The sequence below is a fragment of the Nuphar pumila genome, chromosome 11 (genome assembly GCF_984573655.1).
Source record: "Nuphar pumila chromosome 11, dmNupPumi1.hap1.1, whole genome shotgun sequence".
NCBI classification, from domain to species: domain Eukaryota; kingdom Viridiplantae; phylum Streptophyta; class Magnoliopsida; order Nymphaeales; family Nymphaeaceae; genus Nuphar; species Nuphar pumila.
In genome coordinates, this window is record NC_143259.1 from 62706682 (window position 1) to 62778770 (window position 72089).

The following is a 72089-nucleotide window of genomic DNA, read 5'->3' on the forward strand; positions in this document are numbered from 1 at the left end:
TTTAGAACCCAATTCCACCTTGGATTCAAATTTTCAAATCCAGTCCCATTTAGGATTCCAGATTTCGGATTCAACTCTATCTTGGATTCTAGACTTCGGATCCAATTCCATTTAGTATTCCAGATTTCGAATTCAACTCCGTCTTGGATTCCAGACTTCGGATCCAGTTCTGTTTAGGACCCCAGATTTCAGATTCAACTCCATCTTAGATTCCAGACTTCGAATCTAATACCATTTAGGATCCCGGATTTTGGATTCAAATCCATTCTGAAATCCAGATCTAGAATCCAATTCTATTTTCAAATTCCACCTATGTCCAAGATCCATTCTAGCTTCAGATTTTAAATCTGGAATTCAATCCCATTTCAAAATTTCCATCTTAAATTCGAATTCTAGATTCAAAATCAAATTCAAAGTCCATTCTGACTTTGAAAATTCATCTTTACTTCAAAGATTCTATCTCAAGTTTCAAAATCTCTTTTTCTCGTATTTTCTTAAAGTTCAAAGTCCAATTTCTAAACTCAGATTATTCCAAGACTTAGAACTTCAAATCTTCTTCCAGATTTATTTCAAAATCCAAGTTAGATTCAAAATCTAACTTTTTCAAATCAATTTCAAACCTTTAAATCATTTCTTCACTCCATTATCAAATTTATTTCAGAATCACTTGGAAAATCCTGAATTTCTAAAATTGTTTTCTCAAAAGCATACATTTCTGCATTCGCATTACATAAGCATGATTCTTTGTGCATTTTTAGAATAAATTCTTAGATGATATTTTAGGCAAAGCAAAAGGTATAAATTTGATCCTTGGTTCGATTACCTCTGGTAAAGGCGCCAGGAACGGTCGAACCTCGTACCGACGAGCGAATCTCGTCTCTTCATTTTTCTCACAAATTTTTAAAACGACGGCAAGTAATTTTCAAAACATTTTCAAAATTAAGGTCAAGTGAGGCCTTTGCAAAAGAGTTCTTCTATCTTCATTCTTTTCTCTTCTCTCTTCTTTTTTGTCTTTTGTTTCCCCTTTAAAAAGGGAAATAGAGGTTAGAAAGGAAAAGAAAATGAAGAGAATGAATGCGAGAGGAAAATTTTTGCAATGATCACAGAAGTTAGCGACCAAGATGGGACTCGTCTCCGTCCAGTCGAATTTGTGCCTTTTTGCTTTGCTTTGATATTATCTAAGTCTTTATTCTTCAAATGTCAACTTCATTTTCATGCAAACCTTAGGAGCCTTGACTCTGTCTTAATGCTGACATAATGCATATAGGGTTTAAGTATGGTTTGGTAGGACTATATTGAGGAGATATATCCATGCTCACTTAGACTTAGGTCTTAAATACAACTCTCCTCAATTCTAGGGATTGAATGCAAACAATGTATGCAAGTGTATGCTTCTCTTCATTTAAATTCTATCTCTTTAGGACTTGCATTAGAGCCATCTAATTTACTGCATGTTGAACATGTTTTCAAAAACATCCCTACCTATATTGTCCCGGTCTTCACATTGTTGAGCTGTCTCACTGAACCATAGTTCGGGAGAGAGCCTCACAATTGGACCACTTATTTGGGTTAGCGCCCCCCTACCACGTACCTAAGGGTCATAGTTTGAGGTATATCGGTAGGTGCTCAAGGATGTTGGGAAGTCATTACCTTAGAACCGGAGAAATATTTCATATGCCATGTACTTCGAGCTTCGGCATGAGTATATTGGCGTATCTTGGATGGAATCAGATGATCTAAATCTTAGAGTTAGGATTAAGGTCCTACAAGCCATTTCAAATATTGCATTTGGAGTCAACTTTAGGGAGTGTTGTTTGTACAACTACAATTGTGTGATATTTTATATTTTCCTTGTATTTTCCAAAACCCTAGGTATATTATTCAAAATTTCCTCCTTGTTTTCAAAAAACCCAGGTGTATTTTCCTTTTTCTTCTTCTGATTTCTTCAATTCTTTTTTTATCCTACCTGCAATTCTTCAAATTTAAAATCTTTACCATCTATTTTCAAATTCTTTTTTCTCCTATCTTTCCAATGTATCTTCTGATTCTATTTCAAAAATTCTTGTTTACCTTTTCATAAATGAAATCTCTTTTCGTCAAGAGATATCCTTTTTAAAATAGCATTTTCTTCATATTTTCAGTTGTTTATTCCTTCCCATGAAGTAACAACGCAATTGTCACGAATCCTATGACGACTCAATCCCTAGTAATGGGATATCATTTTGTCAACCTATCTAACCTGATTCCTTCTCTTGTCAAAACTTCTCCCAAAATTTCTTTAGTCTAAACCCTCCCTTTACTCCACAGAAAAATATGGTTCAGACGAGGACTAAAAAGGAAACGATTCCTCAGCACAGCGACAGTGAGATCGAAGGAATGGACTCTTCTAAGGCATCCAGAGGACAAAACCAGAACAAGGGAGATGATATTGATCTCGCTATGTATGGTCTATTTCAGAAGATGATGGCCAGGATGATGTCAGAGCAAGCCGAGGCTAGTCTGAAAAAGGTAGTCCCTAAGAGCAAACTGAAAAAAAAAGCTGCGAAAAAGCATGTTAGGATCATCAAAAAGAAAGTGCAGTCAGACAATACTTCTGAGGGCACTGAGTCAGCAAAAGAAGAAGAATTGAAAGAGGAAGAACAATTTGTGTTCAGTCGAAATCCTCCGCGACAGTTTGTGAAAATAGCAACTGAGGAGCCCGAATTTGTAAACAAGCCTTCTCCAGCTGAGGATCCGATGCACGAGCAGTTGAGGAAAATGACTCGAGCAATCAAAGATATTCAGGCCAAAAGTAAGAGCAAGCAGACCTATACTGGCGAAGATTTCTACGATGGCCTCGACGGGGATGATAATCTGGAGAACCTTCCCCGTAAATTCCTCAAGTTTGACAGAACCGGTAATCCAAAGGCTCACTTGGCCACATTTTACGCAGAGTGTAGCCGGTTCAGGAAAGATAATAGGGCCTTGCTCATTTGCTTTCCTCGCAGCCTAGAAGGTACAACAACCAGGTGGTATGCGGACCACATCAACCCTATCAAGCTACGAGAGCTCGATAAAGTAGTGAACTTATTCATCGAGCGCTTCATGTTTAATGTTGAGGCCTCGCCCACTCTCAATCATTTGTATAATCTGAAGCAGCATGAGAGCGAAAGAGCGGGAGAATTCATTCATAGGTGGAGAAGCACCTGTAACAAGATGAAGGTTCCCATTCTAGAGGAGCATGCATTGCAGATAATCCTCAACAATTTCTCTCAACCCTTGAGGAGCCTCATCGCCACTTCTTCAGCGAAATCCTTCATCAAATTGATTGAGTGAGCCGAATGGCTCGAGTCAGGAATGAAAAATGGGCTCTACGAGGGCATGCCTTTGGTCAAGAATACCCAAGATCAGAAAAAGAAGGCACCATTCACTCACTCAGCTGATACCTCCGACAATGATCATGACAACAGCAGTAGAAGAAACAAAAATAACAGTAAAAGTGGCCAGAACCACAGTGCAGTTCAAGGGAAAAGGTCTTCCAAGCAGAATGACAAGCCGTCTCAGTCTAACTTTTCGTAAAAGGAAAAATAAAGCGTGAAGGTTGGAGTAATGACCGCGAGTTCACTCCTCTGAAATAATCGCTCGAGGAAGCCCTTGAATTCATGCTTACCAAGGGATTGGTAAAACTCCCAAAGGCCACGAATCCTCCCACAGTCATGGAAAGGTTCATGAATCAGTTCTGCAAGTTCCATCAGGCAGTGGGGCATGACACTGATCACTGTTTTGTCTTTCAAAACATTGTCCAGGAATGCATTGACAAAAGTCTCCTTGTTGAAGACGAAGAGGAAGACGAGTTGGCCATCATGACCAAGCCTTTCCCAGACCACTCAGAAAATTGATCATGCCAAAGTTTCCTGTTTTCTTCCTTTTTTTGCCAGTAAGGGCCAGTCAGCCCAGTTTTTGTGACCCTTTGGTCAAGTACTTGTGAATATACAATCTTTTGTTATCAGCTTCACTTATCAATGAAATGTCAATTTTCTTCATATCTTTGATATCAAATACTTCTTTCCTTTGCCACACTAGGGCATTTTGTTTTTGAAAAATTGTATTTTCATTTCAAAAATCTTCTTCGTCATCGGCTTATAATAAGTCGCATTAAATTCTTATTCTTCTCAAAAGGAGGGACGATCCCGACATCATTCATGAAAGAAATGATATTACCTATGAGGGTTTTTCAAAATCGTGAAATTTTGAAATTTTTCTGCAAAATCTTCGTTATGATCGCCAAGGGTTCAATATTTTGGTCCAGTCTTTTTCAAAAACCAACCCTTGTGTTGATCTTATTTTCCAAAATCGGTTTCAAACCATTGTCTTCAAAAATCAACCCTTGTGTTGATCTTAGTTTCCAAAATTGGTTTTTAATCATCATCTTCAAAAATCAACCCTTGTGTTGATCTTATTTTCCAAAATCGGTTTCGAACCCTTGTCTTAAAAAATCAACCCTTGTGTTGATCTTATTTTCCAAAATTGGTTTCGAACCATCATCTTCAAAAATCAACCCTTGTGTTGATTTTCTTTTCCAAAATCAGTTTTGAACCCTTGTCTTCAAAAATCAACCCTTGTGTTGATCTTATTTTCCTAAATCGGTTTCGAACCCTTGTCTTCAAAAATCAACCCTTGTGTTGATCTTATTTTCCAAAATCGGTTTCGAACCATTGTCTTAAAAAATCAACCCTTGTGTTGAGCTTATTTTCCAAAATTGGTTTCGAACCATTGTCTTCAAAAATCAACCCTTGTGTTGATCTTATTTTCCAAAATTGGTTTTGAACCGTTGCTTTCACAAATCAACCCTACTATTGATTTTCTTTTTCAAAAATAGGTTCGAACCATTTGCCTTCAAAAATCGACTCTCATGTTGATCTCTCTTCAGAAATCGACCCTCGTGTTGATTCTTCTTCAAAGATCAGCCCCCACGTCAATCATTCTCCAAATTTAACCTTGTGGTTGATTTCCTTCCCAAAAATGATTTTTCACCTGTATTTTAAATGAACATTCTCCTCTCACTTTAAAGATCCCATATGCAGGCAGGATCAGACAAAGTCTTTTTCCAATCTTATCAATTTTCAGTTAATCTTGTCATCTTTATTAGTTTTATCTATTTTTATTCATTTATCAATTTGATCAAATTTTCATCAATTTACTATCAATTTCATCAAATTTTATCAAGTTTTATCAATTCTTCATCAATTTTATTAAATTTTATTAATCTTTATTCTTTTACCCTTTCAGGTTAAGGGATAAATTTGATGCCTCTTTCCCATGAGGTATTCCTTTAATTTTTTTACCCTTTCAGGTTAAGGGATTAACTTGATGTTTCTTTCCCATAAGGTAATCCTTTATTCTTTTTCCCTTTCAGGTTAAGGGATAAACTTGAACCTCGGCCTCCAAGGTATTTTCTTCTTTCCCTTTCAGGTTAAGGGATAAACCTGAACCTCGGTCTTCGAGGTACTTGCTTCTTTCCCATTCAGGATAAGGGATAATCCTGAGACCCCTCATAGGAGAGATATTTCTACCTATGAGAATTCTTTTAAAAAAATAATTTTCTTCAATCTTTCTTGATTTTGTAAGTTTTTATCAATTTATTTTCATTAATTTTCCTCAAATTCCATTCTTTTTACCCTTTCAGGTTAAGGGATAAACCTGATGTCTCTTTCCCATGAGGTATTCCTTATTCTTTTTCTCTTTCAGGTTAAGGGATAAACCTCATCCTTCGAGGTGTTCTTTTTCCCTTTTAGGTTAATGGATAAACCTGAACCACATCCTGCGAGGTTCTTCTTCCTTCAGGATAAGGGATAATCTTAAAGTCTTTTATCATCAATTTCCATCAAATTTCCACCAATTTTTCACCAGAATTTTGTCAGTCTCTATCAATTTTTTTCTTTGTTAATTTTTATCAATTTTATTGATTCTTTATCAATTTTCATCAATTTTATTGATGCTTCATCAATCTTTATCAATCTTTTCTTTTTAAGGGATAATCCTGAAGATCCCGACAATCATTTCCACTTTGATTTCCAAATGTCTTGAAAATACTGGTATCCTTTCCAACTCTCGGTCAGAAAAGCCAGAGCTCGTGCTGGTGCATTTTCAAAATCCAGTGCTCGTACTGGTACGTTTTCAAAATCCAGTGCTTGTACTGTGCAATTTCAAAACCCGGTGCTCGTACTGGTGCATTTTCAAAATCCAGTGCTCGTACTGATATATCTTTCAAAAATCTGGCACTCGTACTGGTGTATTTTCAAAATCCAGTGCTCGTACTGGTGCATTTTTAAAATCCAATGCTCGTACTGGTATGCTTTCAAAATCCAGTGCTCATAATAGTACATCTTTCAAAAATTAGTGCTCATACTGGGGCATTTAAAAAAAAAACTAGTATTTGTACTGATGCATCTTCAAAAATCCAGAGTTCGCAACTGGTGCATTTTCAAAAATCCAGTGCTCGTACTGGTATATTTGCAAAAATCCAGTGCCCGTACTGGTATGCCTAGCGCTCGTGCTAGTATCTGGCTGACTGATCAGTTGGCCCCCAAGGTTCAGTCTTCGCACTAACCATTCCTCAAAAATCAAAGCTCTAATTCCAATTTTGACCTTCAGGGTCATCCAATTCTCAATTCCAAGCCTTTGGGTTACAACCTTCATCAATCTTTACTCAATTTTCCTTAATTTCTGTAAATCTTTCATCAATTTCTATCCCTTCTCATCAACTCTCCTCAATATTATTCAATCCTCATTTAGGATAAGGGGATAACCCTGAAATCAGACCACATACAATTAACCATGATAGTCTTCTTCATTGCAAGTCAAATAATCCAGTCCTCGCACTGGTCATTCAAAAAAATTTCAATCCCTGTCCTCGCACTCGCGATTTTCAAAAATCAATCTTCTGATTAAAGACTCTCCTTTGAGATTCGAGCTCGACTCAAACTTCCAGTTTTCCTTTGAGATTTTAGTTTCAACTCAAACTTATCAAATTCTCCTTTGAGATTTGAGTTTCGACTCGAACTTCCAATTTTTTTCATTGAGATTCAAGTTTTGACTCAAACTTTTTAGTTTTCCTTTGAGATTCGAGCCATGACTCGAACTTTCCAGCTTTCCTTTGAAGATTTGAGTTTTAACTTGAGTTTTCTTTCCTTCAAAATCTGAACTTTCAAGTTTTCCTTTGAAATTCGAGCCCTGACTCAAACTTTCTAGTTCTTCTTTGAAGATTTGAGTTTTAACTCGAGTTTTCTTTCCTTCAAAATCTGAACTTTCAAGTTTCCCTTTGAGATTCGAGCCCCGACTCGAACCTTCCAGCTTTCCTTTGAAGATTTGAGTTTCGACTCAAATTTTCTTTCCTCAAAATCCAAGTTGGTCTAGTTTTCCTTTGAAGATTTGGGTTTCGACCCGAATTTTTTTTCCTTAAAAACCAAACTTCCTAGTTTTCTTTTAAAAGCTTGAGTTTCGACTCGAATTTTCTAGCTTTCCTTGCAAAATCCGAGTTTTGATTCAGATGTTCTTTCAAAACCAGCTGGATTTTGAAGGTAAGCCCAACACATTCTTAAAGAACATTTTTCTAGCAGTAAGGCAATGGAAATATCCTGGGCGATAAAAGAATCTACCCAATCCATATCTCCTCAGTCATTTAAGTTGCAAATCAAATATCTGCAAAAGGGATCTCTCAATTGTCGTCAAGATGAAGACGAATATGCGAGCTAGACCCCCGGGGCCAAAGAAGATTTGGATCATCTCTGAGATGAAGGAGTTTGTGACAGATCTTTCCAAGGAAAGTTCAGATCACCATCAAGATGAAGTCGACTGTGATGAACCTCCCGATAAACCCTAACGGATATTTGATTTCTGCTATCATTTAGAGATTTTTGACCAATGAGCCAATATCATCAGTATATTTCCTGAGAAAAAGAAGGATCAGAGCATCTCCAAGATGAAGGAGTTTGTGACGTACCCTTCCCAAAAAAAAAAGAAAAAGTCTGGACATCTCCAAAATCAAGGATGATGTAATAAGCTTCTCCCCGAAACCCAAGAAAGCTCAGTGATAATGCATGAAATGCACATCATGTTAGCGAGTTATTCATGCATTTTATGGTGAATTTAAGGTTTAAAACCCATGTTTAGATGTATTTGGATGTCAAGGGGTTGTGGTTCGAATCTCAGAAAAATCGGAGTTAAAATGAAAGAGTTATGGCTATTTTAGTGTTCAGGCATGGATTTCGAGGTGGATCGGATCCATATCCGACCCAATTAGAATGTTTTGGACCTTGGACCAATCATTAGAGAGCCCAAATCCAACCCACACGCATATCCATACCCAATTACAAAAGATTTGCAGAAACCCCCCCAAAAAGTGGCGCATAGAAAATATATTTTTTATAACACTGTTTTTGCAAAATACCAAAAAGTATAAATATACTTTTAGGCTGAGCCCTAGACGTCTTTGGAATTGGAATTGATGCCCCCATTGTGATTCTCACTCCAGCCCCCTTCCAACCTCTCATCTCACATCATTTGCCTTGAAGATTGGGTTTTGCTTGAAATTCAAGCATTGCTTTATCTCCCGTTTCAACTCTTTTCGTTTCTTTATCTCCCTTGTTGGTATTAACCATTGTTTTGCTGTGTTTTTGCAGGTGTAGCAGAGGTGGAGAACATCTATCTTGCGTGAAAGTGTGAAACACTCCAACAAGATGAGCCGACCCTACCTTCATCCGGTTTTCTAATCCCTCCGATCGTGAATCAGCATCTTTTCCATCTTCGGTGGATCTCCAATGTGTTGCAACTGAAAAACCCTGCTCGTGGTGATATTCCAGCATCCTCGAACAATCTGGGACGTCAATCTAGAGCCATTGTCCACTCTCTTCTTCCCCACAATCGTCGGATCGCCCTGGAGGTAGGTCTTCTTCTTCCTTTTCTTCTAGTTAAAACCCAAATCGTGTGTGCTCGTTTGTCTTGTGTTATTTTCTGTTCGTGTGCTGTGTTTTTATCTTTCTAACCTTAGTATAGCTTGCGTGCATAGACCAGCACGGTAGATCTAGGTTTTTCTTCATTTTTTATATGTTTGATTGTTTAGTTTTTAATCGTTTTAGCCCCAAAACGTGGAAATCGACTAGATCTTGTTCTAGCCGATTTTTGTTGCTTTTCATTTCTGGTTTTCTGTGTTAGTTTATCAGAGAAAATAGATTTAAAAATATATTTTATGCCCAGGATTGTCATTGGATTTGTTTTAGGGTCTTGTTCGAGTCAACACCCAAGAATCGACGAGATTCATCCTAGTCGATCTTGGTATTGTAGTGTTTATTTGTTCCAGATTTTTTTCTGTAGGTAGAAGTGGTTTTTAGATGTTGTTCAAGCTGTGTCCAGTGAGAGTTAGTTAAAGGTTTAGATTGATTTGGTTCTAGGTATGTCGTGTTGTGAACACCCCAAATTTTTCAAAGTTTTGTAAAAATGACCGTTTTGCCCCTAACCCCATTTTCTGAGAAAATCAAAGCAATTTCAAAGCTAAAGTTCAGATTTTCTTAATTAAATTCCATATTGGTATATTCAAAATTAATCCCGGATCCGAATCCAGTACTTTAAATCCATATTTCTTCAAAATCCGGATCCAAACCCATTTCTGAAGAAATTTTCTCAAAATAACTTTTAAATTCTCAGAAAAAATCCCTTTTTGTAAATATTTTTGCAAAAACACAAAAAAATTAGTTTTAATCTTTGTTTTCTCACAAACTTTAGAATTTTATCCTAAAAATACAAAAAAATGAAAAAATCACGAGGAAAACAAATAAGTTTAAGCTTTTAAAATACAAATTTTGCTAAAAAACTCATTTTGTAAAAACACTTTTCATAAAAATCTTTTTCGAGGGAGCCCCCTCTTCGTAAAATCCTAAAAGCAATAGGGGCCCCTTTCGTAAATTTGTTTCTTAGGGTTTCTTTGGAAAACCTTCGTAAGAAAAAGAGGGGGGGGGGACTCTTTCGCAAAAACCCTCCCTCCAGAAGAACCTCCAGGCTCTTTTCTCCTCTCTCCATCGTCTTCCCCCTCTTCCGCCCATCCTCCTCAAGGCTCTCCTCTGCCCTCCATCACCAACAGACTCACGAACCTTCCTCTCCTTCCTTAAAAGGAGGCACGCAGGGCTCCCTTATCCCATCCGTCATCACCTCTGCACCACCCTTCCCCTTTCTACTTCTTCACGATTACTTTTCCCCTCTCTTCTTCAGGAATCGCGTATCCCCCAGCATCCCTCTTTCATACTTCCTCTTCTTCTTCCTCCTCTGCTCCTTCTTCTTATTCTCTGGGTTTTTCTTTCATCTAACTGGAGGAAGCCGACTAGGAAGCACCCGCAATTACAGGAACTTCAATTTCCGAAGCAACAACTACAGCAGACTGAATAAAGTCGACTGATTCCCAGAAATTACAGGTAAGTAATCCTTCTCCCACTGATTCCTTCAAAATCACTCTTTGCCCTTCATAAAAACCGCCTTGTTTTCCTTAGTTTTTCGTGTTTCTCTCTGTCGTTTTCCTCATTTTTTTTTACAAGGCATAAGGGTAGGATCGACCTGCCTGTAGCAGGAAAGATCCACCCTACGCGACATCAATGGAATCTACTGATTCCCACATTTTTTTTTATTACTTCTTCATTATGTATTTCATCGGTTTTCTCTAGTCTTTTCCTATTTTTCGATTCCTGTTTTATTCCCGATTGCTTTGATTTTTGCTTGATTTTCTTTTATATTTCGCCTTGATTCCCTATTTTGATCCCCATTTCTTTCGCCATCATCCGTGCAGGAGTGTTATTATCGACATTTTTCTTGGTTTTATATTTCAAGTCATATCAGATTTGCTTGAATACCCGAAACTTGCTATCAATGCCAGTAGGTTTGCATTTGCTTGTTTTTTTTTCTCTTCTCTTTTTCCCGTTTGTTCTTGTTCTTTCCTTTCTTTCATCACTTAGATTTAGTTTCCACCACCATATTATGAGTTAGCATAGCGTCACCAATATTTGATCTGTTATTGGTTTCATAACACTCGTTTAACTTCAATAGGCTGAATTGGTACTGTCTGTACGTTGAATCTTATTTTCCTTATCTCTTTATATACTATGTGATGAACAAATCCCTTGGTCGAGCATGGATTCGTTATTGCCTTTTCCAGCTCCTGATTTATTCCAAGCTATGCTTGCGTTCTGTGTTGTTCGTTATTTCATATCCCCTACGTTCATCAATGAAGTTTCATCATTGTGTTATATTAGATCTTGATGCTTTCAGAATTATCGTGGGTATTGATTCTCTGCATTTTAAGGTATTAAGCATTTCTGATATGTTGGTTTCTGCATATTGATCAATCATCCACACCACGTCTGGGAACTGGTAAGAACCTGAGTCTTTGAACTCTGACATAAATTAATTGATCCTTATTTGTTCTTCATATGATGATCATCTAGCTAAGCACAAATCTGATGGTGTTGCAGTAGGTATTTTCTATGTTTACATTTCTCTGCAAGTTCATTGTTCATGATTGTCATAATTTTACATTTTGATCTAACATTCTGTTCATATTTAGTAGAGTTTTAATACATCCTTGGTACTAAAAAAAAATGGACTCGTGTTCAATTTACTTCTAAATGAGATGTTTCTTTCATATTTGATTTTATCATGATTTTAATCCCTGCATATTTTGCATAAATACCTCGTGTTTATCATATCCAGTTCTGTATTAAATTGAATCCCGATGATTCATTCAAGAAACATGATTTTATTATCCTCCTTATTTCGTTGGTGTACCGTTGCTTGCTCTGTAGTTTCAAGTCTGGGCTTCCAAGTGAAGGTACATTGTAACATAGGTCTGTTGGTGTCTAGGCACTGCTTCTACCAATTCTTCTTAATTTAATAAATCTAGACTCACTGCTAACCTGTAGGTATTGGAATACCAAGTTGTTCAATGATGCAGGATTCCAATGATATCAGGTGGCTCATATGGATCTTGGAAAATAAAAATAGTCACTCCTTGATGAATTACCAAGGTCTGGTGATTCGATACCATTGAATAGCCGTTATGATCCAATATCCATGTCTGGCTCCAAGCTGCCAATTAAGAAGGGCAAAGTGTTTTGGTTGGAGCTGATCAATTTAGGCTTGCTGGGTATCCCCTGTGATACCCCAGGTAAGTGTGTTATCACAGATGACGATCTCAATAAATAGTTTATGTGTATAAATTTATTGTGGCTACAGTAACTGTTAAATTGATCCACTCATTTGCCACATACTTGCACTCCCCTATGAATTGCACTATTCATTATAAGCATTGATTGTTTTTAGGGAAATGAATTGACAAGTTAATTTCAGATACATTATTGATATGATTTCCAGTTGCCTTAGTCATTAGTTGTATCATGGAATGACTCTGAGTTGATATCTCACCTGTTGCCACATTCACACACTTTTTCACAGCATCCATATCACATCCACCTTCACCACTACTTTGAGATGTTTGATAAATCAGAGGCTACTTATTTATCTGAGATCCCTCCAAAGGTGTTGACACACGAGCCTTCTCTAAGTTCACCCATGTTTTCCCCTGTTCCTAATCGTCAACCAGTCTACATTCCAAAGAAAGAGCAACACCATCCATATCGCCTCACATTAGTGCCAGGAAGGTTCTTCCTCAATGCTCTGAAGGTTCAGCTACAAAGAGATGGAGAAGCCGTGAAAAGGATGGATAAAATCTCAGAGCAAGGAGAGGATGAGTTTTGCAGAGAGATGGAACTTCTAGGCAGACTACATCATCGTCATCTTGTTGCTTTTAGAGGTTTCTGTGTTGATCAAAATGAGAGGTTCTTGGTGTATGAATATATGCAAAATGGAAGCCTGAAGGATCATCTTCAAAAAAAAAAAAAAACTCCAATAAAGCCGGAAGACAAGAGTCCAGATTGCCATAGATATGGCCAATGCTCTGGAGTACCTTCATTTCTATTTTGATCCTCCTCTCTGTCATAGAGACATAAAGTCTAGCAATATTCTGCTGGATGAGAACTTTATTGCAAAAGATGCAGACTTTGGCCTTGTACATGCTGCAAAGATTGGTGCAGCCAGCTTCGAACCAATAAACACTGATATACGAGAAACTTCAGGTTACATGGATCCTGAATATGTTATGACACAGGAACTTACAGAGAAGAGTGATATATACAGCTATGGTGTGTTGTTGCTGGAATTGGTCACAGCTAGAAAAGCAATACAAGAGAGCAGGAACCTGGTGAAGTGGTCTAGGAAATTTATGACATCAGCATCGAGCCTACCTGAGATGGTTGATCCAGTAATTTCTGATGCATATGACTTTGAACAACTTCAAACTATAGTAAGAGTTGTGAAATGGTGCACTAAAAGAGAAGGAATATCCAAGCCATCAATCAAGCAGGTCTTTAGGTTACTCTAAGAGAATCTAGATCCTGTACGTGGAAGTCTGTTTCATGTTGCAAGAAATGAAGATGGGATGGAAGAAGGCACAAGAGGTAAAGGGAAATTTCAAAGGAACAGTGATGTGATAAGTCAAAATGGTGATGCATGGTACTTACAGTCATCCTCCAGTACATCCAGGTCGTATTGTAGTAGAAGCCTTTTACTTGACACAGGTTCACCTCCATCTCCAACCGGTATATCAGTATGAAAGCATGAGAGATGGACAATTCTCTTCTCTATCTTCCTCTGGAAGTTGTGGCCTCGGCATTGGTCCTGAATTCCAAGAGTTGTTTTCATGGGTTGGGCAATCAACTCAGGCATAGGAAAGAACTAGATTGGATGTTGAAGCACATCTTCATGAGGCATCATCTAATGTTGTTTCATAACTCCAGCAACACAACACGGCTTACTCTCCAGTATCACCTGCACTATCATCCACTTCCATAACACCTTCTTCACCTCTTACATGATTGAAACATCTGTACATTCTGTGTCGGCATCTGTATATTTTATATTTATATACACTTCACTTTATTCTAGCAGCATCTGTATATTCTACATTAGTATATACTTTATTCCATTTACATCTGACAGCATTTGTATATTTTACATTAGTATGTACTTTATTCTATTTGTATCTGGCAACATCTGTATATTCTACATTAGTATATACTTTATTCCATTTACATCTGACAACATCTGTATATTTTACATTAGTATGTACTTTATTCTATTTGTATCTGGCAGCATCTGTGTATTCCACATGGGTACCTTTACTTATCAATGTTTCATTTTTAAAACTCTGTATATCGGCTCCCATATACCAATATTTAGTATCACTAAAATCTCATGGTTGCTGCGTGTTTTATATAGTGCAGGGTCTCTTAGCCAATCCTTTGCAGAAACCGATCTGCTAATTCATTTTGTGGTGCCGTATGCCACCAACTGGTGTCACCAATCTGTTGAAACGGACATTATAAAGTGGAATCTAGATGGGATATTGTTATCGTCGCGAAATTTTTCCCGTCTTCCCTTCCTTGCGGAAAAGAGAGGGAAATGCTTTCGCGATTCAAACTTGACCGGATTTTGGAAATTGTTTTGAAATACTTGCCTCCGTTTTGAAAATTGCGGGAAAATCCATGGGATGGGGCTCGACCTGTCGGTACGAGGTTCGACCGTTCCTACCGCCTTTAACAGGGGTAATCAAACCAAGGACCAAAATTGTGCTTGACTTACTGAAATTATCGAAATCGTGTTCTACCCTAAATGCACAGAGAATTCAGGCATGTGCTATGAGATTTGGTAAAATATAAGTTGGAAAACTATGATGTATGCTTAGAAAATATTTGGAGTTGAAAAGCATTTCTCAGAAAAAAAGATGGAAATCAATCTCTCAGGAAACTCAGATGAAGAAGGTTTGAAATCTCGAGAAAGTTTATAAAGATTTGGAAAATCTTGAAGAAGTGAGAATCTCGAGAAAATCTTGAGAAAATTTATAAGGACTTGGAAAACCATGAAGAAATGAGAATTTCAGGAAAATTTTGAGAAAGTTTATAAAGACTTGGAAAACCATGAAGAAATGAGAATCTCAGGAAAACTAAAGGAATTCTTGAGAAAAGATGAATATTTGAAAAGGAAAACACTTGTCAGGAAAACTCGAACTTTGAGAATTTTCTTAAGAAAATGAGGGAAAATCTATAGGAAAAACTTATTGGAGAAGGAAATTCAGAACTTAGGAAATTGAAATCCTGAAAATATTGTCCTTGAAATCTCTGAAAATCGATTTTGATTCTTGAAAAAGATGAAAATTCCTTTTGAAAATGGATCTTAAGAAAATAACTTTTTAAGGAAAATCACGGGAAAACTTTGATTTGGGAAATCCAATTCCGAATATCATCATAGTTTCTTGAGGAATCGATTTCCATGAAGTGAAAATCTCTTGAGAAAATCATGAGAAAAACAGATGATGCAGATGATTCGAATGAATGGATGCACTTTGAAAAGATTTCTGAAAAATTGGTTGAAAAAATGTGGATTAAGCCAAAGTAAATCCTTCACATATTCTGACTGTGGCCATGAATATGTTCAGAGTTTACTTGAGTTAATTCACAACATTTTGAAAAATTGGAAATATGATGTGCATTTTTAAAATAGCCTAAGAGTGTAGGCTCAATGTAACTGGTAGAAAGATGATGGATCTGGGTCTCGTCCATATTCCGACTAGGGCCATAAATATGGACTCCACCGAGTTCATCAACTCTCTAAGAGTTGGTGCACGTGCCATTCGTGTTCATCCACAGTGAATTTTGAAAATTGAGATATATGCATCATAGAATCAGGATATTGCAGGAATCAAACTACATGAGATGCATCCTAATCTAAGCAGTAAAAGTAAATATTATTCCAAATTGAATTATTACATCACTAAGTAAAATGAAAAGAACAAAATTTTTGCAGATTCCAGCTCCTTCCTTTGAATACCCCTACCAAGCTTAAATGGGATTAGTATAGACCTGTAGGTTTTTCCAGAGTATTCCAATAATATTTGGGAATTATTGGATTTATCCAGATATGAACCTAATCTCATATCTCCTTGCTATAAATATAATTAAAATAATAGGGATGCAAGAAAATACGAAAATAAGAATTTTGACCTTTCGAAATCATGGTGAATTTGACTAAAATACTCCTATAAAATGATGACCTTGAAACAAATATACATATATATATATGTATATATAGATATTTATTCAAGTAGGGGTAAGGATAAATCGGTCATGAGGTCTTATGGAATAGTGTCATGCATGATAAGGTCCGAAAATCATAAGGATTTCTAAAATCAAAACTGATAAAATGCTAATCCATCACCAGAAATCATGAGATTTAAGGGAGCTTCGTTAATGAACAAAGCGACACATTTTCCTTTGATAGATTTAAAATTCAAACAAGCATTGGAAAAGCATAAATTTGAAAATAAAATTTTTAATTCGAGTAGACATGAGTGAGCAACAGAAACATTGGTTTTCCTAAATTGATTGGAAAAGTATAAAAAAAAATCAGGAAATATTAACATCATGCAACGGACATCAAAACAGCTATATTCTCCTTTTCAAGGACCCAGTACTAGACCTACAGATCCAGAGCTAAGGGTAACCCAGATCAATCGATGGCTTCATAAGTTTGTAATAGGCTCTGCAATAGGGTTTATATAAACTGCAGCAAGGGAAAGACACTAACTCATGTGCAGCCATATGCACATGAATCATTGACACAACCATAAGTAATAACACAGCAACCAGCTACTTTAACACACATAAATGTCGTGGGACTTCAGTCGTCTATGCAAAAAAAAAATCAGTTAATGAAGACTCATAAGCACAGCCGAAAGGTTATTTCAACTGTAGACATAGCATCTACCCCTCACAATCCTCATCCATGTCATACCCCTTTCAGGTATATGCATCTAGTGGAACAAAAGCTATTAGGATCCAATCTTCATCTTTTTGTAATAAAATTTTTTTAGCAGTATTCCCACTAAACAGAAATTCACCAAAATCTGATTAATTTAGCAAAAAAAACCCATAAGATTTACCAATTAAACTACTAGCTAATATACTGCAGAGAGATACAAAGCTTTTCCTATAACTCAGATATAATTTAACTATAGAGTCGTTCAGTGAAACATTGATAGCTGCGATGGGAGGCATTCACGATATCCATGGCTGGTAACAACACATCTTTTGAGTGAGGACCAAGCAGTCATACCATCTCACAACAGTGTATGGCTGTGTGTGGGTGCTCTATTGGAAATCATGGACCTAATAAAACCAAAAGGCAGGCCTGTAGTAGTAGGAATATGCAGACAGTGGCCCTCAGCCATACAGACTCATGCCACGATGTTGCTTGGTTCAAGAATGCTAATCATGAGGTCGAATGCCCAATTGATGCAAAGAACCAGGGCGGAAAAAAAATCATCAAAGTTAACCCAAGTATCGTTTGCCATTACTGGAAACTCCACAGTAAGAATACAGTTAAGGCCATGACTTACACAGCCATGTGCATTATCTAGGTCAGTTCATGAACAGGGCTTTGTGCAGCAGGATCACGAATCACTTTATCATCCAAGAACCTTGAAGAAGTTTTGAAATTTCCCGGACCTGACTGACACAGACACACCTATGCAGGCCTTATACATGTACACAATGCCATTGCACGTGAAATCATTTGTGGAAAAACAACCTTTTACAGGTTCTCACTTAGATTTTTTTTTTCTTGTTATGGGAGAAATCAAGAACTTTCAATCTGATGACACTAAGCTAAAAGACTAAAGTACACAAATGAAAAGGGAACTTATGGAATTTAAGCAACAAACAGAGATACAACACATTTAAAATAAAACAAAATAATAATAAAAAAATTCTGATAACAAATAAATAACACAGGAGATATGTTGTTCTTATTAATATAGGGCATTGGAATGAGAGGTTCGGTCCATGAAAAGGACGAACCATCTCATCCAATTAGTCTGATTGTGAAAGCCCCCCCCCCAATTGTCTTCTCTGAACTCGTTTATGATGCTAAAATCTGGGCTTCTAGTGATCCTTCTTGACACTGTCTTTCCCTCCAGCCGATGACAACAAGATATGAATTACTAAACCTGAACAAAGAGATGACAGAATATAAAATCTCATTACCTTGTGGTCTTCTAAGCCAATTGGATCTGTAAATGAAGATCCCAGGAACTGGTTCCTTTCTGCATGGCTGAGGGAAATGAGAAGAAGGCCCTTATTGCGTGTCCACCAAAAGGGGGGTCAGAGCTTAAAGCCGTGAGCCAGAGGAACCACTACTTCCTGGTAGATTGTCACTGCAAGCTGGGCATTCTTATGCTGCTTCTTGTAACTTTGTTGGAGGAAAATGGCAGAAAGAACAGATGAGGGGTCGAAGCAGGGTTGTTTGATGGGCAGAGAGGAAAAGAGGCGATGGGGGAGCTCCAGAGATGAAATAGGATTCAGCGATCTGTGAGGGGCTCACTAAAAAAAGAGGGTCGAATCTCAAGGGGGGGGGGGGGGGGGGGGGGGCAGAGGGATTTTGCCAAAAGGATCTCCGAGAGTTTTTCTCCTGCTAGCCGAGAGGGGAAGCCGTGAAGAGGGGCGCTGAAGAGTTAGGGGAAAATCCAGGTTTTTTTTTTTCGGGTGGCCTAAGCCCCCTCTTTAAAAAAAATGTTCTGCCCTTTCAGCCAAAAGCTCGGGATCCTTCGTGAAAGGTTTTGATAAGCTTTAAAAAAAACTGACTTTTGAAAATTTTCAAAATTGTCGCCATTTGGGAGGGGGCGGCTCCTTTTCTCCAGCAGATATTTGAAACTTATGTAAAAATGGGGTCTTGGGAAGGTTTCACTGTGGCTCTATTTTGGGGCTGAAAAGTAATAAAGATTAAGTATATAAATAAAATAAAAGAAAATGAGTAAAAAAAAATGGATTTTGTTTTGGTGATGCCACCTCAACTGAATTTGAAACTTTGTGAGATAAAAAAATAAAATTTTGCTTTTCTTGGCAAGGAGCCTTAGTGGGGCGCCACCTACATGGGCCCACTAATTATTTTATCAAAATTTAAATAAAAATAAAAGAATTTTATAAATCGGTGCCACTTCTGGGTGGGCACTGTTTTGAACATAAGAGAATTTTTTTTTTTTTTAAGAATTTGAGTATGACACCACCTTGAGGCGGGTCCCACGTCCTTTATTTGAAATAGGAGCCAAAATGGAATTTTTTTTGAAATTTTCATAATAGTAGGTTGGTTTTGGAAAACACTAAGCAAAATTTGGTTTGATTTCAAAACTTAGGAGAAATGGTTCTTGAGGGCGAAATTTTGAAAGAAGTGGAGAAATTCAGAGCTCTTTTGTAAAAGTTTGAAATAAGATTTTATGAATTTTGAATTGTGTCCCCCTTTCTTCAACTGGCAAAATTTTGAAAATCAATGTAAAAAACTATCCATATCGTTTTCTTGGGAAAACTTTTGTAATTCGGAGCCCTGGGGGTAAAATGGGAAGAATTGGTAATTTTGAAAGCCCAGGGTTTTGAAAATCAATTTTGAAAAAGTTTAGAAATCAAACCTGGATTGACAATCTTGCAAATCAGGAGTTCTGGATCTCAAAATGACATGTTGTGCAGTGAAATGATATGAAATGCTCATGCAATGCTATGCAAAAGACATGTCCTACAAAGTTGCCACTCTGAACTTGAATTTGAAAATTCTGATTTTGGTTAAGCATGAGATTTTGAAAACTGGCAATTTGAAGATGTCTCTAAGTCTAAATTGCGAAGTTTTGAGGCTCGAGAATAGAATTTAGGACTTTCTACAAGGTTTAATCTTGGAAAATGACTATTTTGCCCTTTATTGCTTCCGGAGAACTGAAATGTACTGATTGAGGGAGACGTTGAGAAGGTGAATGAAAATTTGGGGTGTTTATAGATGCCCCTCTTTGCTACGAAGCCGGCTTATGGCCGAGCTTAGTGGCAAAGAAAACACACCAAATTTGGGCTATATAAAAATGCCCCAGTTAGAAGGATTGAACTGGGTATGAAGAGATTAAGCTCGAGGAATATGATAGATATGAAATGGAGAATAAAGAGAAAATAGATTTGCTCTGAGAGAGCGAAGTTCAGGTTTTTGCCCTTAACCTGGATGGGACAGAAATACCTCATATAGAACGAAGCTCAGGTTTGAACTCTTGACCTAATTGGGGAATGGAATATCTCATCGAAATGAGACTCAGGTTTATACCCTTATCCTGATCGGGCGAAAAATGGAATACCTCAACAAATGAGGCTCAGTTTATACCCTTATCCTGATCGGGTGGAAAATGGAATACCTCATTAAATGAGGCTCAGGTTTATACCCTTATCCTGATCGGGCGGAAAATGGAATAGTATGATGGAACCTTCAGATATTGCACAATAAATTCGACAAGGGTTTTGCAAAAGGAAGGAAACTGGGGTCCCTAAAGCTTGAAAATGGATTGATTTTGGGCGCCTCATTGCTGAGACTAAATAGCTTTTGAAATTGCTTTTTGCGAGAAATGATTGGTGGTTCGACCTCGAACCAAAATGGGACTGTCTATGGTTGGACAGTGGGGACATAGGAAAGTGTGCAAATCTGAGAGCTCGCTCTCAAAGATGTTAGGGGTACCCCCCCTCAGTAATGACTGTGTTGGGGCAAACTGAATAGGGTCGGGTACATACTCCCGTAGTGCTAAAAGCACGGGCTGCCTAAATGGCATGCAGATTCTGTCCAAGTAATTGTAAGACTGGCAGACCCCTTTAGGAAATTATGCTCACTGTGGAATGACAGTGATGGTACAGCCTTGAGTGACATGTATTTTACTTTGGACCTGATAGAGTCCACGATGGCCTCAGTCACTCATGGGTTTTGGGGTCGTGGTTATCCTTAAGATCTAAGGATTTAACCCAACTACTGCAAGTAGATGATGCATCCGAATATGGGCCTAGTAGGGTTCTCCCAGTTGAAACACACTGCCCTACTATGGATAGGGTCAACAGGCCTCTGGGGTATCTAAAATACATAGAATAATCAACCCACAGAACGTCGCGTTGATGCCCGGACAATAGCTCTACCTGCGTACCAAAGGCGGGAGCGGTTAATTATCAAACAATGCATTAGTTCTAGGTACAACGATGCTTTGAATGTATGAGTGGATGACGTGTTGAGTCAGTCCTGCATAACCTTTGTGAAGGTGTCATGTTCGGTATACTACTGGACCGACTGGGCAAAGACCCGTGTTGTATCCGCACGACTAAGCGAAGCTGGAGGAGTTGTCCTTAGATGCGTGGGATACGGATGTGCCAAGTATGAAGACTTGAGCTAGACATCACTTTGAGACCCAGAAGCGGTCATGGCTAAGTCATGGAGACTTAAGCGGCTATTCAAATCACAGCCTTGAAAAGGCTTGCTCTAAGTCATGAGGACTCGAGCGGATGTTCAACTCATAGCCCTGAGGAGGCTCTTGCGATATACGCTAAGTCTTGGAGGCTTGAGCGTCGTTATTGCGCATTGCGACCCTGAGTGGTCATTACCGTACTTGAGTTGAATGGATGTATGACTGCATGCTTACCAGACCATCAGTGGTTCTGACCCCGTTTTATGGGAATTTCAGGTGTTGGACCTGCGTGACGATATGCGGAGCAAGGCGGCATCGAGTTTCAGGGTTTCTCTAGACAGAGTTGTACTGCTTCCTTTTTATTGAACCTACACTGCTTTTCTAAGCAGTAGTGTTGTAATAAACATGTGGTTTTCGATAAAAGGAACACTTTGGTGGTCAATGAGTTGCTTGGCCACATACGTGCAACGTGCTCGGAGTTTTCTAAAACTGACGACTCATTATCGTCTGATTCCGCTGCTAAAAGCTTTTCTAAATTCCGCTGCAAAGAAAAAAAAAAGAAATTCATGAAAATTTTAACTTAGCTTTGTTTTGGAAATCCGGGGCGTTACATTTTCCCTTTCAGGTTAATGGATAAACCTGAACCACATCCTGCGAGGTTCTTCTTCCTTCAGGATAAGGGATAATCTTAAAGTCTTTTATCATCAATTTCCATCAAATTTCCACCAATTTTTCACCAGAATTTCGTCAGTCTCTATCAATTTTTTTCTTTGTTAATTTTTATCAATTTTATTGATTCTTTATCAATTTTCATCAATTTTATTAATGCTTCATCAATCTTTATCAATCTTTTCTTTTTAAGGGATAATCCTGAAGATCCCGACAATCATTTCCACTTTGATTTCCAAATGTCTTGAAAATACTGGTATCCTTTCCAACTCTCGGTCAGAAAAGCCAGAGCTCGTGCTGGTGCATTTTCAAAATCCAGTGCTCGTACTGGTACGTTTTCAAAATCCAGTGCTTGTACTGTGCAATTTCAAAACCCGGTGCTCGTACTGGTGCATTTTCAAAATCCAGTGCTCGTACTGATATATCTTTCAAAAATCCGACACTCGTACTGGTGTATTTTCAAAATCCAGTGCTCGTACTGGTGCATTTTTAAAATCCAATGCTCGTACTAGTATGCTTTCAAAATCCAGTGCTCATAATAGTACATCTTTCAAAAATTAGTGCTCATACTGGGGCATTTAAAAAAAAAACTAGTATTTGTATTGATGCATCTTCAAAAATCCAGAGTTCGCAACTGGTGCATTTTCAAAAATCCAGTGCTCGTACTGGTACATTTGCAAAAATCCAGCGCCCGTACTGGTATGCCTAGCGCTCGTGCTAGTATCTGGCTGACTGATCAGTTGGCCCCCAAGGTTCAGTCTTCGCACTAACCATTCCTCAAAAATCAAAGCTCTAATTCCAATTTTGACCTTCGGGTCATCCAATTCTCAATTCCAAGCCTTTGGGTTACAACCTTCATCAATCTTTACTCAATTTTCCTTAATTTCTGTAAATCTTTCATCAATTTCTATCCCTTCTCATCAACTCTCCTCAATATTATTCAATCCTCATTTAGGATAAGGGGATAACCCTGAAATCAGACCACATACAATTAACCATGATAGTCTTCTTCATTGCAAGTCAAATAATCCAGTCCTTGCACTGGTCATTCAAAAAAATTTCAATCCCTGTCCTCGCACTCGCGATTTTCAAAAATCAATCTTCTGATTAAAGACTCTCCTTTGAGATTCGAGCTCGACTCAAACTTCCAGTTTTCCTTTGAGATTCTAGTTTCAACTCAAACTTATCAAATTCTCCTTTGAGATTTGAGTTTCGACTCGAACTTCCAATTTTTTTCATTGAGATTCAAGTTTTGACTCAAACTTTTTAGTTTTCCTTTGAGATTCGAGCCATGACTCGAACTTTCCAGCTTTCCTTTGAAGATTTGAGTTTTAACTTGAGTTTTCTTTCCTTCAAAATCTGAACTTTCAAGTTTTCCTTTGAAATTTGAGCCCTGACTCGAACTTTCTAGTTCTTCTTTGAAGATTTGAGTTTTAACTCGAGTTTTCTTTCCTTCAAAATCTGAACTTTCAAGTTTCCCTTTGAGATTCGAGCCCCGACTCGAACCTTCCAGCTTTCCTTTGAAGATTTGAGTTTCGACTCAAATTTTCTTTCCTCAAAATCCAAGTTGGTCTAGTTTTCCTTTGAAGATTTGGGTTTCGACCCGAATTTTTTTTCCTTAAAAACCAAACTTCCTAGTTTTCTTTTAAAAGCTTGAGTTTCGACTCGAATTTTCTAGCTTTCCTTGCAAAATCCGAGTTTTGATTCAGATGTTCTTTCAAAACCAGCTGGATTTTGAAGGTAAGCCCAACACATTCTTAAAGAACATTTTTCTAGCAGTAAGGCAGTGGAAATATCCTGGGCGATAAAAGAAACTACCCAATCCATATCTCCTCAGTCATTTAAGTTGCAAATCAAATATCTGCAAAAGGGATCTCTTAATTGTCGTCAAGATGAAGACGAATATGCGAGCTAGACCCCCGGGGCCAAAGAAGATTTGGATCATCTCTGAGATGAAGGAGTTTGTGACAGATCTTTCCAAGGAAAGTTCAGATCACCATCAAGATGAAGTCGACTGTGATGAACCTCCCGATAAACCCTAACGGATATTTGATTTCTGCTATCATTTAGAGATTTTTGACCAATGAGCCAATATCATCAGTATATTTCCTGAGAAAAAGAAGGATCAGAGCATCTCCAAGATGAAGGAGTTTGTGACGTACCCTTCCCAAAAAAAAAAGAAAAAGTCTGGACATCTCCAAAATCAAGGATGATGTAATAAGCTTCTCCCCGAAACCCAAGAAAGCTCAGTGATAATGCATGAAATGCACATCATGTTAGCGAGTTATTCATGCATTTTATGGTGAATTTAAGGTTTAAAACCCATGTTTAGATGTATTTGGATGTCAAGGGGTTGTGGTTTGAATCTCAGAAAAATCGGAGTTAAAATGAAAGAGTTATGGCTATTTTAGTGTTCAGGCATGGATTTCGAGGTGGATCGAATCCATATCTGACCCAATTAGAATGTTTTGGACCTTGGACCAATCATTAGAGAGCCCAAATCCAACCCACACGCATATCCATACCCAATTACAAAAGATTTGCAGAAAACCCCCCAAAAAGTGGCGCATAGAAAATATATTTTTAATAACACTGTTTTTGCAAAATACCAAAAAGTATAAATATACTTTTTGGCTGAGCCCTAGACGTCTTTGGCATTGGAATTGATGCCCCCATTGTGATTCTCACTCCAGCCCCCTTCCAACCTCTCATCTCACATCATTTGCCTTGAAGATTGGGTTTTGCTTGAAATTCAAGCATTGCTTTATCTCCCGTTTCAACTCTTTTCGTTTCTTTATCTCCCTTGTTGGTATTAACCATTGTTTTGCTGTGTTTTTGCAGGTGTAGCAGAGGTGGAGAACATCTATCTTGCGTGAAAGTGTGAAACACTCCAACAAGATGAGCCGACCCTACCTCCATCCGGTTTTCTAATCCCTCCGATCGTGAATCGGCATCTTTTCCATCTTCGGTGGATCTCCAACGTGTTGCAGCTGTAAAAACCCTGCTCGTGGTGATATTCCAGCATCCTCGAACAATCTGGGACGTCAATCTAGAGCCATTGTCCGCTCTCTTCTTCCCCACAATCGTCGGATCGCCCTGGAGGTAGGTCTTCTTCTTCCTTTTCTTCTAGTTAAAACCCAAATCGTGTGTGCTCGTTTGTCTTGTGTTATTTTCTGTTCGTGTGCTGTGTTTTTATCTTTCTAACCTTAGTATAGCTTGCGTGCATAGATCAGCACGGTAGATCTAGGTTGTTCTTCATTTTTTATATGTTTGATTGTTTAGTTTTTAATCGTTTTAGCCCCAAAACGTGGAAATCGACTAGATCTTGTTCTAGCCGATTTTTGTTGCTTTTCATTTCTGGTTTTCTGTGTTAGTTTAGCAGAGAAAATAGATTTAAAAATATATTTTATGCCCAGGATTGTCATTGGATTTGTTTTAGGGTCTTGTTCGAGTCAACACCCAAGAATCGACGAGATTCATCCTAGTCGATCTTGGTATTGTAGTGTTTATTTGTTCCAGATTTTTTTCTGTAGGTAGAAGTGGTTTTTAGATGTTGTTCAAGCTGTGTCCAGTGAGAGTTAGTTGGTTTAGATTGATTTGGTTCTAGGTATGTCGTGTTGTGAACACCCCAAATTTTTCAAAGTTTTGTAAAAATGACCGTTTTGCCCCTAACCCATTTTCTGAGAAAATCAAAGCAATTTCAAAGCTAAACTTCAGATTTTCTTAATTAAATTCCATATTGGTATATTCAAAATTAATCCCGGATCCGAATCCAATACTTTAAATCCATATTTCTTCAAAATCCGGATCCAAACCCATTTCTGAAGAAATTTTCTCAAAATAACTTTTAAATTCTCAGAAAAAATCCCTTTTTGTAAATCTTTTTGTAAATATTTTTGCAAAAACACAAAAAAATTAGTTTTAATCTTTGTTTTCTCACAAACTTTAGAATTTTATCCTAAAAATACAAAAAAATGAAAAAATCACGAGGAAAACAAATAAGTTTAAGCTTTTAAAATACAATTTTTGCTAAAAACCTCATTTTTTAAAAACACTTTTCATAAAAATCTTTTTCGAGGGAGCCCCCTCTTCGTAAAATCCTAAAAGCAATAGGGGCCCCTTTCGTAAATTTGTTTCTTAGGGTTTCTTTGGAAAACCTTCGTAAGAAAAAGAGGTGGGGGGGGGCCTCTTTCGCAAAAACCCTCCCTCCAGAAGAACCTCCAGGCTCTCTTCTCCTCTCTCCATCGTCTTCCCCCTCTTCCGCCCATCCTCCTCAAGGCTCTCCTCTGCCCTCCATCACCAACAGACTCACGAACCTTCCTCTCCTTCCTTAAAAGGAGGCACGCAGGGCTCCCTTATCCCATCCGTCATCACCTCTGCACCACCCTTCCCCTTTCTACTTCTTCACGATTACTTTTCCCCTCTCTTCTTCAGGAATCGCGTATCCCCCAGCATCCCTCTTTCATACTTCCTCTTCTTCTTCCTCCTCTGCTCCTTCTTCTTATTCTCTGGGTTTTTCTTTCATCTAACTGGAGGAAGCCGACTAGGAAGCACCCGCAATTACAGGAACTTCAATTTCTGAAGCAACAACTACAGCAGACTGAATAAAGTCGACTGATTCCCAGAAATTACAGGTAAGTAATCCTTCTCCCACTGATTCCTTCAAAATCACTCTTTGCCCTTCATAAAAACCGCCTTGTTTTCCTTAGTTTTTCGTGTTTCTCTCTGTCGTTTTCCTCATTTTTTTTTTACAAGGCATAAGGGTAGGATCGACCTGCCTGTAGCAGGAAAGATCCACCCTACGCGACATCAATGGAATCTACTAATTCCCACATTTTTTTTTATTACTTCTTCATTATGTATTTCATCGGTTTTCTCTAGTCTGTTCCTATTTTTCGATTCCTGTTTTATTCCCGGTTGCTTTGATTTTTGCTTGATTTTCTTTTATATTTCGCCTTGATTCCCTATTTTGATCCCCATTTCTTTCGCCATCATCCGTGCAGGAGTGTTATTATCGACATTTTTCTTGGTTTTATATTTCAAGTCATATCAGATTTGCTTGAATACCCGAAACTTGCTATCAATGCCAGTAGGTTTGCATTTGCTTGTTTTTTTTTCTCTTCTCTTTTTCCCGGTTGTTCTTGTTCTTTCCTTTCTTTCATCACTTAGATTTAGTTTCCACCACCATATTATGAGTTAGCATAGCGTCACCAATATTTGATCTGTTATTGGTTTCATAACACTCGTTTAACTTCAATAGGCTGAATTGGTACTGTCTGTACGTTGAATCTTATTTTCCTTATCTCTTTATATACTATGTGATGAACAAATCCCTTGGTCGAGCATGGATTCGTTATTGCCTTTTCCAGCTCCTGATTTATTCCAAGCTATGCTTGCGTTCTGTGTTGTTCGTTATTTCATATCCCCTACGTTCATCAATGAAGTTTCATCATTGTGTTATATTAGATCTTGATGCTTTCAGAGTTATCGTGGGTATTGATTCTCTGCATTTTAAGGTATTAAGCATTTCTGATATGTTGGTTTCTGCATATTGATCAATCATCCACACCACGTCTGGGAAATGGTAAGAACCTGAGTCTTTGAACTCTGACATAAATTAATTGATCCTTATTTGTTCTTCATATGATGATCATCTAGCTAAGCACAAATCTGATGGTGTTGCAGTAGGTATTTTCTATGTTTACATTTCTCTGCAAGTTCATTGTTCATGATTGTCATAATTTTACATTATGATCTAACATTCTGTTCATATTTAGTAGAGTTTTAATACATCCTTGGTACTAAAAAAAAATGGACTCGTGTTCAATTTACTTCTAAATGAGATGTTTCTTTCATATTTGATTTTATCATGATTTTAATCCCTGCATATTTTGCATAAATACCTCGTGTTTATCATATCCAGTTCTGTATTAAATTGAATCCCGATGATTCATTCAAGAAACATGATTTTATTATCCTCCTTATTTCGTTGGTGTACCGTTGCTTGCTCTGTAGTTTCAAGTCTGGGCTTCCAAGTGAAGGTACATTGTAACATAGGTCTGTTGGTGTCTAGGCACTGCTTCTACCAATTCTTCTTAATTTAATAAATCTAGACTCACTGCTAACCTGTAGGTATTGGAATACCAAGTTGTTCAATGATGCAGGATTCCAATGATATCAGGTGGCTCATATGGATCTTGGAAAATAAAAATAGTCACTCCTTGATGAATTACCAAGGTCTGGTGATTCGATACCATTGAATAGCCGTTATGATCCAATATCCATGTCTGGCTCCAAGCTGCCAATTAAGAAGGGCAAAGTGTTTTGGTTGGAGCTGATCAATTTAGGCTTGCTGGGTATCCCCTGTGATACCCCAGGTAAGTGTGTTATCACAGATGACGATCTCAATAAATAGTTTATGTGTATAAATTTATTGTGGCTACAGTAACTGTTAAATTGATCCACTCATTTGCCACATACTTGCACTCCCCTATGAATTGCACTATTCATTATAAGCATTGATTGTTTTTAGGGAAATGAATTGACAAGTTAATTTCAGATACATTATTGATATGATTTCCAGTTGCCTTAGTCATTAGTTGTATCATGGAATGACTCTGAGTTGATATCTCACCTGTTGCCACATTCACACACTTTTTCACAGCATCCATATCACATCCACCTTCACCACTACTTTGAGATGTTTGATAAATCAGAGGCTACTTATTTATCTGAGATCCCTCCAAAGGTGTTGACACACGAGCCTTCTCTAAGTTCACCCATGTTTTCCCCTGTTTCTAATCGTCAACCAGTCTAAATTCCAAAGAAAGAGCAACACCATCCATATCGCCTCACATTAGTGCCAGGAAGGTTCTTCCTCAATGCTCTGAAGGTTCAGCTACAAAGAGATGGAGAAGCCGTGAAAAGGATGGATAAAATCTCAGAGCAAGGAGAGGATGAGTTTTGCAGAGAGATGGAACTTCTAGGCAGACTACATCATCGTCATCTTGTTGCTTTTAGAGGTTTCTGTGTTGATCAAAATGAGAGGTTCTTGGTGTATGAATATATGCAAAATGGAAGCCTGAAGGATCATCTTCAAAAAAAAAAAAAAACTCCAATAAAGCCGGAAGACAAGAGTCCAGATTGCCATAGATATGGCCAATGCTCTGGAGTACCTTCATTTCTATTTTGATCCTCCTCTCTGTCATAGAGACATAAAGTCTAGCAATATTCTGCTGGATGAGAACTTTATTGCAAAAGATGCAGACTTTGGCCTTGTACATGCTGCAAAGATTGGTGCAGCCAGCTTCGAACCAATAAACACTGATATACGAGAAACTTCAGGTTACATGGATCCTGAATATGTTATGACACAGGAACTTACAGAGAAGAGTGATATATACAGCTATGGTGTGTTGTTGCTGGAATTGGTCACAGCTAGGAAAGCAATACAAGAGAGCAGGAACCTGGTGAAGTGGTCTAGGAAATTTATGACATCAGCATCGAGCCTACCTGAGATGGTTGATCCAGTAATTTCTGATGCATATGACTTTGAACAACTTCAAACTATAGTAAGAGTTGTGAAATGGTGCACTAAAAGAGAAGGAATATCCAGGCCATCAATCAAGCAGGTCTTTAGGTTACTCTAAGAGAATCTAGATCCTGTACGTGGAAGTCTGTTTCATGTTGCAAGAAATGAAGATGGGATGGAAGAAGGCACAAGAGGTAAAGGGAAATTTCAAAGGAACAGTGATGTGATAAGTCAAAATGGTGATGCATGGTACTTACAGTCATCCTCCAGTACATCCAGGTCGTATTGTAGTAGAAGCCTTTTACTTGACACAGGTTCACCTCCATCTCCAACCGGTATATCAGTATGAAAGCATGAGAGATGGACAATTCTCTTCTCTATCTTCCTCTGGAAGCTATGGCCTCGGCATTGGTCCTGAATTCCAAGAGTTGTTTTCATGGGTTGGGCAATCAACTCAGGCATAGGAAAGAACTAGATTGGATGTTGAAGCACATCTTCATGAGGCATCATCTAATGTTGTTTCATAACTCCAGCAACACAACACGGCTTACTCTCCAGTATCACCTGCACTATCATCCACTTCCATAACACCTTCTTCACCTCTTACATGATTGAAACATCTGTACATTCTGTGTCGGCATCTGTATATTTTATATTTATATACACTTCACTTTATTCTAGCAGCATCTGTATATTCTACATTAGTATATACTTTATTCCATTTACATCTGACAGCATTTGTATATTTTACATTAGTATGTACTTTATTCTATTTGTATCTGGCAACATCTGTATATTCTACATTAGTATATACATTATTCCATTTACATCTGACAACATCTGTATATTTTACATTAGTATGTACTTTATTCTATTTGTATCTGGCAGCATCTGTGTATTCCACATGGGTACCTTTACTTATCAATGTTTCATTTTTAAAACTCTGTATATCGGCTCCCATATACCAATATTTAGTATCACTAAAATCTCATGGTTGCTGCGTGTTTTATATAGTGCAGGGTCTCTTAGCCAATCCTTTGCAGAAACCGATCTGCTAATTCATTTTGTGGTGCCGTATGCCACCAACTGGTGTCACCAATCTGTTGAAACGGACATTATAAAGTGGAATCTAGATGGGATATTGTTATCGTCGCGAAATTTTTCCCGTCTTCCCTTCCTTGCGGAAAAGAGAGGGAAATGCTTTCGCGATTCAAACTTGACCGGATTTTGGAAATTGTTTTGAAATACTTGCCTCCGTTTTGAAAATTGCGGGAAAATCCATGGGATGGGGCTCGACCTGTCGGTACGAGGTTCGACCGTTCCTACCGCCTTTAACAGGGGTAATCAAACAAAGGACCAAAATTGTGCTTGACTTACTGAAATTATCGAAATCGTGTTCTACCCTAAATGCACAGAGAATTCAGGCATGTGCTATGAGATTTGGTAAAATATAAGTTGGAAAACTATGATGTATGCTTAGAAAATATTTGGAGTTGAAAAGCATTTCTCAGAAAAAAAGATGGAAATCAATCTCTCAGGAAACTCAGATGAAGAAGGTTTGAAATCTCGATAAAGTTTATAAAGATTTGGAAAATCTTGAAGAAGTGAGAATCTCGAGAAAATCTTGAGAAAATTTATAAGGACTTGGAAAACCATGAAGAAATGAGAATTTCAGGAAAATTTTGAGAAAGTTTATAAAGACTTGGAAAACCATGAAGAAATGAGAATCTCAGGAAAACTAAAGGAATTCTTGAGAAAAGATGAATATTTGAAAAGGAAAACACTTGTCAGGAAAACTCGAACTTTGAGAATTTTCTTAGGAAAATGAGGGAAAATCTATAGGAAAAACTTATTGGAGAAGGAAATTCAGAACTTAGGAAATTGAAATCCTGAAAATATTGTCCTTGAAATCTCTGAAAATCGATTTTGATTCTTGAAAAAGATGAAAATTCCTTTTGAAAATGGATCTTAAGAAAATAACTTTTTAAGGAAAATCACGGGAAAACTTTGATTTGGGAAATCCAACTCCGAATATCATCATAGTTTCTTGAGGAATCGATTTCCATGAAGTGAAAATCTCTTGAGAAAATCATGAGAAAAACAGATGATGGAGATGATTCGAATGAATGGATGCACTTTGAAAAGATTTCTGAAAAATTGGTTGAAAAAATGTGGATTAAGCCAAAGTAAATCCTTCACATATTCTGACTGTGGCCATGAATATGTTCAGAGTTTACTTGAGTTAATTCACAACATTTTGAAAAATTGGAAATATGATGTGCATTTTTAAAATAGCCTAAGAGTGTAGGCTCAATGTAATTGGTAGAAAGATGATGGATCTGGGTCTCGTCCATATTCCGACTAGGGCCGTAAATATGGACTCCACCGAGTTCATCAACTCTCTAAGAGTTGGTGCACGTGCCATTCGTGTTCATCCACGGTGAATTTTGAAAATTGAGATATATGCATCATAGAATCAGGATATTGCAGGAATCAAACTACATGAGATGCATCCTAATCTAAGCAGTAAAAGTAAATATTATTCCAAATTGAATTATTACATCACTAAGTAAAATGAAAAGAACAAAAATTTTGCAGATTCCAGCTCCTTCCTTTGAATACCCCTACCAAGCTTAAATGGGATTAGTATAGACCTGTAGGTTTTTCCAGAGTATTCCAATAATATTTGGGAATTATTGGATTTATCCAGATATGAACCTAATCTCATATCTCCTTGCTATAAATATAATTAAAATAATAGGGATGCAAGAAAATACGAAAATAAGAATTTTGACCTTTCGAAATCATGGTGAATTTGACTAAAATACTCCTATAAAATGATGACCTTGAAACAAATATACATATATATATATATGTATATATAGATATTTATTCAAGTAGGGGTAAGGATAAATCGGTCATGAGGTCTTATGGAATAGTGTCATGCATGATAAGGTCCGAAAATCATAAGGATTTCTAAAATCAAAACTGATAAAATGCTAATCCATCACCAGAAATCATGAGATTTAAAGGAGCTTCGTTAATGAACAAAGCGACACATTTTCCTTTGATAGATTTAAAATTCAAACAAGCATTGGAAAAGCATAAATTTGAAAATAAAAATTTTAATTCGAGTAGACATGAGTGAGCAACAGAAACATTGGTTTTCCTAAATTGATTGGAAAAGTATCAAAAAAAAAATCAGGAAATATTAACATCATGCAACGGACATCAAAACAGCTATATTCTCCTTTTCAAGGACCCAGTACTAGACCTACTGATCTAGGGCTAAGGGTAACCCAAATCAATCGATGGCTTCATAAGTTTGTAATAGGCTCTGCAATAGGGTTTATATAAACTGCAGCAAGGGAAAGACACTAACTCATGTGCAGCCATATGCACATGAATCATTGACACAACCATAAGTAATAACACAGCAACCAGCTACTTTAACACACATAAATGTCGTGGGACTTCAGTCGTCTATGCAAAAAAAAAATCAGTTAATGAAGACTCATAAGCACAGCTGAAAGGTTATTTCAACTGTAGACATAGCATCTACCCCTCACAATCCTCATCCATGTCATACCCCTTTCAGGTATATGCATCTAGTGGAACAAAAGCTATTAGGATCCAATCTTCATCTTTTTGTAATAAAATTTTTTTAGCAGTATTCCCACTAAACAGAAATTCACCAAAATCTGATTAATTTAGCAAAAAAAACCCATAAGATTTACCAATTAAACTACTAGCTAATATAATGCAGAGAGATACAAAGCTTTTCCTATAACTCAGATATAATTTAACTATAGAGCCGTTCAGTGAAACATTGATAGCTGCGATGGGAGGCATTCACGACATCCATGGCTGGTAACAACACATCTTTTGAGTGAGGACCAAGCAGTCATACCTGTTATCGTCGCGAAATTTTTCCCTCGTCTTCCCTTCCTTGCGGAAGAGAGAAAGAGGAGAAACGCTTTCGCGCTTCAAACTTTGACCGGATTTTGGAAATTGTTTTGAAATACTCGCCTCCATTTTTGAAAATTGCGGGAAAATCCATGGGATGGGGCTCGACCTGTCGGTACGAGGTTAGACCGTTCCTGCCGCCTTTAACAGGGGTAATCGAACCAAGGACCAAAATCGTGCTTGACTTAGTTAAATCATCAAAGTTATGTTCTATCCTAAATGCACAGAGAATTCAGGCATGTGCTATGAGATTTTGGAAGATGCAGCTTGGGAAAACATGATGTATGCTTGGAAGATATTTGGAGTTGGAAAGAATCTCTCAAGAAAAGGTTCAATTTCTCAGGAAACTCAGATAAAAAGGGGTTTTGAAAACATGAGAAAGCTTATAAAGATGTGAGGAAATCAGGAATAGTTGAAAATCCTGGGAAAATGGAAGTGATTCTTGAGGAAAAGGTGAACCTTTGAAAAGGGAAATACTTCTTAGGAAAACTTGGACTTTGAGAGTTTTCTTAGGAAAATGAAGAAAATTCATAGGAAAGCTCATTGGAGAAGGAAATTCAAAACTTGGGAAATTGAAATTCTGGGAATTTTACCCTTGAAATACTTGGAAATCGATTTTGATCTTGGAAAAAGATTGGAAAACTCTTTTGAAGCTCTTAAGAAAATAACATCTTCCAGGGAAAACTATGGGGAAATTGACTTGGAAAAACCAATTTTGAAAGATTCTTAGAGTTTCTTGAGAAATCGATTTCTTGAGAATGAAATTTTCTTAAGAAAATTATAAGAAAACCAATGATTTCATGATGCAAATGATATGAATGAAAGAATGCACTTTGAAAGGTTTTCTAGGGAAATTTGTTGGAAAAATGTGTATTAAGTCAAAGTAAATCCTTCACATATTCTGACTGTGGCCATGAATATGTTCCGAGTTTAATTGATTTAATGCACAAGACTTTGAAAACATTGGAAATATGATGTGCATTTTCAAGATAGCCTAAGAGTGTAGGCTCAATGTGACTAGTAGAAAGATGATGGATCTGGGTCTCGTCCATATTCCGACTAGGGCCGTAAATATGGATCCCACCGAGTCCATCAACTCCCTAAGAGTTGGTGCACGTGCCATTCGTGAACATCCATAGTGCTTTTGAAATAAAATGCATGAATCATAGAAACAGGATATTGCATAAATTCAAACTATATGATATGCATCCTAGTCTAAGCAGGAAATTAACTCTCTTATTCCAAAATTTACATTATTACATCACTAAATAAAGGAAATAAAAGAAATTTGCAGACTTCAGCTCCTTCTTTTGATTGTTCCTGCCAAACTTGAAATTGGGTTAGCTCAAATATGTGGGTTTTTCCAAGATTTTCCAATAATATTATGAAATTATTGAATTTAATTGGATATAAACCCTATTCTCGTGCTTCCTTGATATTTGAAATGATGTAAATGCAGAAAATTCAGTAGAAAATAGTTTGAAATTCGGAATTGGGGTCAAAATGACCAAAATACCCCTAATTATAAAGTTATACCTTTAAAATCAGGGTTTTTTAAAGGAAAACTTGGTAAAATTGAGATTTTGAAATTCAAATTGAATCAAATAATGATGAAATGCAGTAAGGGACATGATGACATGCTGCTAAACGCATTAGGACTGTAAAATCAGAATTTGGCATTTTGCAATTTATCCAAAATAACGAATTTCGCTTGTTATTCACTTGGATCCGGGTCCTGCGGGACCTTGTTTTGGTATTATGGATGATCCGAACCTCAAATGGATTCTAAATTGCACCAAATTCGGTATGAAGCATCTAAACACTCTGATAAACAACCTAGAATGCTAAAAATCATGAAATGATATGATTTAAATGCTAAAATTCAAGGAAAATCCTAAAAATGATGGATTTTGCTTATGGATCCGAACCAAATGCAATGCCTAATATGATAATGCAAGATTTATACCATGGAAACTTTTGATATTTTGCAGACTGCTAAAAGACCCGAAATGGAACATTTTTGGTTTTTATAGTCTCGGGATTTGAGCCATGGGGAGTTCAATAACAGAGATTTAGTTCTGACAGAGGTAAAAATCACACTAATCTGATGCAAAATGCCAAACAAATATAAAGCAGCTATGGAAATTTATGAAATTAATCAGAGCTATGAAAGACACCTACATGAACAACTTTTATGTTTATTACTTCGGCATTTGATCAACGGAAACACAGATAAAAATATAACTATTTCTGCCTAAACTAACAGAACAGACAAATGTAGCAAAACAGAGGGCTGAAAAGAAAAATCCGAAGCAGGGGTCAACACTGTTCTAAAAATTACAGGCTTTTAGATTCAAACAGAGGACATCTCGGGCACCACTTTCACTTTTTACAGTTTCGGATTTGGAGTAACACACAAAGAGAAACCATAGCCCTAAGTCGATCCAAGATCTCAGAGGCCCAAATTAGGCTCTGACACGTGTCCCAAACTCTCGGATTTTTGTCAGACATAAAAAAAAATCAGAAAAATCTGAAAACATCATAATCAAAACTAGACATTTTCTCGAGTTCATAACATCTTTCGGATCGAAAATCAGATCTCCCATGAGGGATATCTCGATTTTACAAGTCGGCACATGATTTTCAAAACGTATCCCGGGTAACAAAACCTGACTTGCCATTTTGAATGTTTACCACAGTAAACAAATTCAAATGCCTCCTAATTTTTGGCAAAATTTTAGGGACACCTAAGGGCGCATTTCGTGATTTTTTTGGGATTTTTAATAAAAAATAAATGCATGAAATGACATGTGGACTGACTGACAAAAACAGAGACCTACTGAAAATAAGCAGAATTGAAATAAATGCTAAATTAATCCTAATTAATTCATGAAATGTACTAAATGAATGAAATAAAATGCAAATTAAATCTAGCTAACTACATGCATGTTAAAAATCATCAAGGAAGTATAATGAAACATTTTATATATGTCATTTTATGAGAATAGCTCAATCCATCTCTCGGATGAGCTCTTTCTTCAAACGACTCCCGAATCGGATCATGGCATCAAATCAAGGGGAAAAGGAGTGTACCTTGCTTCGTTACGCAGCTTAGAAGCTCTTGAAAGGGAGGGCTATCACGAGCTTCCTTCGTCCTTCGCTCCGAGCTTCGGATGGTCCACCAAAATCGAGCTCTGTTGGAATCGGATTGGCCACGGCACGAACTTTACTCCACCTTCTTTAATGCGCCAAAGGGGGCACGATTTCCAAGGTTCAAAATCAGATGTTAGGAAGGCTAGGTCGGATTTTCCAAGTTCACAAGAGCTAAAAAAAATGATCTCCTCAGGCTGGGCGTGAACCCTTGTTTTTATAAATTTTCTGAAATTTTTTGAAATTCAAACAGGCTGGATCTGAGCCCTCCATGTGGCGCCATCTCAGGGGGTGCCATCTGGGGGTTTGAAATTCGAATTTGGTTTTTGCAGGGAGCCCTCAGGTGGCGCCACCTCATGGGGCTATTTTGATTTTTTTTTGAGAAAATAAAAAAATGAGAATTTTGTGGGTGAGACACCTCAGCAGGGGGAATTTGGAATTTTTCAAAAGCTTGCTTGATTCTCTCTGCAGGGAACTCCCAGAAGGCGCCACCTCAGAGGGTGTTCTCTTGGTATTTGAAATTCAAACTCACCTTTTGTAGGGAGTCCTCAGGTGGCGCCACCTCATGGTGGGCTACCTTTGTTAAAAATAAAATAAAAAATAAAAAAAAAATGGAGCCAAGTGGAGTCCTGGAATGGTGCCACCTCAAAAGGTGTTTGACACATGTCAGAAGGTCAGAGCAGTGGACTCAGAAGGCGCCACCTCAGAGGAATTTGAATTTTGCTTTTTCTGGTGAAAGGAGATCTGGACATGTGGCGGACAAGTGTCAGCTGTCTGGAGAGGCTTTCTCAAATGGCGCCACCTCAGGGGGAAGTTTGAAATTCAAATAGAGGTTGGCCCTGGAGGAATGGAGGGTGGACATGTGGCGCCATCTCAGGCCATCTGGAAAAATCAGAGCTCAGGATTTTCGCCACCTAGTGCCTTGTTTGAATTTTGAATGGTTTGCTTTTTCTGAAGAAAGCCAGGAGTGACATGTGTCTCCTACTTTTCTGAAAGAAGTAGGGAGAAGACATGTGTCCTCTACTTTTTCTGAAAGAAGCAGAGAATGACACGTGGCAGAGGAAAGAGAAGGTGGGCCAGGCCATGTGGCGCCATCTCAGATAAGATGAAAAAGGTAGAAGTTCTGGATTTTTGCCACCTATGAGGAGTTTTGAACTTTTGAATTCTAGTTTTTCTGAAGAAAGCAGGAAATGACACATGGCAATTGCTTTTTCTGAGGAAATGAGAGCTTGCCACGTGTCCTCTGCAGGAGACACTCCAGATGGCGCCACCTCAGAGGAGACAAGCCTACCTTTTCTGTAGGAATTTAGGAGTGACACATGTCTCCTACTTTTTTGAGAAAAGTAGGGAGAGACATGTGTCAGGCTACTTTTCTAGAAGGAAGGAGGGGTTGACACGTGTCCTCTGCAGGAGACACACTTCAAGTGGCGCCACCTCAGAGGAGACAAACTCCACTTTTTCTAGACAGGACAACCTATGACACTTGGCATCTCCTGGTAATCTTGGATTGACACATGGCGCAGGATGGATACTGACACATGGAAGACATGTGGCGGCTTCTTAAGGTAGCCCCACACTGACACTTGGCAGAAGAGGGAGGGTGACATGTGGCACCGACTCTAGGTGAACTCTATGCTGACACATGGCAGGTAAATGGAAGGAGAGAGAAATGACAAGTGGCACCAATCCAGGGGACAAGGCTCCTATATTTTTGGGTTTTTCAAAATTCAAATTTTCAAAAGAAAAGCTTGTGTGACACCACCTCAGTGTGGGTCCCACATTGCTTATTTACTGAAATAAGGATAAAATAACAAAACCTCTTTTTTGGAATTTTCATAAAATCTGGAATAATTGGTAAAATAAAAATTTTTGGAAAGAGTTGGCCCTTGTAGGGCGATTTTGTAAAAGGAAGATATTTGAAATTGTCAAAAACGGCAAAATCTGAGGTGAAGTGACTGAAATCCACATTAAAAACTATCCAGATCGTTTTCCTGAGAAAATATTTTGAAATTCAGAGTCCTGGGGGTAAAATGGGAAGAATTGATAATTTTGAAGACCCAGGGTTTTGAAATCAATTTTGAAAAGAGTTGAAATTCTAATCTGGATTGAAAATTTTGAAATCGAGAGTTCTGGACCTCGAAATGACATGCTGTGCAGTGCAGTGATTTGAAATGCTCATGCAATGATATGCAATGTCATGTCTTATGAAATGCAATCTTGAATCAAGACTTGGAGATGTCTGTCTCCTGTCAGGAATAAAATTTTGAACATCTGAGTTAAAATTAGAGAAATTTTGAGAGTTTCAGATGAAATTTAGACTTTTGCAAGGTCCGGGCTCAGAAAATGACCATTTTGCCCTCCAGCAATTTCAGAGGTTGGATGTTGATGCTTGGTGAAAATGTCGGGGAGGTGAGTGAAAATTTGGGGTGTTTACAATACCATCTCACAACAGTGTATGGCTGTGTGTGGGTGCTCTATTGGAAATCATGGACCTAATAAAACCAAAAGGCAGGCCTGTAGTAGTAGGAATATGCAGACAGTGGCCCTCAGCCATACAGACTCATGCCACGATGTTGCTTGGTTCAAGAATGCTAATCATGAGGTCAAATGCCCAATTGATGCAAAGAACCAGGGCGAAAAAAAAAATCATCAAAGTTACCCCAAGTATCGTTTGCCATTACTGGAAACTCCACAGTAAGAATACAGTTAAGGCCATGACTTACACAGCCATGTGCATTATCTAGGTCAGTTCATGAACAGGGCTTTGTGCAGCAGGATCACGAATCACTTTATCATCCAAGAACCTTGAAGAAGTTTTGAAATTTCCCGAACCTGACTGACATAGACACACCTATGCAGGCCTTATACATGTACACAATGCCATTGCACGTGAAATCATTTGTGGAAAAACAACCTTTTACAGGTTCTAACTTAGATTTTTTTTTTCTTGTTATGGGAGAAATCAAGAACTTTCAATCTGATGACACTAAGCTAAAAGACTAAAGTACACGAATGAAAAGGGAACTTATGGAATTTAAGCAACAAACAGAGATACAGCACATTTAAAATAAAACAAAATAATAATAAAAAATTTCTGATAACAAATAAATAACACAGGAGATATGCTGTTCTTATTAATATAGGGCATTGGAATGAGAGGTTCGGTCCATGAAAAGGACGAACCATCTCATCCCATTAGTCTGATTGTGAAAGCCCCCCCCCCCCCCCAATTGTCTTCTCTGAACTCGTTTATGATGCTGAAATCTGGGCTTCTAGTGATCCTTCTTGACACTGTCTTTCCCTCCAGCCGATGACAACAAGATATGAATTACTAAACCTGAACAAAGAGATGACAGAATATAAAATCTCATTACCTTGGGGTCTTCTAAGCCAATTGGATCCGCAAATGAAGATCCCAGGAACTGGTTCCTTTCTGCATGGCTGAGGGAAATGAGAAGAAGGCCCTTATTGCGTGTCCACCAAAAGGGGGGGTCAGAGCTTAAAGCCGTGAGCCAGAGGAACCGCTACTTCCTGGTAGATTGTCACTGCAAGCTGGGCATTCTTATGCTGCTCCTTGTAACTTTGTTGGAGGAAAATGGCAGAAAGAACAGATGAGGGGTCGAAGCAGGGTTGTTTGATGGGCAGAGAGGAAAAGAGGCGATGGGGGAGCTCCAGAGATGAAATAGGATTCAACGATCTGTGAGGGGCTCACTAAAAAAAGAGGGTTGAATCTCAAGGGGGGGGGGGCAGAGGGATTTTGCCAAAAGGATCTCTGAGAGTTTTTCTCCTGCTAGCCGAGAGGGGAAGCCGTGAAGAGGGGCGCTGAAGAGTTAGGGGAAAATCCAGTTTTTTTTTTTTTTTCAGGTGGCCTAAGCCCCCTCTTTAAAAAAAATGTTCTGCCCTTTCAGCCAAAAGCTCGGGATCCTTCGTGAAAGGTTTTGATAAGCTTTAAAAAAAACTGACTTTTGAAAAATTTCAAAATTGTCGCCATTTGGGAGGGGGCGGCTCCTTTTCTCCAGCAGATATTTGAAACTTAGGTAAAAATGGGGTCTTGGGAAGGTTTCACGGTGGCTCTATTTTTGGGCTGAAAAGTAATAAAGATTAAGTATATAAATAAAATAAAAGAAAATGAGTAAAAAAAAATGGATTTTGTTTTGGTGATGCCACCTCAACTGAATTTGAAACTTTGTGAGATAAAAAAATAAAATTTTGCTTTTCTTGGCAAGGAGCCTTAGTGGGGCGCCACCTAAGTAGGCCCACTAATTATTTTATCAAAATTTAAATCAAAATAAAAGAATTTTATAAATCGGTGCCACTTCTGGGTGGGCACTGTTTTGAACATAAGAGAATTTTTTTTTTTTTAAGAATTTGAGTATGACACCACCTTGAGGCGGGTCCCACGTCCTTTATTTGAAATAGGAGCCAAAATGGAATTTTTTTTGAAATTTTCATAATAGTAGGTTGGTTTTGGAAAGACCTAAGCAAAATTTGGTTTGATTTCAAAACTTAGGAGAAATGATTCTTCAGGGCGAAATTTTGAAAGAAGTGGAGAAATTCGGAGCTCTTTTGTAAAAGTTTGAAATAAGATTTTATGAATTTTGAATTGTGTCCCCCTTTCTTCAACTGGCGAAATTTTGAAAATCAATGTCAAAAACTATCCAGATCGTTTTCTTGGGAAAACTTTTGTAATTCGGAGCCCTGGGGGTAAAATGGGAAGAATTGGTAATTTTGAAAGCCCAGGGTTTTGAAAATCAATTTTGAGAAAGTTTAGAAATCAAACCTGGATTGACAATCTTGAAAATCAGGAGTTCTGGATCTCAAAATGACATGTTGTGCAGTGAAATGATATGAAATGCTCATGCAATGCTATGCAAAAGACATGTCCTACAAAGTTGCCACTCTGAACTTGAATTTGAAAATTCTGATTTTGGTTAAGCATGAGATTTTGAAAACTGGCAATTTGAAGATGTCTCTGAGTCTAAATAGAGAAGTTTTGAGGCTCGAGAATGGAATTTAGGACTTTCTGCAAGGTTTAATCTTGGAAAATGACCATTTTGCCCTTTATTGCTTCCGGAGAACTGAAATGTACTGATTGAGGGAGACGTTGAGAAGGTGAATGAAAATTTGGGGTGTTTACAGATGCCCCACTTTGCTACGAAGCCGGCTTATGGCCGAGCTTAGTGGCAAAGAAAACACACCAAATTTGGGCTATATAAAAATGCCCCAGTTAGAAGGATTGAACTGGGTATGAAGAGATTAAGCTCGAGGAATATGATAGATATGAAATGGAGAATAAAGAGAAAATAGATTTGCTCTGAGAGAGCGAAGTTCAGGTTTTTGCCCTTAACCTGGATGGGACAGAAATACCTCATATAGAATGAAGCTCAGGTTTGAACTCTTGACCTGATTGGGGAATGGAATATCTCATCGAAATGAGACTCAGGTTTATACCCTTATCCTGATCGGGCGAAAAATGGAATACCTCAACAAATGAGGCTCAGGTTTATACCCTTATCCTGATTGGGTGGAAAATGCAATACCTCATTAGATGAGGCTCAGGTTTATACCCTTATCCTGATCGGGCGGAAAATGGAATAGTATGATGGAACCTTCGGATATTGCACAATAAATTCGACAGGGGTTTTGCAAAAGGAAGGAAACTGGGGTCCCTAAAGCTTGAAAATGGATTGATTTTGGGCGCCTCATTGCTGAGACTAAATAGCTTTTGAAATTGCCTTTTGCGAGAAATGATTGGTGGTTCGACCTCAAACCAAAATGGGACTGTCTATGGTTGGACAGTGGGGACATAGGGAAGTGTGCAAATCTGAGAGCTCGCTCTCAAAGAAGGGAAGGAATCAAGTCCTTAAGAAGGATTTAAAATTTGTGTCAGGATGTGTCGAAAATGAACATCAAGCTCTCACTTCATTGTCAGGATAGCTAGAAAATATTGTCAAAATGTTGAGAATTTTGTTGTTGACTCACAGTATTTGAAAACGATGCTCATTGTTGCAAAGATATTCCTTCCTTTCTATCTGAAGCATTACCTCCAAACGAGATTCACTTCGTAGAATCAAGTTTTAGCGTCCAAATTGCTTGCGATTGACCTTCTTCCAGGAGGTTATCAATTTCCTTGATATGAATAAGAAAGAGAATTTGATATTATGAAAGCAGTTGATGAAAGAATATTGATAATAGAATTTCACAAATTTAAAGAGGATTCTTGAAAAATTTGGCAGTTTGATATCCTGGGAGCTTCTCTCATGATAACCTTGCTACACTCTTTTGGCTCTCTTGGGTTTTTGCTACATTCTCCTTCATTTTGGAGATGTTCTGACTTTTTCTCTCTTTCTTTTTCCTCTCTTTCTCTCTTTTGGAAGGGTACGCCACAAACTCCTTCAACTTGGAGATGTTTCGATCCTTCTCGGATGATGTTGGCTTATGGGTTTAGAGATTTTTGGATGATAGCTGAAATTAAATATCTTTTAGGGATTGTCGAGAGGTTCATCGCATCTGCCTTCATCTTGACAGTGCTTTGGAATTTCCCTGGAAGGATCCGTCACAAACTCCGTCATCTTGGAGATGTTTCGAATCTTCTTTGGCCCCGGGTGTCTACTCGCTTAGTTCGCCTTCATCTTGACGACAAGTGAGAGATCCCTTTTGCGGATATTTAATTGCAGCTTAGGTGATTCTGAGGCGACAGGGCTTGGGTAAATGCTCTCTTTTCTAGCGCTCAGGATATTTCCACTGCCTCGTCTTTACAAGAATAATCTTTAAAGATGTGCCATTGACTGCGATCAATATCAATCATTTATGGCTTTGCAATAACATTGAATCTTCTTTTCTGGCCATATCGAGGATTTATCCTTCATCCTTTTGGTTGGCCAATAGAAAGGATTTGAATTCTGGATCTCTTTTCGCAAAAGCTTCACTCTTTTGGAAGTAATGCTAAATGTAAAATTCGTGCAATAAAGATTCTGAAATCAACAAATACTTTGATTGACAAGATTTTCTTGAAGTCCTGGGTGAAAGAGAGCGTTTGAAGTCCGGCTCAACACATCCGTGACGAAAATTCTCCTCTCTTTTTCTCCAAAAAGAAAGACTCAGGCTTAGCCCTTACCTGAATGGGAAATGGGAAATACTCCTCTCTTCCCTGAAAAGGAGGTGTTTGCAAAACAGACTTTCGAAGAGAATTTAAGCTTTCGTCAAAGCTCCCTAATATTAGGCTTCTCTTATGGAAAGGGGGCTGATGATAGTGAGGTTTGAAAATTGGGTCATGAAAGGAACGAGTCCATCACACTCTCTCTAAAAAGAGGGTCCTCCATGACGAAAAAGGCTTAGTATGAAATTGGGGAGTCACAAGAAAAGCGAGTCTCCGTCGAGCCTCTCCCTTTTAAAAGGGTTCCTCGTGTAAAATTGGAAATTGTTTTGCAAACGGTTCATAAAGATGCGAGTCCCTTCAAACTCTCCCTGAAAAGGGGCTAAGTGAACGAATTGGATAGCATGCGAAAAGAACGAGCTCCCTCGAACTCTCCCTAAAAAGGGTCTCTCACAAGAGAAAATGATTGAAATTGGATATTGAGATTGATTGACCCAAAGGTCGAAATTGGAAATTGGAAAATTGGTTGCTGGAAATTGAATGACCCGAAGGTCGAAATTGGATGACGTGACGGTCGAAATTGAGAATTGGTTGACCGAAAGGTCAAATTGTGTGACCCGAAGGTCGAAATTGAAAATTTGGTAATTGGGATTGAGAATTGGAATTTGAAATTGGAAATTGGGTGACCCCGAGGTCGGAATTGGAGAATTGCCTGATTTGAAGATTTAAATTGGAATTTGGAGGGCAAAATATCAAATTTGAGCAATTGACATACTCTGATGATTGAAATGACTTGGATCAATTAAAGGAGAATGATGAGTTTGAGTCAGATCTCGAATAAAATACAGAGATCACGAGTCGGAACCCGGATCAACAAAAAGAAAATGAAGAGCTCGAGTCAGGGCTCGAGTAAGGTAATGAGATCATGAGTCGGAACCCTGATCAACAAAAAAAAATGAAATGCTCGAATCAGAGCTCAAATAAGATAAAGAGATCTCGAGTCGGAACCCGGATCAACAAAAAGAAAATGAAGAGCTCGAGTCAGAGCTCAAGTAAGATAAAGAGATCTCGAGTCGGAACCCGGGTCAACAGAGAAAAATGAAGAGCTTGAATTTGACCTCGAATGGATAAAGAGATCTTGAGTCGAAACTCGGATCAACAAAAGAAAATGAAGAGCTCGAATCTGAGCTCGAATGAATAAAAAGATCTCGAGTCGAAACCCGGATCAACAAAGAAATGATTTGAATAAAAACCCGAGTCGGAACTCGGTTTTCCAAAAGTTGGGATTTTGAAAATGTACCAGTTTGAACACTGGATTTTGAAATAATACCAGTTCGAGCGCTGGGTTTCGGTTCAGTATTGGTGATTGTCTTTCAATTTTGAATCATTAGGAATTGTAATGGGACTGTTTTGTTGGAATCCCAATACTGACCGGATTGTTGTTAATGCAGTTGAATGCAAATGAATATGAATTGATGCATATGAATGCACAAGTGCAATGAAATGAGAAATTTGCTTATCCTGCCTGCATACAGAGCAAAAATTTTAAAATGCCTCAGTGTAACTGAGAAAGAAAGTTGGATCATTATTTGAAAGAAAATAGGAAGGATTACAAGAGGAGAATAAATTTTTCAAGTATAAAACTTTTTCAAATGTCGAGCATTAATGGGATCTGATAATTCTATTCCATCGGCATTGATGAGCCGATATGAGTTGCGGGGTAATGCTTCTTTGACGACATATGGGCCTTCCCAATTCGGCGACCATTTACCGCCAGGATGATGCTTGAGATAGGCTGTGGATCGAAGCACTAACTCATTGACTTTGAATCTTCTTTCGATTACTGACTTGGCATACTGCCTGGCTACTCTCTGGCGATAGGATTGAGCATGCTCCGCTGCTTTTAGTCTTCTTTCGTCGAGTAAGTCTAGTTGTACCAGTCGTTGCTGCTGGTATCGATCAAGGGGTAATTCTAGCAGTGATGCAAATTTCAAAGCGGGCTTTTGAACGTGTAGCGACAATACTACTTCTGTTCCATAGACCAATTCTGATGGAGTAGCATTCGTTGGAGTGCGAATGGTGGTTCGATAGGCCCACAGTGCATCGCGGATCTTCTCATGCCAGTCACGGCCTGTTTCCACAGTTCGCTCCAAGATACGGATTAAAATCTTGTTGGTGGCCTTTGCCTGACCATTCCCTTGGGGATAATATGGAGCGGAAAAATGATGATAGATCTTGAACTTTGAGCATAATGTCTTCATCTTTTTATTCTTGAAATGACTGCCATTATCTGACACGATGTCATGTGAGATGCCGAAACGGCAAAGGATGTTCTTGTGAATGAAAGAGACCACGTGTCGGCCTTCTACTGTGCGAAGAGTGATAGCTTCTACCCACTTGGTGAAATATTCTGTTGCGGCAAGGAAGTATTTGTGGCCATTTGAAGCAGAAGGGGTGATGGGACCTACGACATCGAAGGCCCACATAGAAAAGGGCCATGGAGAAACAACGGATTGCAAGTAAGTTGCCGGGGCATGGATGAAAGGTGCGTGTATCTGGCATTGCACACACTTCTTCACATAATGATAACAGTCTTGTTGTATGGTCTTCCAGTAACAACCTGCTCTGATGATTTGTTTGACAAGGGTTTGGTAACCGACGTGGCCACCACAAATGCCTTCGTGTGCTTCTCGCACAACTTCTTTGGCTTCGTCTTCATCTAAACACTTGGAATACTCTGAACTGAATCCACGACGATATAGGACGTTCGCCAGAATGAAGTATCGAGTGGACATACGCTAGATTGCTCACTGCTCTTTCTTTGAGAGTTCTGGAGGAAAATCACCAGTTTCTATGAAAGTTTTGATATTGTAATACCAAGGCTTCTTCTTTTGCTCAGCTTGATTAACTTGTTCTGTTGGAAGGAAAGCAGGTTGGTCAAGCCTGCCAATTTCAAATGAGCTCCAAGATTCTCCATTCTTGAATGCCATAATGGAGCCTAAACTGGCTAGGCTATCGGCCACTTGATTAAAATCTCTCTTGATATGAAAAAGCTGAAATTCTTCAAAATTACTGACAAGAGCTGAAACAATTTTCTGATAAGAAATAGCTTCTGATCTTTGACCTGCCAATCGGCTCGGACTTGATTGACAACGAGTAATGAGTCGTCGTAAGCATGCACTCTCTTAAAATTGAAGTCTAGTAGAATCTTTAGACCTTGAATCAGGGCTTCATATTCAGCCATATTGTGAGTGCATTGAAAGTCTAACTTGAGAGAAAATGGAATCATCTCTTTCTCTGGAGTGATTAATAGGATTTTGATGCCTATTCCGGCCATGTTCTTAGAACCATCGAAAAATAAATTCCAGATTGGATGTTGCTGGATATTGCATATTTGCTCATCTGGGAAATCATCTTTGGCTTTCACCTCTTCTGCCAGAGGAAAATCTGCCAATTGATCTGCAATTGCTTGTCCTTTAATTGATTGCTGCAAAACGTATTTTAAGTCATACTGCATCAGTAAGACTTGCCATTTTGCGACCCGTCCGCTGAGGAGAGGTTGCTCCAAGATGTATTTGAGAGGATTAAGTTTGGACAAGATTTTGACTTCAGATGCCAGCAAGTAGTGTCTTAGCTTCTGACACATCAACACCAGAGCTAGGCAGGTCTTCTCTATTTGAGAGTATCTCTTTTCATAATATATGAAAGTCTTACTCACATAATAGATGGCGTGCTCTATCAGGCTGCCTTTTTTGTATTGCACCAAGAACCCGCCACATGCGACTTGATTGATTGAGATGTATAGCAAAAGAGGTTTTCCCAATTCTGGCGGCTTCAAGATGGGAGGATTGAGGAGATACTTCTTGATCCGATCAAACGATTACTGACACTCCGGTCCCCATTCGAACTTCACTCCTTTTCTGAGCAAGTGATTGAAAGGTTCGCATCTCATTGCCAAATTGGAAATAAATCGTCGGATTGATTGCATACGTCCCTGAAGGCTACGCAATTCTTTGAGATTTGTTGGGGGTGGCATATCAATGATAGCCTTTGCTTTGGCTGGGTCAATTTCAATTCCCTTTTTGCTGACCAGAAAACCCAACAGTTTGTCTGATTCAACTCCAAAAACACACTTTTGCAGGTTAAGCCTTAACTTATAAAGGATGAGTCGCTTAAAGACTTGAGCAAGCGCTTCGAGGTGATCTTCTCCCTCTTTAGATTTCACGAGGATATCATCAACATACGCATTCATGATTTTGCGCATCTGATCGTGAAAGATAACGGCCATTGCCCGTTGATACGTTGCTCCGGCATTCTTGAGCCCAAAAGGCATAATTGTATAGCAGAAAGTACCCCAAGGCGTGGTGAAGGAAGTTTTTGATTGGTCGCGGGCGGCCAACTTAATCTGATTGTAGCCAAAATATCCATCCATGAAAGAGAACATAGCATGTCCTGCTGTGATATCGACTAGAAGATCGATGCTTGGAAGTGGATAATCATCCTTCAGAGTTGCTTTATTGAGGTCTCTGAAGTCTATGCAGATCCTTACTTTGCCACTTTTCTTTGGGACAACGACGATATTGGCTAACCAATCTGGGTAGTCAATAGCTCAGATAAATCCTGCTTTAAGCAGATCTTCAAGTCCTTCTTTGACTTGTTGTTCTATCCTAGGATCCATTTTTCTCAGCTTATGCTTAACTGGTTTAGCATCCGGCTTCAAGACGAGACGGTGTTCGACCAATTTTGGGTCTAAACCCGGCATTCCTTCATACGTCCATGCGAACACTTCCTCATGTTGCTTGAGAAATTTAATGAGTCTTTCTTTTTCTTTCAGACTCAAACTGGTTCCGATCTGGAGAATTTTGGGACCTTCCTCTAAACCGATATTGACATCTTCAGTAGGATCTTGTACTAGAGCAGATGGTTCATCCTGCTTCTGAACTGCAGCGAACTCTGGTAACTCTTGAAGAGACTGATCATATTCTACATAATCATCTGACTGCTTTACAATCTTGCCATCTTCGGTGCTTGCCTTGACTTTGTGAATTGCTGCCGACTTCTGAAAAGCCTTGGGATTGAGAACGAGCTTCTTGATTGTCCGAGAAGTCATTCTGAAATTTTGGATAAGAAATTTGGTTCAGATAAATCGGCCTATTGTGAGACAAGCAATCATTTGAAGAGAACTATGCATAAGATGGTATTTAAAATTATAATGAAGAGATAGACAGAAAGGGGATAAATGGCATCCAGGTAGACAAAGAAACTTGGAATTTTATTGATTTTGAATTGATCAATGACATTCAACAAAATGAGACATTTATTTCGGAAAGAATAGAAAGAAAATAACAAATGGTCTTCAATGTGCCCCTTTGACAAAAACAGTCTTCTTTGACGAGCTTTCTCCGGAGAACCCTAGTCCTGCTCTGTGGGGACGATGCTTCTGGATCACTGGCTCGATGCAACCATCTTCATTTTTACCCAGTCCCTTGAAGGGTTGATAACCATGTTTCAGAAGTAAATCGAATCCCTTTCTTGCCTTCATGATTTGCGGGAACAACGGGTGATCTTTAATGGTACTGTAGTTGATTCGGCCTCCAACCTTGAAGAATTGAGGGCCTCTCCATTGGGTCATGGCTACAGTGTGCGGAGATAGTTCTGATGATGCCTGGAGTATTTCTCGATTTTCTCCGTGACTGATCTTTTCACTTTCCCTAATGCTGGGAATATCCGCATTGAATGAGGGACGAGGAATCATTGGCTGTGGGAGCCTTTCTTCTGGGTCTTCTCCAAGTATTGTGGTAATCATTCCACCTTTGGACCATTTTACACATTGATGCAGGGTGGAAGGCACTGCATTTGCGTTATGAATCCACGTCCTTTCAAGCAGCAGATTGTAGGTAGGTGGTACATTAACCACGTGAAAAAGCACTGAATGCACTGAATAGTTGATGAACACCTCCAGAATTATCTTGCCTTTGGCCGTTTGACCATGGTTGTCAAATCCGGAAATAGTGATGGGATCTGGAATATATTCTTCATCCTTGATCCCTAATGCTTTTGCGGTCATCTCGGGACAAATATTGAGGCTACTGCCTCCATCAACTAGCACGTGTGGTACTGTCATTCCTCTGACTCGAACGACAATGTACAAAGCATTATTATGAAAGGAATGAGGCTTTGGGAGGTCCTCATCCGAGAAAGTGATTGGCGCATTTGTCATGGCAGAGTTCACTATTTGTGCCATGTCTTCAGGAGTGGTACTGGGCTTGACTTTGATTTTTCTGAGCAAATCATCCAGTACTTGCTGATGCTTGCGGGAACTCTTGGCCAAGTCAAGAATGGAAACATTGGACAGAGCGGTCAGAGGCTTGTGACTTGAAGTTTCTGACCTGGGTTTGATGATTTGATTCAGAAAGTCAGGAATTCCCTTTGACTTGGGGTCTGACTTTACAGGTGGTTCAGAGACTTTCATCTTGCCGAATGCTGAGATTAGGTCCATCTTCTTAGAAGTTGGAGCGGCTTGTCGTAACACTGACACCTGATGCTGAACTCGGAGATCTTGTGCAGAACACGGCTTGATGTGTTCGTGAGGCGGGAATGGCTGTGCGGACGCTACTGCCGTGGTGTGCGAAGGAAAGGGCTGCTTGAGTATATCCATTTTCTCTTCTTCTTCTCCTTCCACTAAAAGATTTTTTTTAATAAGATCTTGCACGATGTTTTTGAGAACAAAGCAGTTCTCGGTGTTGTGTCCCACTGTCCTGTGAAATTTGCAGAACTGATCTTTCCATTTCCCCATGGGCACAGGGGGATCGGCCAGTCTTGGCAACTTAACCGCCTCTTTTGACAGCATATGCTCGAGCACCTCCTCGAGTGATTGGTCTAAAGGAGTAAACTTTCTGTCGTAACTCCATCCTTCATGTTTGGTCTTCTCACGCAGTTTTGGCCCTTGATCCTGCTGAGGAGGCTTGCCGTATTGAGGAGCATGCTTTCCTTTCTGATCTCCTTTGTTTTTTGAACTTCCTGTGTCGTAGCAGTAATCTTTCTTCTGCCCTTTGTACTGATTTCGACTGCTGTTGTTGTTGTTGTTGGCATAATAGGTGAAGTGAGCTTTCTTCTTCTGCTCACCTTGGGGGTTGTTTTTGAAAAAAGTGAAGCCTTCATAGACTCCATTTTTCACACTCAGTTCGAGCCATTCGGCTCGTTCAGTCAGCTCAATGAAGTTCTGAGACGGTGTCGTGGAGATCAATCTTCTTAACGGCTGCGAAAAGTTGTTGAGGATTAGGGACAGGGCGTGCCTTTCCGAGATAGGATCTCTCATCTTGTTGCAGGCTGACCTTCATCTGTGAATGAAGTCCCGCGCCTTTTCATTCTCTTTCTGCCTCAAATTGCAGAGATGGCTCAATGTAGGAAGCGCCTCTGTGTTGAACAAGAAGCGCTCAATAAACAGATTTACAACTTTATCGAACTCCTTGAGCTCGATGGGGTTGATATGCTTCGCATACCATTTAGCTGCAACTCCTTCCAAGCTGCGGGGGAAACATAGAAATAGTGCTCGGTTGTCCCTCTTGAACCTCGAGCATTCAGCAAAGAAAGTGGCGAGATGAGCTTTTAGGTCGCCAGAACCGTCGAACTTGATGAATTTACGGGGAAGATTCTCCAGATCATCATCCCCTTCTAAGCCGTCGTAGAAGTCTTCACTGGTGAAGACTTTCCTGCCCTTGTCGCAGGCTTGGAGATCCTTAACAACTCGGGTCATTTCCCTGAACTGTGCTTGCAGGGGTTTTTCTGCATCCTGACTCTTTGGTTTGCGGCCTTTTCTTTGTTCTTGGCCCCACTTATGAAATACCGGAGGCACTTCATATTCTTCATCTGTATCTTCAATTGAATTGGTTCTGTCTGAGATCTCTTCTGGCTGAACTTGCTTTTTAGAAGCCTTCCTATCCCTGTGATCATGGAAATTTTCTCTGAAGGGATTCCTTTCTGAGCTGGTCCCGGGCTGTTCATTCATCATTTTATTCATCATCTTCCGGAACATGGCATACATTTGAGGGTCTATGCCATTGTCTTCTTGTTGCTGCTCTTGACTCTTCTCGGACCGGGGGGAACCCATCTCTTCTTCTGAGGCTGACAAGTACTTAGATGTTGTTGTTCTTTTGCCTGATCTTGTCCGAACCATCAAATGTTATGGATGCTTTCTGCAGGGAAAAGACCTGATTAGATTCTGTAGGAATTTGGTTTTTGGAAGAAATATTTGCTGAAAATATGGTAGACAATTCGAAAAAGATATCCCATTACTGAGGACTGAGTCGTCGCGGGAATCACGACAATTTGTGTTGTTATTCTTTTTGCAAGAGAAATAAACAACGAAAATATGCCTTGTTACCTAGGTGAGGTCGTCAAACCACAATAAAAAGAGAGAAATTTATTGAAATGAGAAAAATATGATTTTATTGATCTTGACAAAGAGGTGGAGGACAGACAATTTGCCACCATTCACGATAGTTGGCAGACACTCTAGAACCAGGAAAGATTTTAAGAGAAACAAAGGAATCCCAACCGTAGCGGGCAGAATGATATGCCCCGGACCATTGTGCGGAAGTGAGATCAAATTCTGCCATAGCTCCTGATAACAGTCGGGCTTCGACGTACTACTGTCTCTGGGAGAAATGTTGAACACATCGCTCCGATTGGTAGTAAGTGCAGAAGAAAGGTCCCAACAACTTGAACCGCTTGCCATAAGCGTATGTGTATCTGGGAGGAGATAGTTGTTGATCAAAATAATCCCAGACTACGTCATCTTCTTGAATGTTGTTGATCATGGATCGGTACTATGCCATTGGAAGGAGTTCTTGTCCATTGTATCTAAAAGAGTTTGCTCGGGCTGGAACATGCTGAAAGAACCAGGATTGAAGTGCGTAGACGCAACCTTCAACTAAGATGGATTCCCCAAGTGAGAATCGAGTCAGACCACGATATAGGAAGGCGAGCGCTGCCATGGCTATGGAGAGGCGATTGGTTTGCTGACTTCCCCATCTTCTCATAAGCTGGATTATTCTGATGTCCATGTAGTTTTGTCCGTCTGGGAAAAGGGTCAATCCTATAGTGTACAGGACCATTGCATTCTGAATCCTTTCTTTAGCTGTCCTGGATAGCGAACTGACTTCAACGAAGGTCCCGTACTGGCGGTACAACTCGAGCAGGTCAACATATTCATTTCCCTCCAACTGGATCAGGGGCCAGGATCGGCGGCCTGTCATACGAGCTAATGAATCTCGGGGGTCCAAACCCTTGACATTGATCAGGAATTGATGTTCTAATGGATCTCCTGGTTGACCGGCTGGTTCTGGTAATCCCATGATTTCTGAAAATTCATCCATTAAAATGGTCATTTCTCCCCATGGGAACCAGAAGGTACACGTCCGAGGATTCCATCGCTCCGCCATTGCATGAATCAGGTTGCCGTTGATGGTCTGCTTTCCGACTGCTGCCGCCAGCTCTAATCCGCACTCGCTCAAATGGTTCGAGAACATTCGGGAAAAGCTTTTTAGCCAGGAATAATACCACCGGGGAATGAAAGTTCCGGTGCTAAGGGCTCGATGTTCAGGACGACCTTGTCGCACCTCGTAGGAGATGTGACCTTCAGGAAAGATAGGATCAACTTGACTGGATGCCATCGAACTGAAAATAGAGAAAGACTCAGAATGAGACTTAGGAAAATGTGGGAAATTTTTGAAAAATTTTGCAGGCAGGATATAAAATGCAGTTGGAAATTTGAGATCCAGTAGAAAGGTAGAACGGAAAAACCACCTGGAGTTTTGAAAGAAATAGGATATTTTGAAAATCATTCCAGGGTTTGAGAAAAATATCTCATGGAAAATAAAGATATTTAAAAAAAAAGCCAAATAAGGTGGAAACATTGGGAAACATAAAGAATTGAGGAAACAACACACATACAATCACATCCTGCACAAACATTTATGCACATACAACACTCCCTAGAAGGCTGACTCTAAATGCATCAATTTGAAAACAGCTGTAGGACCCTAATCCTAACTCTAAGTTCAGATCATCTTTGTCCAATCCAGTTACGCCGATATACCCGAATCGAAATTCGAGGTACGTGGCATATAATTTCAACTCCGGTTCTATGGTAAAGTTTCCCAACATCCTTGAGCGCCTACCGATATACTTCGGACTGTGGCCCGCGGTACGTGGTAGGGGGGTGTTAACCCAAATAATTGGCCCAGTAGTGAGGCTCTATCCCGAACTAGGGTTCTGGAAGAGAGCCCAACAACGTGAAGACCGGGTAATGATAGGTAATTGAGGTTTTGAAAAATGATCACATGCAAGAAATAGAGGGCTCTAAAACCTAAAGAGATAGATTTTGAAATTTTTTTGAAGAAGCATACATTGTTTGCATTCAGATCCTAAATTGAGGAGAGTTGTGTTTAGACCTAAGTCTATGTGAGCATGAAAATATCTCCTCAATCTGGTCTTACCAAACCATGCCTAGTCTATATGCAGTCAATGTCAGCTAGGTCAGAATCTGGGCTCCTAGGTTCGCATGATATCAAAAGTAAAGAGTTGACATTTTGTGAACATAATTTCAATATTTGAACTAAGTCAAGCACAATTTTAATCAGGCAAGGACAGGTCCCATCTCGGTCGCCAAACCTATTATCATCGCGAAATTTTTCCCGCCTTCCCTTCCTTGCGGAAAAGAGAGGGAAATGCTTTCGCGATTCAAACTTGACCGGATTTTGGAAATTGTTTTGAAATACTCACCTCCGTTTTGAAAATTGCGGGAAAATCCATGGGATGGGGCTCGACCTGTCGGTACGAGGTTCGACCGTTCCTGCCGCCTTTAACAGGGGTAATCGAACCAAGGACCAAAATTGTGCTTGACTTAGTGAAATTATCGAAATCGTGTTCTACCCTAAATGCACAGAGAATTCAGGCATGTGCTATGAGATTTGGTAAAATATAAGTTGGAAAACTATGATGTATGCTTAGAAAATATTTGGAGTTGAAAAGCATTTCTTAGAAAAAAAGATGGAAATCAATCACTCAGGAAACTCAGACGAAGAAGGTTTGAAATCTCGAGAAAGTGTATAAAGATTTGGAAAATCTTGAAGAAGTGAGAATCTCAAGAAAATCTTGAGAAAATTTATAAGGACTTGGAAAACCATGAAGAAATGAGAATTTCAGGAAAATTTTGAGAAAGTTTATAAAGACTTGGAAAACCATAAAGAAATGAGAATCTCAGGAAAACTAAAGGAATTCTTGAGAAAAGATGAATATTTGAAAAGGAAAACACTTGTCAGGAAAACTCAGACTTTGAGAATTTTCTTAGGAAAATGAGGGAAAATCTATAGGAAAAACTTATTGGAGAAGGAAATTCAGAACTTAGGAAATTGAAATCCTGAAAATATTGTCCTTGAAATCTCTGAAAATCGATTTTGATTCTTGAAAAAGATGAAAATTCCTTTTGAAAATGGATCTTAAGAAAATAACTTTTTAAGGAAAATCACGGGAAAACTTTGATTTGGGAAATCCAACTCCGAATATCATCATAGTTTCTTGAGGAATCGATTTCCATGAAGTGAAAATCTCTTGAGAAAATCATGAGAAAATAGATGATGCAAATGATTCGAATGAATGGATGCACTTTGAAAAGATTTCTGAAAAATTGGTTGGAAAATGTGGATTAAGCCAAAGTAAATCCTTCACATACTCTGACTGTGGCCATGAATATGTTCAGAGTTTACTTGAGTTAATTCACAACATTTTGAAAAATTGGAAATATGATGTGCATTTTTAAAATAGCCTAAGAGTGGAGACTCAATGTAACTGGTAGAAAGATGATGGATCTGGGTCTCGTCCATATTCCGACTAGGGCCATAAATATGGACTCCACCGAGTTCATCAACTCTCTAAGAGTTGGTGCACGTGCCATTCGTGTTCATCCACGGTGAATTTTGAAAATTGAGATATATGCATCATAGAATCAGGATATTGCAGGAATCAAACTACATGAGATGCATCCTAATCTAAGCAGTAAAAGTAAATATTATTCCAAATTGCATTATTACATCACTATGTAAAATGAAAAGAACAAAAATTTTGCAGATTCGAGCTCCTTCCTTTGAATACCCTTGCCAAGCTTAAATGGGATTAGTATAGACCTGTAAGTTTTTCCAGAGTATTCCAATAATATATGGGAATTATTGGATTTATCCAGATATGAACCTAATCTCATATCTCCTTGCTATAAATATAATTAAAATAATATGGATGCAAGAAAATACGAAAATAAGAATTTTGACCTTTCGAAATCATGGTGAATTTGACTAAAATACTCCTATAAAATGATGACCTTGAAACAAATATACATATATATATATATATATATATGTATATATAGATATTTATTCAAGTAGGGGTAAGGATAAATCGGTCATGAGGTCTTATGGAATAGTGGCATGCACGATAAGGTCCGAAAATCATAAGGATTTCTAAAATCAAAACTGATAAAATGCTAATCCATCACCAGAAATCATGAGATTTAAGGGAGCTTCGTTAATGAACAAAGCGACACATTTTGCTTTGATAGATTTAAAATTCAAACAAGCATTGGAAAAGCATAAATTTGAAAATAAAATTCTTAATTCGAGTAGACATGAGTGAGCAACAGAAACATCGGTTTTCCTAAATTGATTGGAAAAGTATCAAAAAAAAAATCAGGAAATATTAACATCATGCAACGGACATCAAAACAGCTATATTCTCCTTTTCACGGACTCAGTACTAGACCTACAGATCCAGGGCTAAGGGTAACCCAGATCAATCGATGGCTTCATAAGTTTGTAATAGGCTCTGCAATAGGGTTTATATAAACTGCAGCAAGGGAAAGACACTAACTCATGTGCAGCCATATGCACATGAATCATTGACACAGCCATAAGTAATAACACAGCAACCAGCTACTTTAACACACATAAATGTCGTGGGACTTCAGCCGTCTATGCAAAAAAAAAATCAGTTAATGAAGACTCATAAGCACAACCGAAAGGTTATTTCAACTGTAGACATAGCATCTACCCCTCACAATCCTCATCCATGTCATACCCCTTTCAGGTATATGCATCTAGTGGAAAAAAAGCTATTAGGATCCAATCTTCATCTTTTTGTAATAAAAAAATTTTAGCAGTATTCCCACTAAACAGAAATTCACCAAAATCTGATTAATTTAGCAAAAAAAAACCATAAGATTCACCAATTAAACTACTAGCTAATATACTGCAGAGAGGTACAAAGCTTTTCCTATAACTCAGATATAATTTAACTATAGAGCCGTTCAGTGAAACATTGATAGCTGCGATGGGAGGCATTCACGACATCCATGGCTGGTAACAACACATCTTTTGAGTGAGGACCAAGCAGTCATACCATCTCACAACAGTGTATGGCTGTGTGTGGGTGCTCTATTAGAAATCATGGACATAATAAAACCAAAAGGCAGGCCTGTAGTAGTAGGAATATGCAGACAATGGCCCTCAGCCATACAGACCCATGCCACGATGTAGCTTGGTTCAAGAATGCTAATCATGAGGTTGAATGCCCAATTGATGCAAAGAACCAGGGCGGAAAAAAATCATCAAAGTTACCCCAAGTATTGTTTGCCATTACTGGAAACTCCACAGTAAGAATACCGTTAAGGCCATGACTTACACAGCCATGTGCATTATCTAGGCCAGTTCATGAACAGGGCTTTGTGCAGCAGGATCACGAATCACTTTATCATCCAAGAACCTTGAAGAAGTTTTGAAATTTCCCGGACCTGACTGACACAGACACACCTATGCAGGCCTTATACATGTACACAATGCCATTGCACGTGAAATCATCTGTGGAAAAACAACCTTTTACAGGTTCTAACTTAGATTTTTTTTTTTTGTTATGGGAGAAATCAAGAACTTTCAATCTGATGACACTAAGCTAAAAGACTAAAGTACACGAATGAAAAGGGAACTTATGGAATTTAAGCAACAAACAGAGATACAACACATTTAAAATAAAACAAAATAATAAAAAAAAATTCTGATAACAAATAAATAACACAGGAGATATGCTGTTCTTATTAATATAGGGCATTGGAATGAGAGGTTCGGTCCATGAAAAGGACGAACCATCTCATCCAATTAGTCTGATTGTGAAAGCCCCCCCCCCCCCCAATTGTCTTCTCTGAACTCGTTTATGATGCTGAAATCTGGGCTTCTAGTGATCCTTCTTGACACTGTCTTTCCCTCCAGCCGATGACAACAAGATATGAATTACTAAACCTGAACAAAGAGATGACAGAATATAAAATCTCATTACCTTGGGGTCTTCTAAGCCAATTGGATCTGTAAATGAAGATCCCAGGAACTGGTTCCTTTCTGCCTGGCTGAGGGAAATGAGAAGAAGGCCCTTATTGCGTGTCCACCAAAAGGGGGGGTCAGAGCTTAAAGTCGTGAGCCAGAGGAGCCGCTACTTCCTGGTAGATTGTCACTGCAAGCTGGGCATTCTTATGCTGCTCCTTGTAACTTCGTTGGAGGAAAATGGCAGAAAGAACAAATGAGGGGTCGAAGCAGGGTTGTTTGATGGGCAGAGAGGAAAAGAGGCGATGGGGGAGCTCCAGAGATGAAATAGGATTCAGCGATCTGTGAGGGGCTCACTAAAAAAAGGGGGTCGAATCTCAAGGGGGGGGGGGGGCAGAGGGATTTTGCCAAAAGGATCTCCGAGAGTTTTTCTCCTGCTAGCCGAGAGGGGAAGCCGTGAAGAGGGGCGCTGAAGAGTTAGGGGAAAATCCAGGTTTTTCTTCTTTTTTTTTTGGGTGGCCTAAGCCCCCTCTTTAAAAAAAATGTTCCGCCCTTTCAGCCAAAAGCTCGGGATCCTTCGTGAAAGGTTTTGATAAGCTTTAAAAAAAACTAACTTTTGAAAAAATTCAAAATTGTCGCCATTTGGGAGGGGGCGGCTCCTTTTCTCCAGCAGATATTTGAAACTTAGGTAAAAATGGGGTCTTGGGTAGGGTTTCACGGTGGCTCTATTTTGGGGCTGAAAAGTAATAAAGATAAAGTAGATAAATAAAATAAAAGAAAATGAGTAAAAAAAAATGGATTTTGTTTTGGTGATGCCACCTCAACTGAATTTGAAACTTTGTGAGATAAAAAAATAAAATTTTGCTTTTCTTGGCAAGGAGCCTTAGTGGGGCGCCACCTACGTGGGCCCACTAATTATTTTATCAAAATTTAAATCAAAATAAAAGAATTTTATAAATCGGTGCCACTTCTGGGTGGGCACTGTTTTGAACATAAGAGAAATTTTTTTTTTTTTTTTAAGAATTTGAGTGTGACACCACCTTGAGGCGATTCCCACGTCCTTTATTTGAAATAGGAGCCAAAATGGATTTTTTTTGAAATTTTCATAATAGTAGGTTGGTTTTGGAAAACACTAAGCAAAATTTGGTTTGATTTCAAAACTTAGGAGAAATGGTTCTTCAGGGCGAAATTTTGAAAGAAGTGGAGAAATTCGGAGCTCTTTTGTAAAAGTTTGAAATAAGATTTTATGAATTTTGAATTGTGTCCCCCTTTCTTCAACTGGCGAAATTTTGAAAATCAATGTCAAAAACTATCCAGATCGTTTTCTTGGGAAAACTTTTGTAATTCGGAGCCCTGGGGGTAAAATGGGAAGAATTGGTAATTTTGAAAGCCCAGGGTTTTGAAAATCAATTTTGAGAAAGTTTAGAAATCAAACCTGGATTGACAATCTTGAAAATCAGGAGTTCTGGATCTCAAAATGACATGTTGTGCAGTGAAATGATATGAAATGCTCATGCAATGCTATGCAAAAGACATGTCCTACAAAGTTGCCACACTGAACTTGAATTTGAAAATTCTGATTTTGGTTAAGCATGAGATTTTGAAAACTGGCAATTTGAAGATGTCTCTGAGTCTAAATAGAGAAGTTTTGAGGCTCGAGAATGGAATTTAGGACTTTCTGCAAGGTTTAATCTTGGAAAATGACCATTTTGCCCTTTATTGCTTCCGGAGAACTGAAATGTACTGATTGAGGGAGACGTTGAGAAGGTGAATGAAAATTTGGGGTGTTTACAGATGCCCCTCTTTGCTACGAAGCCGGCTTATGGCCGAGCTTAGTGGCAAAGAAAACACACCAAATTTGGGCTATATTAAAATGCCCTAGTTAGAAGGATTGAACTGGGTATGAAGAGATTAATCCCGAGGAATATGATAGATATGAAATGGAGAATAAAGAGAAAATAGATTTGCTCTGAGAGAGCGAAGTTCAGGTTTTTGCCCTTAACCTGGATGGGACTGAAATACCTCATATAGAACGAAGCTCAGGTTTGAACTCTTGACCTGATTGGGGAATGGAATATCTCATCGAAATGAGACTCAAGTTTATACCCTTATCCTGATCGGGCGAAAAATGGAATACCTCATCAAATGAGGCTCAGGTTTATACCCTTATCCTGATCGGGTGAAAAATGGAATACCTCATTGGATGAGGCTCAGGTTTATACCCTTATCCTGATCGGGCGGAAAATGGAATAGTATGATGGAACCTTCGGATATTTCACAATAAATCCGACAGGGGTTTTGTAAAAGGAAGGAAACTGGGGTCCCTAAAGCTTGAAAAGGGATTGCTTTTGGGCGCCTCATTGCTGAGACTAAATAGCTTTTGAAATTGCCTTTTGCGAGAAATGATTGGTGGTTCGACCTCGAACCAAAATGAGACTGTCTATGGTTGGACAGTGGGGACATAGGGAAGTGTGCAAATCTGAGAGCTCGCTCTCAAAGAAGGGAAGGAATCAAGTCCTTAAGAGGGATTTAAAATTGGTGTCAAGATGTGTCGAAAACGAACATCAAGCTCTCACATCATTGTCAGGATAGATAGAAAATATTATCAAAATGTTGAGAATTTTGTTGTTGATTCAAAGTATTTGAAAATGATGCAAATTGTTGCAAAGATATTCCTTCCTTTCTATCTGAAGCATTACCTCCAAACGAGATTCACTTCGTAGAATCAAGTTTTAGCGTCCAAATTGCTTGCGATTGACCTTCTTCCAGGAGGTTATCAATTTCCTTGATATGAATAACAAAGAGAATTTGATATTATGAAAGCAGTTGATGAAAGAATATTGATAATAGAATTTCACAAATTTAAAGAGGATTCTTGATAAATTTGGCAGTTTGATATCCTGGGAGCTTCTCTCAGGATAACCTTGCTGCACTCTTTTGGCTCTCTTGGGTTTTTGCTACATTCTCCTTCATTTTGGAGATGTTCTGACTTTTTCACTCTTTCTTTTTCCTCTCTTTCTCTCTTTTGGAAGGGTACGCCACAAACTCCTTCAACTTGGAGATGTTTCGATCCTTCTCGGATGATGTTGGCTCATGGGTTTAGAGATTTTTGGATGATAGCTAAAATTAAATATCTTTTAGGGATTGTCGAGAGGTTCATCGCATCTGCCTTCATCTTGACAGTGCTTTGGAATTTCCCTGGAAGGATCTGTCACAAACTCCGTCATCTTGGAGATGTTTCGAATCTTCTTTGGCCCTGGGTGTCTACTTGCTTAGTTCGCCTTCATCTTGACGACAAGTGAGAGATCCCTTTTGCGGATATTTAATTGCAGCTTAGGTGATTCTGAGGCGACAGGGCTTGGGTAAATGCTCTCTTTTCTAGCGCTCAGGATATTTCCACTGCCTCATCTTTACAAGAATAATCTTTAAAGATGTGCCATTGACTGCGATCAATATCAATCATTTATGGCTTTGCAATAACATTGAATCTTCTTTTCTGGCCATATCGAGGATTTATCCTTCAGCTTTTTGGTTGTCCAATAGAAAGGATTTGAATTCTGGATCTCTTTTCGCAAAAGCTTCACTCTTTTGGAAGTAATGCTAAAGGTAAAATTCATGCAATAAAGATTCTGAAATCAACAAATACTTTGATTGACAAGATTTTCTTGAAGTTCTGGGTGAAAGAGAGCGTTTGAAGTCCGGCTCAACACATCCGTGACGAAAACTCTCCTCTCTTTTTCCCTAAAAAGAGAGACTCAGGCTTAGCTCTTACCTGAATGGGAAATGAGAAATACTCCTCTCTTCCCTGAAGAGGAGGTGTTTGCAAAACGAACTTTCAAAAAGAAATTAAGCTTTCGTCAAAGCTCCCTAATATTAGGCTTCTCTTATGGAAAGGGGGCTGATAATAGTAAGGTCTGAAAATTGGGTCATGAAAGGAACGAGTCCATCACACTCTCCCTAAAAAGAGGGTCCTCCTTGACGAAAAAGGCCTAGTATGAAATTGGGGAGTCACAAGAAAAGTGAGTCTTCGTCGAGCCTCTCCCTTTTAAAAGGGTTCCTTGTGTAAAATTGGAAATTGTTTTGCAAACGGTTCACAAAGACGCGAGTCCCTTCAAACTCTTCCTGAAAAGGGGCTAAGTGAACGAATTGGATAGCATGCGAAAAGAACGAGCTCCCTCGAACTCTCCCTAAAAAGGGTCTCTCGCAAGAGAAAATGATTGAAATTGGATATTGAGATTGATTGACCCAAAGGTCGAAATTGGAAATTGGAAAATTGGTTGCTGGAAATTGAATGACCTGAAGGTCGAAATTGGATGACCTGACGGTCGAAATTGAGAATTGGTTGACCGAAAGGTCAAAATTGTGTGACCCGAAGGTCGAAATTGAGAATTGAGTGACCCAAAGGTCGAAATTGAGAAATTGGTAATTGGGATTGAGAATTGGAATTTGAAATTGGAAATTGGGTGACCCCAAGGTCGGAATTGGAGAATTGCCTGATTTGAAGATTTAAATTGGAATTTGGAGGGCAAAATATCAAATTTGAGTAATTGACATACTCTGATGATTGAAATGACTTGGATCAATCAAAGGAGAATGATGAGTTCGAGTCAGAGCTCGAATAAAATACAGAGATCATGAGTCAGAACCCGGATCAACAAAAAGAAAATGAAGAGCTCGAGTCAAGGCTCGAGTAAGGTAATGAAATCATCAGTCAGAACCCTGATCAACAAAAGAAAATGAAATGCTCGAATCAGAGCTCAAATAAGATAAAGAGATCTCGAGTCGGAACCCGGATCAACAAAAAGAAAATAAAGAGCTCGAGTCAGAGCTCGAGTCAGGGCTCGAGTAAGATAAAGAGATCTCGAGTCGGAACCCAGATCAACAGAGAAAAATGAAGAGCTCGAATTTGAGCTCGAATGGATAAAGAGATCTCGAGTCGGAACCCGAATCAACACATGAAAATAAAGAACTCGAATCTGAGCTCGAATGATGTAGAGAGATCACAAGTCGAAACCCGAATCAACAAAAGAAAATGACAAGCTCGAATCTGAGCTTTAATGAATAAAGAGATCTCGAGTCGGAACCCGGATCAACAAATGAAGATGAAGAGCTCGAATTTGAGCTCAAATGGATAAAGAGATCTCGCGTCGAAACTCGGATCAACAAAAGAAAATGAAGAGCTCGAATCTGAGCTCAAATGAATAAAGAGATCTCGAGTCGGAACCCAGATCAACAAAGAAATGATTTGAATAAAAACCCGAGTCGGAACTCGGTTTTCCAAAAGTTGAGATTTTGAAAATGTACCAGTTTGAACACTGGATTTTGAAATAATACCAGTTCGAGCGTTGGGTTTCGGTTCAGTATTGGTGATTGTCTTTCAATTTTGAATCATTAGGAATTGTAATGGGACTGTTTTGTTGGAATCCCAATACTGACCGGATTGTTGTTAATGCAGTTGAATGCAAATGAATATGAATTGATGCATATGAATGCACAAGTGCAATGAAATGAGAAATTTGCTTATCCTGCCTGCATACAGAGCAAAAATTTTAAAATGCCCTAGTGTAACTAGGAAAGAAAGTGGGATCATTATTTGAAAGAAAATAGGAAGGATTACAGGAGGAGAATAAATTTTTCAAGTATAAAACTTTTTCAAATGTCGAGCATTAATGGGATCTGATAATTCTACTCCATCGGCATTGATGAGCCGATATGAGTTGCGGGGTAATGCTTCTTTGACGACATATGGGCCTTCCCAATTCGGCGACCATTTACCGCCAGGATGATGCTTGAGATAGGCTGAGGATCAAAGCACTAACTCATTGACTTTGAATCTTCTTTCGATTACAGACTTGGCGTACTTCCTGGCTACTCTCTGGCGATAGGATTGAGCATGCTCTGTTGCTTTTAGTCTTCTTTCGTCGAGTAAGTCTAGTTGTACCAGTCGTTGCTGCTGGTATCGATCAAGGGGTAATTCTAGCAGTGATGCAAATTTCAAAGCGGGCTTTTGAACGTGTAGCGGCAATACTACTTCTGTTCCATAGACCAATTCTGATGGAGTAGCATTCGTTGGAGTGCGAATGGTGGTTCGATAGGCCCATAGTGCATCGTGGATCTTCTCATGCCAGTCACGGCCTGTTTCCACAGTTCGCTCCAAGATACAGATTAAAATCTTGTTGGTGGCCTCTGCCTGACCATTCCCTTGGGGATAATATGGAGCGAAAAAATGATGATAGATCTTGAACTTTGAGCAGAATGTCTTCATCTTTTCATTTTTGAAATGACTGCCATTATCTGACACGATGTCATGTGGGATGCCAAAACGGTAAAGGATGTTCTTGTGAATGAAAGAGACCACGTGTCGGCCTTCTACTGTGCGAAGAGTGATAGCTTCTACCCACTTGGTGAAATATTCGGTTGCGGCAAGGAAGTATTTGTGGCCATTTGAAGCAGAAGGGGTGATGGGACCTACGACATCGAAGGCCCACATAGAAAAGGGCCATGGAGAAACAACAGATTGCAAGTAAGTTGCCGGGGCATGGATGGAAGGTGCGTGTATCTGGCATTGCACACACTTCTTCACATAATGATAACAGTCTTGTTGCATGGTCTTCCAGTAACAACCTGCTCTGATGATTTGTTTGACAAGGGTTTGGTAACCGACGTGGCCACCTGTAAACACCCCAAATTTTCACCCTCATCCAGTGTTTGTCCATTTCATAGGTCATCACAGATTATTGCATATCATTGCATGTATTTTGCATTTCATTTCATCACATCTCATTGCATTACATAGCATTGCATGTCATCCCATCTCATTTTCGAGATCCAACACTCCTGTTTTCGAAACATTCAATCCAGATTTGAATTTTAAAGCTTTATTTCAAAATCAATTTCAAAACCTGGGTTTTTATTCAATACTCTGTCATTTTCCAACCCCAGGACTTTATATTTCGAAATATTTTCTCAAGGAAATAATCTGGATTCATTTCAAATTCAAATTTTAATCGATTTCAATTCACAGATGAGACTCATTGAGGTGGTGTCACTTCTGAATTCCTCTATTCATCAAATTTCTCAAATTTTTGAAAGTTTCAGTCCGATCAGGACTCTGTCTCAGAGTCCTAATCCAGTCAAGAGTTTGTTTTTAAGTCTGTTTTACTTCCATTTTTAGTCTTTTTCGATTATTTTCAAAATTTAGGTCATTTTACAGAGTCCAGTTAGTTCAGGACTCTATTTTAGAGTTCGGTCGAGTTAGGAGTCTAACCCTGACTGTGTTTTCTGACTTATTTCATCATTTCTTGATAAAATCTTTTGAAAATTCTTTCATTTGGCTTTTAAAATCTAAAATCTCAGAGTCCTAAGAGTTCAGGACTCTAACCCGGAGTTCCAGTTCGCTTGAGACCCTATTTTCAAAAATCTTGAATTTTAATTATTAATTTTAACCCCTTTTCAAAGGTATTTTCAGTGTTTATTTCAAAATTTGCAAAACTCGATGTGGGCTCACTCAGTTGGTACCATATCCAAAGGAGTCCTGACCCAGTTAGGACCCTATGCCATTTCAAAAAATTTAATTTTGAAGTTTACTTTTGAAAATCTTTTGAAAACTTTCTCAATTTCAAGTTTTAAAATCATTTTTTAAAAAAAAAAAACTCAAGTAGGGCCCACTCGAGGTGGCGCCATATTCGAGTAAGTCAGGGATAGACTAGGGTTAGTCATTGTCCTAGTTAGGTTAGAGGTTTAGAGGAGTCAAAATCAATTTTAAAAATCCATTTTATTTAAGTTTTAAACCATTGGTTTTTAAAGGTTTTAAATTCAGGTTTTAAAAACCAAATGTGGGTCCATACTAGGTGGTACCACATTTGGACTTTTTAGGGTTTAATTAGGTGTTAATTAAGGTTTAATTAGAGTTCATTTAGGGTTAGAAAACCACAAAAAATCGTTGCCTTTAGTGGATTTATTAGAAAGAGTCCTAAAAAAATGAAAAACCTCTTAATTAACCCTAATTAAGTGACTTTTTGAAAAACTATAAAAAGGGACCTAAGGGGGCCAAAAGGGGGTCTCTTTTCTCTCAAATTTTCGTGGCCTCTCTCTCCTCTCCATCACCTCCACCTTCCTCCATTGCAGCTGCAAGCACCAAGGTAATATTTTTTAGTTTTATTTAATACTTTTTCATGTTTTAAATCAATTTTAGCCATTGGTGTCATCCCCTTCATGGATTAAACCATGGATTCAACCTCAAGAACCTCAAGAACGGTTCAAGAAAGTGATCTAACTCTTTTTTGTGGTGTTTACAGGGATTCTAATCCATTAGAATCAATTTTAGCATTGTCTTTTGTATTATTAACCAATGAAATACATGATTTACCCTTTTAATGGGTCAAATCCATGTGTTTAAGGGTGAAATCAAATTCTAGCCATTGATTCCTTGATTTTATTTTATTTATTTGTTTATTCATGTTTATTTTACGTTTTCCAGCATAGAAATAATTTTTATTTGCTGTTTTATGGTTTGTTTTATTGTTTTTCATTAATTAATGCATATTTTCTCAAGTTTCTTAGATTTCTGTGTATTTTTAGTTTAGAACAGAAAAGAGCATGCTGTTTCGGATTGAAATACTTGTTGTTTATTTCTGATTTTTTTATATGTGATGCATGCATATGTGATTGAACTACTGTAAAAAAATCAGAGGTTTTTGGATTCGGGAACCCTGTCAAAAAAATCAGACATCAGGTCGGGTTTTTAAAACTTTAAAATCGGTGTTAAAATCAGGAGGGTGACTTGATGTGATGATATTTTTCTCATCCGATATTCGATTTAAGATCCGTAAAATGCCATGGATTTATATTGATTAGATATAGCTACTGTGAAATTTTCAGAATTTTTTATTTCTGTTTGATATTTTTCCTCTGACAGAAAGTCTGATTTTCAATTTAAAACTCGTTAGGGTTTACCAAAACCCTAATCAGACTTGTGTTAGTCATAAATCCCAAACCACAGATCCGATTTTAGATCTGTAAAAAGTGAGTATTGTTATTTTTATGTCTACTATTCACCACTAAAATTTCAGGGATTTTTGTTTAGCATTTCTATTTATGTCTGTATTTTCAATCTGAAGTAGCCGTTTTAATCCCTGTTAAAAGTGATATATTTTAGCCCAGATTGCCGGAAGGGTTTCTCCCTAACCGGAGATGCTTTTTCCGATCTGTAAATTGGGAAATCTCTGTTTTTCTACTTAGTTAGTCTCTGTAAAATTTCATAAATTTCCATAGAGATTTGACCCCTGGTTCAGGTCTTGGACTGAGACTGGTTGGTGAATTAGGTCAAAAATAGCATATTTTTAGGGTTTAATGCAATTTTCGGATTAATTTAATGTCAAAAAATTATTTTTATAATTCCAATTCGATATTAGGGTTATAACAAGTGCAGGTACCAATTTTTACGGATTTTGGAATCCATTTGATGGCTGAATTAAGCAAATTGCAAAACCGGGTTCCTGAAAGATCCAAAAACACTGCAAAAATCACAAAATTTGTGATATTATTGAATTTTCGTGTATAAGCATATATTTTTAGGGTTTAATCATGTTCATAATCATATTAGTATGCTTTAAGTTTAATTTTGTAGTTATTTGATTTCATTTAGGTCATAAAACCAAATTTTTACCAAAATCTCTTTCTAAAAACCCTGATTTCAAGGCCATAGTCTTGCTATCGGAGGCAATTTGGTCATTTGACCTAAATTTCGAAATACCTAACCCTAATTTCATATTTTTAATCATGTCATAGTATATTTGGTTTGAGTTTATTCCATTCAAATTTCAAAACTTGCATTTTATCAAAATATCTTTCTAAAAACCCTAATTTCAAGGCCATAGTCTTGTTATTAGGGGTATTTTGGTCATTTTGACCTCAATTTCGAAATTTCATATTTTACCTTTATTATTTCTTCATATTTTATCATTTTGATTTAAGGGAATCATGGCAAAAAGGCTTATATCTAGCAAAATCCAACAATTTCCTGATATTGTTGGATAAATCTAGAAAAGCCAACATATATTCATTAACCAAGTTCTCTAGTTTTGCAGGTACATTGAAGACTTTATTTTTCATGTATTTAAATTTCAATAGTGATGTAATTTGTAATTAAACTTTAGAATAAGAATTTATATTTCCTGCTTAGCTTAGGTTGCATTGCATATAGTTTATTTTTTTTATAATTTTAATGTGTGATGGATGATGATTCATGCATATTTTTACAAATTCACCATGGTCTACACGAATGGCACATGCACTAGCTTTTATGAAGTTTATAAACTTGGTGGAATTTGTATTTATGGTCATAGTCAGAATACGAATGATACTCAGATTTATAATCTTCACATTAGCCATATTCAGCCTACACTCTTAGGCTAACTTCAAAATGCACTGCATTTCTCAAAAATACAAAAAGTATTTCTCAATTCCTCAAATCCATATTCATTCATTTCATGCATTTGTCAACTCCAATTCAAAATCCAAGTCAAGAAAATTGAATTCCTCAAAATCTCCTAAGTCTTATAGCAAAATCGATTTTCCCAAAAGCATTGAATTTCAAAGAATATTTCAAGTATTTCCCAAGTTCCAAATTCAAATTTTCTAAGTTAGAATTTCAATTTCCAAGTTTGAATTCAGAGAAACCAAGTCTCTCAGAATCGATTTTCACCAAATGTCAAGGATTCCTCAAAATCGATTTTATTTCTCTCAGAAGTATATTTCAAATCCCAATTCACGATTTACATTTTCTAAATATTTCAATCATTCAAAGCAAACATCATGTTTTCAAATGTGCATTTTCTGAAAATTCATAGCACATGCCTGATTCTATGTGCATTTAGAAATTAGAATATGATTTAGACAAGTTGAATAAAGTAGAGCATAAGATTGATCCATGGTTCAATTACCCCTGTTAAAGGTGGCAGGAACGGTTGAACCTCGTACCGACAGGCGAGTCCCATTCTACGGAATTTTCCCGCATTTTAAAACGGAGGCGAGTTATTTTCAAAAAATCTTTTTCAAAGGTCAGTTTGACTCGCAAAAGTTAAAAATTTTGCGATGATAACACCACCACAAATGCATTCGTGTGCTTCTCGCGCGACTTCTTTGGCTTCGTCTTTATCTAAACATCTGAAATACTCTAAACTGAATCCATGACGATATAGGACGTTCGCCAAAATAAAGTATCGAGTGGACATATGCTGGATTGCTCGTTGCTCTTTCTTTGAGAGTTCTGGAGGAAAATCACCAGTTTCTATGAAAGTTTTGATATTGTAATACCAAGGCTTCTTCTTTTGCTCAGCTTGATTAACTTGTTCTGTTGGAAGAAAGCAGGTTGGTCAAGCCTGCCAATTTCGAATGAGCGACAAGATTCTCCATTCTTGAATGCCATAATGGAGTCAAAACTGGCTAGGCTATCGGCCACTTGATTAAAATCTCTCTTGATATGAAAAAGCTGAAATTCTTCAAAATTACTGACAAGAGCTGAAACAATTTTATGATAAGGAAATAGATTCTGATCTTTGACCTGCCATTCGGCTCGGACTTGATTGACAACGAGTAATGAGTCGCAGTAAGCATGCACTCTCTTAACATTGAAGTCTAGTAGAATCTTTAGAACTTGAATCAGGGCTTCATATTCAGCCATATTGTGAGTGCATTGAAAGTCTAACTTGAGAGAAAATGGAATCATCTCTTTCTCTGGAGTGATTAATAGGATTCTGATGCCTATTCCGGCCATGTTCTTAGAACCATCGAAAAATAAATTCCAGATTGGATGTTGCTGGATATTGCATATTTGCTCATCTGGGAAATCATCTTCGGCTTTCACCTCTTCTGCTAGAGGAAAATCTGCCAATTGATCTGCAATTGCTTGTCCTTTAATTGATTGCTGCAAAACGTATTCTAAGTCATACTGCATCAGTAAGACTTGCCATTTTGCGACCCGTCCGCTGAGGAAAGGTTGCTCCAAGATGTATTTGAGAGGATTGAGTTTGGACAAGATTTTGACTTCAGATGCCAGCAAGTAGTGTCTTAGCTTCTGACACATCCACACCAGAGCTAGGCAGGTCTTCTCTATTTGAATCTCTTTTCATAATCTATGAAAGTCTTACTCACATAATAGATGGCGTGCTCTATCAGGTTGCCTTCTTTGTATTGCACCAAGAACCCGCCGCATGCGACTTGATTGACTGAGATGTATAGCAAAAGAGGTTTTCCCAATTCTGGCGGCTTCAAGATGGGAGGATTGAGGAGATACTTCTTGATCCGATCAAACTATTGCTGACACTCCGGTCCCCATTCAAACTTCACTCCTTTTCTGAGCAAGTGATTGAAAGGTTTGCATCTCATTGCCAAATTGGAAATAAATCGCCGGATTGATTGTATACGTCCCTGAAGGCTACGCAATTCTTTGAGATTTGTTGGGGGTGGCATATCAATGATAGCCTTTGCTTTGGCTGGGTCAATTTCAATTCCCTTTTTGCTGACCAGAAAACCCAACAGTTTGCCTGATTCAACTCCAAAAACACACTTTTGCGGGTTAAGCCTTAACTTATAAAGGATGAGTCGCTTAAAGACTTGATCAAGCACTTCGAGGTGATCTTCTCCCTCTTTAGATTTCACGAGGATATCATCAACATACGCATCCATGATTTTGCGCATCTGATTGTGAAAGATAATGGCCATTGCCTGTTGATACGTTGCTCCGGCATTCTTGAGCCCAAAAGGCATAACTGTATAGCAGAAAGTGCCCCAAGGCATGGTGAAGGAAGTTTTTGATTGGTCGGGGGCGGCCAACTTAATCTGATTGTAGCCGAAATATCCATCCATGAAAGAGAACATAGCATGTCCTGCTGTGCTATCGACTAGAAGATCGATGCTTGGAAGTGGATAATCATCCTTCAGAGTTGCTTTATTGAGGTCTCTGAAGTCTATGCAGATCCTTACTTTGCCACTTTTCTTTGGGACAACGACGATATTGGCTAACCAATCTGGGTAGTCAATAGCTCGGATAAATCCTGCTTTAAGCAGATCTTCAAGTCCTTCTTTGACTTGTTGTTCTATCCTAGGATCCATTTTTCTCAGCTTTTGCTTAACTGGTGTAGCATCCGACTTCAAGACGAGACGGTGATCGACCAATTTTGGGTCTAAACCCGGCATGTCTTCATACGTCCATGCGAACACTTCCTCATGTTGCTTGAGAAATTTAATGAGTCTTTCTTTTTCTTTCGGACTCAAACTGGTTCCGATCTGGAGAATTTTGGGATCTTCCTCTGAACCGATATTGACATCTTCAGTAGGATCTTGTACTAGAGCAGATGGTTCATCCTGCTTCTAAACTGCAGCGAACTCTGGTAACTCTTGAAGAGACTGATCATATTCTGTATAATCATCTGACTGCTTTGCAATCTTGCCATCTTCGGTACTTGCCTTGACTTTGTGAATTGCTGCCGACTTCTGAAAAGCCTTGGGATTGAGAACGAGCTTCTTGATTGTCCGAGAAGTCATTCTGAAATTTTGGATAAGAAATTTGGTTCAGATAAATCGGCCTATCGTGAGACAAGCAATCATTTGAATAGAACTATGCATATGAGGGTATTTAAAATTATAATGAAGAGATAGACAGAAAGGGGATAAATGGCATCCAGGTAGACAAAGAAAGTTGGAATTTTATTGATTTTGAATTGATCAATGACATTCGACAAAATGAGACATTTATTTGGGAAAGAATAGAAAGAAAATAACAAATGGTCTTCAATGTGCCCCTTTGACAAAAACAGTCTTCTTTGATGAGCTTTCTCCGGAGAACCCTAGTCTTGCTCTGTGGGGACGATGCTTCTGGATCACTGGCTTGATGCGACCATCTTCATTTTTACCCAGTCCCTTGAAGGGTTGATAACCATGTTT

At 38.5% G+C, this 72089-nt stretch overlaps 1 pseudogene; it reads left to right on the forward strand.

The window, feature by feature from the left end:
• Positions 1-12090: 12090 nt before the first annotated feature.
• LOC149822398 (uncharacterized) lies at positions 12091-30037 on the forward strand (annotated as a pseudogene).
• The last annotated feature ends 42052 nt before the right edge of the window (positions 30038-72089 follow it).